This window comes from Ovis canadensis, chromosome 13 (genome assembly GCF_042477335.2).
Source record: "Ovis canadensis isolate MfBH-ARS-UI-01 breed Bighorn chromosome 13, ARS-UI_OviCan_v2, whole genome shotgun sequence".
Classification (NCBI taxonomy): Eukaryota; Metazoa; Chordata; class Mammalia; order Artiodactyla; family Bovidae; genus Ovis; species Ovis canadensis.
In genome coordinates, this window is record NC_091257.1 from 58,513,087 (window position 1) to 58,574,450 (window position 61,364).

The window sequence follows — 61,364 nt, forward strand, 5'->3', positions numbered from 1 at the left end:
AGGATATTTCCAGAACACTGCTCCTCGGGCCCCTCTCTGATGGCAGCCCTGCCCGATCCAGACATCCTGTTGGTCTGAGCTGGATCTGTACCCACCACTGCCCACTCTGCCCAGCATGGGTGGCCTTGCCCCAGTGGGAGTGAACTGGATCCAGTGGTGCTAAGGGGGCATTTATGGGCTGGGGGTCACATGGGCTGCCCAGTAAACTGGCCAAGTCCTGGGCAGCATCTGGTCATCCCCTCAACCTGTTCCAGGAGCAGGAATGGGTGCATGCCTCAGGAGAGGAGTCAGGTTTCTGGGTCTCCTGTGGGTCCCCCTGGGTTCACAACAGCTGTGGGGCCGAGACCACTCAGGGTTGTGCCAGGGCTGCAGTGCCAAGTGCGTGGTGTGCACGGGTCTCTCCAGGGAGGACCTCTGAGCCCCTGTCCTCCTCTCCTCATCCGGGGTCCTCCCAGGGGCTCAGTCCTGATCTGCTGGCTTCTCTTCCCTTCCCACCCAGTTCAGTGGGGGTGGTTCTTTACAGCCTTGGTGTGGAGGGGACTTCCTGCTGGTGTCGTGTGTTATTAGGAGATGTGACCCTGATGTGCTCCTGGGGGAGCTGAGCTCAGTGTCCTCTTGCCCACCTGGAGCTCCTCCCAGGACAGTTGTGACACTCACTGTTCGCTAAGTGTAGCTCCTGTGATTGTTCAGGAAGAGTTGGTGCCATTTTTTTTTTCCCTTTCATGGATCAGGCTTCCCAGGTAGGGCAGTGGTAAAGATTTTGCCTGCCAATGCAGTAGACGTGGGTTGAATCTCAACCAGGAAGATCCACTGGAAAAGGAATTGCAGCCAACTCCAATATGCTTGCCTGCAGAATCCCATGGACAGAAAAACCGGTGAGGCTACCGTCCATTGGGTTGCAATATAGGGGTCTGACGTAGCGACTAAACAGTAACAAAAACTGTTCCATGGCTCATGTTTTTCTCTCTCTTTTCCTCTCTGTCTTTTCTTGTTGTTGTTGTTAGCTTTCTTGTTTCACCTTTCTTTATTGTATACCTTCTCTTTGTCTCCTTCTGTGTGTTCATGACTGGGAACTTGGAAAAGCACAGCACACCCACTCTTTGCAGATTTGTACCACATCCTGATTGTGCTTCATTAGCTGAAATGGCATGTGCCTGGTCCTTGGGTCAGCTCAACAGAAAACAAAGGGAATCTCAGGTCATTTATAAGTCAACAACATACCTGGAGCATGAGTGGCTTTCTGATCCTGGGAAATTTATGATTGTTTCTGAATGCCTTCTGTTCAGTTCAGTTCAGTTCAATTACTCAGTCGTGTCCGACTCTTTGCGACCCCATGAATCACAGCACGCCAGGCCTCCCTGTCCATCATCAGCTCACGGAGTTCACTCAGACTCATGTCCATCAAGTCAGTGATGCCATCCAGCCATCTCATCCTTGGTCATCCCCTTCTCCTCCTGCCCCTAATCCCTCCCAGCATCAGAGTCTTTTCCAATGAGTCAACTCTTTGCATGAGGTGGCCAAAGTACTGGAGTTTCAGCTTTAGCATCATTCCCTTCAAAGAAATTCAAGGGCTGATCTCCTTCAGAATGGACTGGTTGGATCTCCTTGCAGACCAAGGGACTCTGAAGAGTCTTCTCCAACATCACAGTTCAAATGCATCGATTCTTTGGGGCTCAGCCTTCTTCACAGCCCAACTCTCACATCCATACATGACTACTGGAAAAACCATAGCCTTGGCTAGATGGACCTTTGTTGGCAAAGTAATGTCTCTGCTTTGAATATGCTATCTAGGTTGGTCATAACTTTTCTTCCAAGGAGTAAGCCTCTTTTAATTTATGGCTGCAGTCACCATCTGCAGTGATTTTGGATGCCTTACTATTCCCCAAATCCACACCCCAGTTCTATCAGGGTTTTACATGGTCTTGTGTGTGTCTCCACACTTAGTCCCTGGCCCTGGTCCCATATATGTCTAGTCCCCCTGAAGCTTTAATGAGCCACTCCTGCTGCTCTTCAGTTCAAGCTCAGAGTTAAGTGAAATGGATACCAGTTTCTAGGCAAGCCACAAATAGGGGAGAATACTGCACTCAAGGATTTCTGCAATGAGTCTGCTTTGAGGGAGACAACAGGGTGCTGAGCTGCTGCCCTTTACAGAGCAAGATGGCTCTGTTCAAGTCAGGGGAGAGGTGAGAGAACATACAAAAATGTCCTTCCACAGTTCTGAAACTTTCCTAGTTGTGCATTCACGTTGTTACTGTAGATGTTTTTTTGACTGTTTCCCAGAACTCCTACATTTTCCAACTGCTTTCTCTTTCCATACTTCCCTTTCCAAGGGAGACTTCACTCCTCTTAGCTCACTATTTTGCTGACATCACTCTATGTGATAAAATGAATTTTTCTTCACAACATCCCCTTGTACCAGTGCATCATGATTTCCCCTACTCTTCCCAAATTTGTTGCAATTTCAGTTGTTTGTAGGTTTTTATTTTATGAATAATATTTAGCATGATAACACACTGTGTAAAATATGTACTGGTTACATTATAAGAGTACTCTAAAAAGTTATGTAACTTAGTACAAGGTATAAATACCCGAGTCTGTTTGAACTTGCACATGGTATCAAAACATTGTTAATGATTAATACCAATAAACACTTTGCCAAACTGTCTGGCTTTGGTGTCCTTTTCAGAATTTCACCCTAGTCAGGTCTGTAAGGGCTTCTCAGGGGGCCTAGTGGTAAGAATTCCCCTGCCAATGTAAGTGACACAAGAGACTTGGGTTTGATCCCTGGATCAGGAAGATACTGTGGTGTAGGAAATGGCAGCCCACTCCAGTATTCTAGCCGGGAAATTCCATGAACTGTGGAGCTTGGCGGGATATAGTCCGTGGGGTTGTAAAAGAGTCAGACATGACTTACTGACTATACCTCTACCACTATAGGTGTATAAAACAAAATAATTTTGCTGCTGGAAAATTTAAAGGCCAAGTTTGGTTTGTTTCACATTTTGATTCTCTACTAAGAGATTACATTTTAGAAAATGCTTAATAATCAACACTTTTTAATTGTGTGACTATTATGTCTTTCTGTACTATGAAGTAGTTGATTCAACTGCTTTTTGATCAAAAGTGGGCTTCATAATTAAAAAAGTGAAATGACTGGTGTGTGGAGGTTTCTGTGTAAAGTTTAGTCAATAATTGTTTGGCACATTTCATTTTTATATAACGTAAGTTTTTCTTTCTGATAAAAAAAAATGTAACTGGCTTCAATTCTCTTCTTACTCTATGGGCACTGGTTTAATCCTTCTCCTCCTCCAATGTATCTGCTAACATTGGATAGTCAGCTGGGGTGTTAACCTCCTGTTATTTATAGCCTGTGAAGGCAGAAGAAAATATCAGTCTGCTTATTCAGATTAGAAACAAGCAATGTATCCTAGAGGCCAGAGAAACTAAAAAGGTAACAGAGGTGATTTGGGGTTCAGGTATAAATAGTAGTGGATGTAACTTGAGCAAAAGGGACTTGGGTTGTCAAGCATGGAGTTCCTGGATGACTCTGGGAGGGTGACGTGGTTCCACTAATCAGGCTAGAACCATGCCCTGTGAAAGGAGAGAGCACTCAGTCTTCACTCTGCATCAGGGTCTGAGGCTGTGCTCACCTGCTGATTACTCTGGGTTCCCCTCCAGTTTCCGTCTCTTTCCCAGCTTGGCAGAAGAGATGAGACTTGGCTGTCAAGATCACTGACTGTCAACTGCTTTGCTTTGAGGGCCTTTGCAATGGCCAGGTTTCTCTGTATGTTTTATTCCAGAACTCTTCCTCCTTCCAAAAAGACATGACCCAGAGAAGTATTTGAGGTGGAAGGTCCTAAGGATGAGGTGAATAGGAACTAATTGGAGAGAACTGTTTCTCTATGGTGGGGTACCTGGTAGGTGCCAGGCAAGACACTCCAACTGTGTTTTGCCTTGTACTTTGGTTGCTCCTTGGAAACTTCTTCTAATGCAAAATATAGTGTCATTTGAGAGGATAAGCTACCATCTTGCAGGCCAGGTTTTGTAATGAATCCCTTGGGTGTTGTAATATCTTTTTATTAAAGTGTAGTTTTCAGTGCTTGGACAAAAAAGGGTCTAGCGGACAAGTCTCTAGACCTGAAGCTAGAAAGTTTGCTGTCCATCTTGTCTTTAGAGAATGTAGTAGTGACAAGGTCTGATCCTGAAACTTTGCATCTCACTTTTTTCATTTGGAAAACAGAGGAAATATTCAGAGGCATTTTGGAAAGAGAAGACAGGACTTTTTAGTGCAAAGTAGGGTGCAGGGAGTAAAGTGTTCAGGTTAGTACTGAAGCTTACTGGTCCATTCCTCAGTACATTCCCCAAATGCCAGAATGTTTAAGAAAGACCAGGACTGAACCCAACAGAGGGCGGTTACACCAATTATCTAACTCCTTGTAATAGAAAAGATTCTACACATGTAAAAGAAATGGAATATTACTCAGCATTTAAACCGTTAGTCCTGCAATTTGAAACCACACAGGTGAACTGAGAGAACTTTAGCTAAGTGAAGTAAGCCAGAAATAAAAAGACAAATACTACATGATCTCTTTGTGAAAAGTGAAAGTGAAGTTGCTCAGTCGTGTCTGACTCACTGGGACCCCGTGGACTGTAGCTTACCAGGCTCCTCTGTCCATGGAATTTTCCAGGCAAGATATTTGAGTGGGTTGCTGTTTCCTCCTCCAGGAGATCTTCTCAACCCAGGGATCTAACCCAGGTCTCCCACAGTGTAGGTAGACGCTTTATCATCTGAAACACCAGGGGAGTCTCTTTGTAGGTGGAATCTAAAATAGTGGAACTTATAGAAACAGAGAGTAGAGAAATAAAGACCAGAAGCTGGAGATAAATCTGCGACAAATGGAAAAATATTGGTCAACAGTCTAGAACTTCAATGATAAGACAAATAAGTTGGTAACTTGATGGAGAACACTGTGACAATAGTTAAAAATAATGGGTGATACCCTGAGATTTTGTAGAGAGTAGATGTGAAGTCTTCTTACTAACTCCCCTAAAGTAAGGTAAGTGAGATGAGGGATCTGCTAAAGAACTTGATTTTGGTGATCATCAACAATGGATCCTTATATAAGAACATCCCTTTGTACACCTTGATAAAAAATAATGCAATAAATGAGATAAAAAACACTCTGGAGGGAACCAACAGTAGAATAATGGAGGCAGAAGACAGGATAAGTGAGGTAGAAGATAGAATGGTAGAAATACATGAAGCAGAGAGAGGAAAAAAAAAGAATTAAAAGAAATGAGGACAACATCAGAGACCTCTGGGACAATGTGAAATGCCCCAACATTCGAATCACAGGAGTCCCAGAAGAAGAAGACAAAAAGAAAGGCCATGAGAAAATATTCGAGGAGATAATAGTTGAAAACTTCCATAAAACGGGGAAGGAAATACTCACACAAGTCCAAGAAACCCAGAGAGTCCCAAACAGGATAAACCCAAGATGAAACACCCCAAGACACATATTAATCAAGTTAACAAAGATCAAACACAAAGAACAAATATTAAAGCAACAAGGGAAAAACAACAAATAACAAACAAGGGGATTCTCATAAGGATAACAGCTGATCTTTCATGAGAACCTCTTCAGGCCAGAAGGGAATGGCAGGACATACTTAAAGTGGTGAGAGAAAAACCTACAACCCAGGTTACTGTACCCAGCAAGGATCTCATTCAGATATGAAGGAGAATTCAAAAACTTTACAGACAAGGAAAGGCTGAGAGAATTCAGCACCACCAAACCAGCACTTCAACAAATGCCAAAGGATCTTCTCTAGACAGGAAACACAGAAAGTATATATAAACTCAAACCCAAAATAACAAAGTAAATGGCAACAAGACCATGCTTATCAAAAATTACTTTAAAAGTAAATGGGTTGAATGCCCCAACCAAAAGACAAAGACTGGCTGAATGGATACAAAAACAAGACCCCTATATATGCTGTCTACAAGACACCCACCTCAAAACAAGGGACGCATACAGACTGAAAGTTAAGGGCTGGAAAAAGATATTTCATGCAAATGGAGACCAAAAAAAAAAGGAGTAGTAGCAATACTCATATCAGATAAAATATACTTTAAATAAAGGCTATGAAAAGAGACAAAGAAGGACACTACATAATGATTAAAGGATCAATCCAAGAAGAAGATGTAACAATTATAAATAAATATATATGTACCCAACATAGGAGCACCACAATATGTAAGGCAAATGCAAACAAGTATGAAAGCAGAAATTAACAATAACACAATAACAGTGGGGGACTTTAATACCCCACTCACTCCTATGGATAGATCAACTAAACAGAAAATTAACAAGGAAACTCAAACTTTAAATGACACAATGGACCAGCTAGACCTAATTGATATCTATAGGACATTTCATCCCAAAACAAAGACTTTCACCTTTTTCTTAAGTGCACACGGAACCTTCTCCAGGATAAATCACATCCTGGGCCATAAATCTAGCCTTGGTAAATTAAAAAATATTGAAATTACTCCAAGCATCTTTTCTGACCACAATGCAGTAAGATTAGATCTCAATTACAGTGAAAAAAGCCTATTCAAAATTCCAACATATGGAGGCTAAACAACACTCTTCTGAATAACCAACAAATCATAGAAGAAATAAAAATATGCATAGAAATGAACGAAAATGATAACACAACAACCCCAAATCTATGGGACACTGTAAATCAGTGCTAAGGGAAATGTTCATAGCAATAAAGGCTTACCTCGAGAAACAAGAAAAAAGTCAAATAAATAACCTAACTCTACACTTAAAGCAACTAGAAAAGGAAGAAATGATGAACCCCAGGGTTAGTAGAAGGAAAGAAATCTTAAAAATTAGGGCAGAAATAAATGCAAAAGAAACAAAGAGACCATGGCAAAAATCAACAAAGCCAAAAATTGGTTCTTTGAGAAGATAAATAAAATTGACAAACCATTAGCCACACTCATCAAGACACAAAGGGAGAAGAATCAAATCAACAAAATTAGAAATTAAAATGGAGAAGTCAAAACAGATAATACAGAAATACAAAGGATGATAAGAGACTACTATCAGCAACTATACGCCAATAAAATGGACAATTTAGAAGAAATGGAAAAATTCTTAGAAAACCACAACTTTCCAAAACTGAACCAGGAAGAAATAGAAAATCTTAATAAACCCATCACAAGCATGGAAATTGAAACTGTAATCAGAAATCTTCCAGCAAACAAAAGCCCAAGAGCAGACGGCTTCACAGTTGAATTCTACCAAAAATTTAGAGAAGAGTTAACACCTATCCTACTCAAACTCTTCCAGAAAATTTCAGAGGAAGGTAAACTTCTAAACACATTCAATGAGGCCACCATCATCATAATACCAAAACCAGGCAAAGATGCCACACAAAAAAGAAAACTACAAGCCAATATCACTGATGAACATAGATGCAAAAGTCCTTAACAAAATTCTGGTAAACAGAATCCAACAACATATTAAAAAGATCATACTTCATGACCAAGTGGGCTTTATCCCAAAGATGCAAGGGTTCTTCAATATCTGCAAATCAATCAATGTAATACACCACATTAACAAATTGAAAGATAAAAACCGTATGATTTTCTCAATAGATGCAGAGAAAGTCTTTGACAAAATTCAACATCCATTTATGATAAAAACTCTCCAGAAAGCAGGAATAGAAGGAACATACCTCAACATAATAAAAGCTATATATGACAAGCCTACAGCAAACATTATCCTCAATGGTGAAATATTGAAAGCATTTCCCCTAATGTCAGGAACAAGACAAGGGTGCTCACTCTCATCACTACTATTCAACATAGTTTTGGAAGTTTTGGCCACAGCAATCAGAGCAGAAAAAGAAATAAAAGGAATCCAAATTGGAAAAGAAGAAGTAAAACTCTCACTGTTTGCAGATGACATGATCCTCTGCATAGAAAACCCTAAATACGGCACCAGAAAATTACTAGAGCTGATCAATGAATACAGTAAAGCTGCAGGATATAAAATCAACACACAGAAATCCCTTGCATTCCTATACACTAGCAATGAGAAAACAGAAAGGGAATTTAAGGAAACAATTGCATTCACCATTGAAACAAAAAGAATAAAATACTTAGGAATATATCTATCTAAAGAAACAAAAGACCTATATATAGAAAACTATAAAACACTGCTGAAAGAAGTCAAAGATGACACAAACAGATGGAAAAATGTACCATGTTCATGGATCAGAAGAATCAATATAGTGAACATGAGTGTACTACCCAAAGCAATCTGTAAATTCAATGCGACCCCTATCAAGCTACCAATGGTATTTTCAGAGAACTAGAATAATTTCACAATTTGTATGGAAATACAAAAAACCTCGAATAGCCAAAGCAATCTTGAGAAAGAAGAATGGAACTACAGGAATCAACCTGCCTGACTTCAGGCTCTACTACAAAGCTATAGTCATTAAGACAGTATGGTACTGGCACAAAGACAGAAATATAGATCAATGGAACAAAATTGAAGGCCCAGAGATAAATCCATGCACCTATGGACACCTTATCTTTGACAAAGGAGGCAAGAATATACAATGGAGTAAAGACAATCTCTTTAACAAGTGGTGCTGGGAAAACTGGTCAACCACTTGCAAAAGAATGAAACTAGAACACTTTCTAACATCATACACAAAAATAAACTCAAAATGGATTAAAGATCTAAATGTAAGGCCAGAAACTATAAAACTCCTAGAGGAAAACATAGGCAAAACACTCTCAGACATAAATCACAGCAGGATCCTCTATGACCCACCTCCCAGTGTAGTGAAAATAAAAGCAAAAATAAACAAATGGGACCTAATTAAACTTAATATCTTCTGTACAACAAAGGAAACAATAAGCAAGGTGAAAAGATAGCCTTCAGAATCCGAGAAAATAATAGCAACCGAAACAACTGACAAAGAATTAATCCCCCAAATATACAAGCAACTCCTGAAGCTCAATTCCAGAAGAATAAATGACCCAATCAAAAAATGGGCCAAAGAACTAAAGAGACATTTCTCCAAAGAAGACATACAGATGGCTAATAAACACATGAAAAGATGCTCAACATCACTCATTATCAGAGAAATGCAAATCAAAACCACAATGAGGTACCATCTCATGCCAGTCAGAATGGCTGCTATGCAAAAATCTACAAACAATAAACGCTGGAGAGAGTGTGGAGTAAAGGGAACCTTCTTACACTGTTGATGGGAATGCAAACTAGTACAGCTACTGTGGAGAACCCTGTGGAGATTCCTTAAAAAACTGGAAATAGAACTGCCATATGACCCAGCAATCCCACTGCTGGGCATACACACCGAGGAAACCAGAATTGAGACATGTGTACCCCAACGTTTGTCGCAGCACTGTTTATAATAGCCAGGACATGGAAGCAACCTAGATGCCCATCAGCAGACGAATGGATAAGAAAGCTGTGGTACATATACACAATGGAGTATTACTCAGCCATTAAAAAGAATACATTTGAATCAGTTCTAATGAGGTGGATGAAACTGGAGCCAATTATACAGAGTGAATTAAGCTAGAGAGAAAAACACCAATACAGTATACTAACGCATATATATGGAATTTAGAAAGATGGTAACGATGACCCTATATGCGAGACAGCAAAAGAGACACAGATGTATAGAACAGTCTTCTGGAGTCTGTGGGAGAACGTGAGGGTGGGATGATCTGGGAGAATAGCCTTGAAACATGTATATTATCATATATGAAACATATCACCAGTCCAGGCTTGATGCATGAGACAGGGTCCTCAGGGCTGGTGCACTGGGATGATCCAGAGGGATGGGATGGGGGCTCAGGATGGGGAATACATGTAGACCCATGGCTGATTCATATCAATGTATGGTAAAAACCACTACAATATTGTAAAGTAATTAGTCTCCAAATAAAATAAATAAAAAAAGAATACGCATCCACTTGCATGGATGGTTGAATTAAGATTTTTCTTAGTAGATTGAAGGGATGATTACACTAGAGTAGGATTTCCCACATAATCATTTGTGGTCATCTATTTACCGACTTTCTTTGAATCTGTTACATGCCTCCCAGACAAAGGAGTTAATAATCTAGAATCTCTGCCTGAAAAACTTGAAGAAGTAGAAATAGGTGAGTTCTGCACACAGTCCTGGTTATGACTCCTGAGTCTCTGGGGATTTCATGAACCAAGAGTTTGGTGAAGTCGTAGTGAGCATGACACTGCCTTACATTGAACATGATAACTTTATCTTGTCTTTCATCCTTTTAACTTGAGCAGATTTGGTGGTACTCCCTCTTGGTGAGCCTAAACCTTCTACCTTTATAGGGAATTGGGAGACATTGTCTACAGTCCTGCCCTACTTTACAGTGAGATTTGTAGATTGCAATTAGTCATTAAGAGTGTTTTGCTTAAAACTCAAATGGGGCATTCTATCAACCTAGAGGGGTAGGATTTGGAGGGAGATGGGGAGAAGGTTGAAAAGGGAGGAGATATATGTTTACCTATGGCTGATTCATGTTGAGGTTTGACAGAAAACAAAATTCTGTAAAACACTGATCCTTCAATTTAAAAAAAAGAATTAAAAAAAAAGGAAAGGTTTACTTTGCACTCTTGATTTCAAGTTACGGAAATCAACTCAAGCCATCTGATGCAAAAAAGCTTAGTGGACTATGTAGTTGCAAATCTCAGACACAGAGAGATTTGAGGATTTGCAGGACTCTTCAGAAATGTCTCCTTTTTCTATCCCTTATCATGACATTACTATATTTTTACTGAACATTTCCATTGATGGCAAATATGGTTTTGGAGGCCTTTTAGCCTAATGGTCATGAATATTTGAGAGTATGTCTGGATCTTCCACCTTCCATATCAGCCTAACAAGAGCCTTGCTGGTTCACATGCCTGCTCTAGGATATCTGATGCTTGAAGAGAAAAGGAAACCTGATTATCTAGCCCAGGAGTCATTTGCAATTTTTATTCTGGAAATTATGGCATGGAACTTACTGCCATTCTCAGACCAGAGACATTTCAAGAGAGGCAAGTACAGGAAACAGACATAATTCATAGAAGTCACGGAAGTCTCTTTAATAACATAGAAAAATTGTATTTTTTGTAACATGTAATAAGTGTAAGAGAATAGAATAAGCCTCCTTCCTATAGACATTGCTTACAACTCCAAACACAAATCACATTGCAAATACTAGTATGTAGAAAGTTATAAACCTACCTCATGAAGATTTAATTCCTGGTGCCTGGCAGCCTGGCTAATCGTGGAGAAATTATTTTGTCACATCTCTAATATGCCTGCTTCTGTTCCATCCAGGGGAGGAATTATTTCCAAAAGATGAAAATCAAAGATTGATATTTGATTCCTTGGATCTCTGTCACATGTGCAAGGTGAGTCCAGGGAGGAGAGAACCAGTGGAGAAGCCGGGAGAGGGAGAACCTCCTTCATCTCTTCCACCTGTGAGAATGGGCTGTGGACCATCAGACTCAGCAGTTCATGAATCTAAGGGCTGGGTTGCTGGGGCTGAGGGGAGGAAACCATTGCTGAAATGTTCACATAGAGGAATGAGATGGAGAATTTTGGACAATGAAGACAAGGCATTTCTTTCCTTGCATGTGATATGTCTTCTTCGTTTTTTTTTTTTTTTTTAAGGCGGAAATAGTAATTGTTCAACTGATGTGATGACTTTCTTTCCTTTTTCCTCTTGATACTCAATGCTAATTCTTGATGGTGCCCGTGTTTGTTGATTTTTTTCAGCATTTATTCTTGTTCTTGCCCATTCCAAGTGACTGCTCACCACCCCTCCCTCCCAGGCCCTGGAGAAGTGTAAGGACACAGGGCTGATCAAGTCCATTGGGGCGTCCAACTTCAGCCGCAGCAGCTGGAGAAGATTGTGAACAAGCTGAGGGTCAAGTACAAGCTGGTCTGCAACCAGGTAAGCAGCTCGACTCCTCTCCCTCCAGCTCTTCAGAACCTCCTTCTTACACTGAAGCCAGATATCTGTCTGTCCTTCCCTCCTGTTCATCTGACCTTTGTGGGACAGAGGACTCTAGAGAGCAGAGTCTCTGTCTGGGTGGTGTGAATAGAACCCAAAGTAGTATCTCTATGTAATCTGGATGGAAAAGGTGGGGAGGGCATCCTTCTGAATTTTGGGTAGAATCTAGAACTAGAGGTAGGAGGTGTTTCGCTGAGATTAAAGGATGACAAGATTGGATGGGAGAGTGCCCTGGAATGAACTGTGTATAGGCAGGAAGCCTTGAAAACATTGAATGGAAAGTAATAAAGTAACCAATCAGCTGAGATGAGTGGTAAGTGTTTGTGTGTGGTTCTGATGGCTGAATCCTTAGTCTTGGTGTCTTAGCCTTTGTGAGTCTCAACAGAGAGCACAGAACAGAATATGTGCTGGAGATGACTAAAGTCATCCAGGTTAGAGGGTAAAGTTAAAGGCTTGAGGTGATGCTAAGAGAAGATAAAACACTTAACCTGGGAATATCTACTCAAATATAGAGGACACTTTTTTATTACTCAACTTGGACTGGTTTTCCCATCCATGGTCTGTCATAAAGTTAACTGTATAAACACACTTTTCTCTACTTCTCTCTAGATGTTGATATTTCCATTTACATTTAATGTTGCAATCTTTCCTTTAGGCACTTAAAACTTTTAATCTGCCTCTGTCATGTTAATATTACCTTTTCAAATAATCTGACACTCTTCTCTGTTGACATTCTACAGGTGGAATGTCACCCTTATCTCAACCAGAGTAAACTGTTGGATTTCTGCAAGTCACATGATATTGTTCTTTTAGCCTGTGGTGTGCTGGGATCACAAGGAGTAAAAAATGGTATTGAATCCTATTGAAGACAAGTGGGGGTTTCCCTAAAATTCAATTTTTGATGAGATTTTTTAAAATATAAATTTATTTATTTTAATTGAAGGTTAATTACTTTACAATATTGTATTGGTTTTGCCATATATCAACATGAATCTGCCACAGGTATACACGTGTTCAGGACGGGGAACACGTGATAAGATATTTTAAAATACAGTACTCAGATAACTCTCCTAAGCAAAGGGGAGAGAGGGGATGGATGGAATATTTTCTTTTCTTATAACTTCCCATCACCCAGCCATTTTTTTGTACATTGTATCAGCTGTGATTCATGGGGTCGCAAAGAGTTGGACACGACTGAGTGACTGAACTGAACTGAACTGATTAGATCGTAAACTCATCATTAACAAATGTCTGCATTAAAATCTATATATAATCCCCTAGTTGGAACCAGAGACACAAGCTTATGTCATGATTTATGTAGTTATTAACTAATAAAACATTTCTAAAAATAGAAATTCCAAGCCTCAGTTACCTTATGTGTAAAATTGGGATAATAATATGCAATTGTGAGGTCTATTATGATAGAAAAAAACAAACTTGAACCACTTATATAAATATTTAAAGAAAAATAATGAGGGAATAAATGTCTCTGATTTTGAGACTACTTGCTTTTTATTAATACCTTAGGAAAGCGAGCAGAGAAGGCAATGGCACCCCACTCCAGTACTCTTGCTTGGAAAATCCCATGGACAGAGGAGCCTGGTAGGCCGCAGTCCATGGGGTCGCTAAGAGTTGAACACGACTGAGCGACTTCACTTTCACTTTTCAGTTTCATGAATTGGAGAAGGAAATGACAACCCACTCCAGTGTTCTTGCCTGGAGAATCCCAGGGATGAGGGAGCCTGGTGGGCTGCCATCTATGGGGTCGCACAGATTCGGACATGACTGAAGCAACTTACCAGCAGTAGCAGCAGGAAAGTGAAATTTAAAAAAATCCCTGGAATTTCCCTTCTGTTTCTCTGTTCATGCCCTTGATTATGGAAGAAAAACAACCTCTGAGAATTAAAGAAAAAACCGACAACTTTAGCAATCCTGGTCTCAGGTCAATAATGCATCCAAATACCTGCAGAGTTTTGTAAGCACAGGATGGGAGGTGACACAGTTGAGATGCTGATTCAGTTATTCTTCAACTAAGCCATGAAATCTGCATTTCTAACACAATCCCAGGTGATACTGATGATGCTGGTCCATGGACCACACTTTGAGAAGCACTACTTAATCTGTCTGGGAAAACTACTCACAGACTGAGTACTTAGTCTCAGCTCCTCTGGATTTCTGAATTTCCCTTTAAGGTGAATGTGAACCACCCCATTCTCTTGGAGGACCTGGTTCTTTGTGCCATTGCCAAAAAGCACAAGCGAACTCCAGCTTTGGTTATCCTTCTCTATCAGAAACAATGTGGGGTTGTGGTTCTGTCCAAGAGTTACAACAAGAAACAATTCAAAGAGAACATACATGTGATGAGTCAGGCTGTGGGTAGAGGGCTCCTAAGGAATATCCTTCAGAAGGGTCATTCTTTGTCTATTTCTCAAGACTTTCCTTGAGTTAAAATGATTTACCAGTTCTTCCCTGTGCATGAATGCCTTGTGTGTATTCCTGATGGTTTTCTCCTCCTGCTGTGGCAACAGGAGAGGTGGCCTGGCTGTGGAGGGTTCAGTTCAGTTCAGTTCAGTCACTCAGTCATGTATGACTCTGCGACTTCATGGACTGCAGCACACCAGACTTCCTTGTCCATCACCAACTCCCAGAGCTTGCTCAAACTCATGTCCATTGAGTCGGTGATGCCATCCAACCATCTTATCCTCTGTCTTCCCCTTTTCCTCCTGCCGTCAATCTTTCCCAGCATCAGGGTCTTTTCCAATGAGTCAGTTCTTTGCATCAGGTGGCCAAAGTATTGGAGCTTCACCTTCAGCATCTGTCCTTCCAATGAATATTCAGGACTTATTTCCTTTACAATTGACTGGTTTAATTTCCTTGCAGTCCAAGGGACTTTCAAGAGTCTTCTCCAACACCACAGTTCAAAAGCATCAGTTCTTTGGCACTCAGGTTTCTTTACAGTCCACCTCTCACATCCATAACATGCCTGCTGGAAAAACCACAGCTTTGACTAGATGGACCTTTGCTGGTAAAGTAATGCTTCTGCTTTTTAATATACTGTTTAGGTTTGTCATAGCTTTTCTTAGAAGGAGCAAGGGTCTTTTAATTTCATGGCTGAAGTCACGATCTTCAGTGTCCAAGATCTTGGAGTCCAAGAAGATAAATTTATACAGAAAATAGAGACTTTAGTTCCAGTGCTAGGTCTGAAATTTATCCTATCACTTTGTACAAATAATGTCTTCTTACCTTCATTCTCAATGGATGAAATTTCACTATGTGATTATTTTACGCCTTTTGGACTGTTTTAACAAAATGCCACAGATTTGGTGTCTTAGAAACAATGAAAATTTGTTTCTCACATTTCTGAAGCTGGAAGTCTGAGGTCAGGGAGCACTCTTGGACAGGTGAGGGCCCTCCTCCAGACTTCTTCTTGTATTTTAACATAGTTGAGGTGGGCAGCAGAGTTCTCCCAAGTTTCTTATATGACCATGATGTTGTTGAAATCTCATCAAAAAGGCTCCACCATCATGACCTAATCACCCCCCAAAGGCTCCATTTCTAACACCATCCACATGTGAATTTGGGGGCATGAAAATTATGGTAGCAATCTTTAATCTCCAAACAATAGTGATTTTATTTTGCATTTTCCTGAATACTAATAAGTTTTCATCTTCATATATTTAAACTTCTTGAGTTTCTGTCTTTGTGAAGTTCCTCTTCAAGACTTTGCCCACTTTTGCATGGTGTCTCTCATTTGTTTTCTGTGTAACAGAGCATTACTGTGCCCTTAAGCATAGGTGTACAGAAAACTCTCCAGTTTTAAGATTTAATGCAGAGATCAGTTATGTGTCTCTTGATTCTATGGTTTGAGATTCCACCTGCACTCAGCTCAACTGTTGTCCTCTTGGCTGTGCTCTCGTGCATTTGCTGTTCAGTTCAGTACAGCTTGGCAGTTCTGCTTTAGCAGGTGGATATGACTCTTGTCAGAGGAGACTGCATGCTTCTCCATGTAGTTTTTCATATATGTTTGGCTAGAATCTGGTCAACTAACTTGGTTTTCATCTCAGGACAACGCTGTAATTTCAAGCCAGGGAGTGGGAAAAAATCCATGTCATTGTCTCAGCTCAGAACTAAGTCACCACTTCTTTTGGCAAACTTAAATCTCCATTGCAAATTACAGGTCAGGCCATGTCAAGGGTTAGGTGCATGGTCCCCTGAAAAATTGTTTTTCTGTTTCCATTGAAATTTCATTGAAAAATATACCTGAAACTGACTTTCTAATATGATATAAAAATGATTGCCTATATGTTTATTTATTTAAATAGAAATCTAAGTGTCTATATATTTCATCGATTTTTATTATCAACTCTGTCATATAATAAGTGTCCATAAGTACATTTGTGGCCCTTCTCTTCCATTTAACTATTCAGTTTTCTGTTCTGTGTTTTTAAAAAGGAGAATCAGTGTTCTTCTTTAGAATGGTACATTTGTCTTTAAGGATGTCTTGACTGCTCTTGACCAGCTGTTCTTTTATTTAAAATTTAGTATTACTTTACTGATTTCCACAAAAGATTATGTGTTTAAGACTTTGGTTCATGTTGCACTGAAAGAAAGGCAATGCCAAAGAATGCTCAAACTACCACACAGTTGCACTCATCTCACATGCTGGTAAAGTAATGCTCAAAATTCTCTAAGCCAGGCTTCAGCAATACATGAACTGTGAACTTCCTGATGTTTAAGCTGGTTTTAGAAAAGGCAGAGGAACCAGAGATCAAATTGCCAACATCCGCTAGATCATGGAAAAAGCAAGAGAGTTCCAGAAAAACATCTATTTCTGGTTTATTGACTATGCCAAAGCCTTTGTGTGGATCACAATACACTGTGAAAAATTCTGAAAGAGATGGGAATACCAGACCATCTGCCCTGCCTCTTGAGAAATCTGTCTGCAGGTCAGGAAGCAACAGTTAGAACTGGACATGAAACAACAGACTGGTTCCAAATAGGAAAAGGAGTAAGTCTAGGCTGTATATTGTCACCCTGCTTATTTAACTTCTATGCAGAGTACATCATGAGAAACGCTGGACTGGAAGAAACACAAGCTGGAATCAAGATTGCTGGGAGAAATATCAATAACCTCAGATATGCAGATGACACCACCCTTATGCCAGAAAATGAAGAAGAACTAAAAAGCCTCTTGATGAAAGTGAAAGAGGAGAGTGAAAAAGTTGGCTTAAAGGTGAGCATTCAGAAAACGAAGATCATGGCATTTGGTCCCATCACTTCATGGGAAATAGATGGGGAAACAGTGGAAACAGTGTCAGACTTTATCTTTTGGGGCTCCAAAATCACTGCAAATGGTGACTGCAGCCATGAAATTAAAAGATGCTTACTCCTTGGAAGAAAAGTTATGACCAACCTAAATAGTATATTCAAAAGCAGAGACATTACCTTACCAACTAAGGTCCATCTAGTCAAGACTATGGTTTTTCCAGTAGTCATGTATGGATGTGAGAGTTGGACTGTGAAGAAGGCTGAGCACAGAAGAATTGATGAGTTTGAACTGTGGTATTGGAGAAGACTCTTGAGAGTCCTTTGGACTGCTAGGAGATACAACCAGTCCATTCTGAAGGAGATCAACCCTGGGATTTCTTTGGAAGGAATGATGCTAAAGCTGAAGCTCCAGTACTTTGGCCACCTGATGCAAAGAGTTGACTCATTGGAAAAGACTCTGATGCTGGGAGGGATTGGGGGCAGGAGGAGAAGGGGACGACAGAGGATGAGATGGCTGGATGGCATCACTGACTCGATAGACGTGAGCCTGAGTGAACTCTGGGAGTTGGTGATGGACAGGGAGGCCTGGCGTGCTGCGATTCATGGGGTCGCAAAGAGTTGGACACGATGGAGCGATTGAACTGAACTGAACTGCACTGAATCACTAGATCACTCTGGAAAATGTATTTTTTTAGAAAGTTAAGCTTTTTTTTTCATGACTGTGATGTGAATTTTTAATAATTTGTGTTCTTTAATATTTAAAACACTTTTCATTCATAACTGTTTACACTAAAGTGTTAGTTGCTTTAGTTGTGTTCAACTCTTTGCAACCCCATGGACTATAGCCCGCCCGGCTCCTCTGTCCATGCGATTCTCTAAGCAAGAATGCTGGAGTGGGTTGCCATTTTCTTCTCCAGGACATTTTCCCAACACAGGGGTCTTCTCCACTAAGGCATTGACATATAGGTTTTGTTAGATTTATTATATTAGATAATGAGCAAGTTTCATATCAGATTCTTGAATAGGCTTTCACAGGGAGCCTCCTTCCCACACTGCTTCAGCAGAATGCTGCCACCCTTAGGGAGTGTTGGGGAAAGGCAATCAGTCTAATGTCAGCTCAGGTTCAGTATCAAGTCAGGAGTGTCTAAAGCAGTGTGTTTGAAAAAAGCAAATTTTAGTTTGTGTTCTGTCACAAGTGATTCACTCAGGAAGATAAGGGACTGATGCACAATGTTTGTGAGGTGGACAGAGTAGGAGAAGGTGTGGAAAGGAGAGGTGAGAATTCATCAGAGGATCCTAGGTTGTTCTCCTGGAAGCTGAGGACAGACGCATCTTCCCTGTCCCCTCATCTTGTCTCCATCCAGCTGGAAAGTCCTCCAGTGCCCAGGAGGAGGCTGGCTCCTTCCGGGAGAGGTTAAAATGATCTTTCCCTCCAGGTGTTTGAGTTTGAACTGACTCCGGATGACATGAAAGCAATTGATGGCCTCAACAGAAATATAAGATATTATGAATTTCTAATGTGAGTGGCTGTTTCACACACAGAGTTTTTTTTGTTGTTGTTTTTTGGTAGCGGACAGGTGAGCAGGAGAACTAAGCTTTTTAAAAGCTTCAGTCAGTCCTTAAGTCAGTCCTCTTTTCAAGACTGAAAAGAAAGACAGTCTAGCATAGAAGTCTTCCAGCACAGGAGTCAACCAGGTACTTCTTGCAGACCTCAAACCAGAAGCTCCCTCCAGGGCCCCATCCTTGATCAGCAGAAATGAGATTGGGGCCCAGGACAGCCCATCAGTAAAATTCCCACTGTAGACATTGTGGTGAATAAATTCACTACTTTGCGCCCCTAATCCCTGTGCTTGGTGTACCTCCTCTCACAGCCCAGGGAGCCAGGAAACACAAAGGGCACAGTCTCCACAGTCCACTGTTCTTTCAGGGATCAGTGAACATGTTTAATGTTTAATTATTTTCACATCAGGGGAAAATGATTATATTAATTATAAAACTATGTTATAATGAAGCCAGATTTCATGAATGAATCCATCTCTTTGTCTTCCAGTGGTGTCAGTCACCCTGAGTATCCATTCTCTGAATAATATTGACTCTCAGCTCTCACTGTAGTTCTTTGATAACTTCTTCGTTCTAGAGTGGTTAAGAAAATTTTTGTGCCTGAAGGAGAAGTTTAAATAAAGTGTCTGAACTTTCTAAAACCATGCTTTTCCTTTTAAAAATACACTTTTTATGAAACAGCATAGACTTCAAAGTAAGAATACTCTTTTTCCTGATGGTTAAAATAATACAGATATATGACAGAATATTTAGATAGAAAAGGGACAGGACAGGGAATGATGATCAGCTGTGTTTACCCACTCAAAAATACTTCCTTTGGTGCATTTACATTGTGATTTTACTTGACAAATGTGTGTGTTTGTTTATTAACAAAGACATATAAACTTCAGTCTACAGGTTGTATACTTCTTTTGAAACATAGCCTAAGTATCTTGGTAAGCTAAAAATATGATTTTAAAAATCCAGCATTATATTTTGCTTCCTGTATAGCAAGCAGCACACCTTAGTCATATATGTAATTTCTTATTTATCTGCCTGTGCTCAGCATTTTGATGAATGCTTACACATTTTGAGTTTATTCAGTGGTCATTCAGCAAAACTTTACTGAATATTCTTTAGAAAGACATTGTTGTATCAACAAATGTCAATAACTGAAATGAGAAATGTCTTGATTAATTAGTCTCATGGAGAATGAGACTGAATGAAATCAGGAGAATTTAACTGTTAGAAATGGGTAAGTGTCTGTTGAGATAATTCTGCACAATCTCTCTCATTTCTGTACTTCTGTTAGGCAGAGACACAAACTACCGTTCACCCCATGCAAATTTTCATTTGTATCAAACAGCCTTGAAAATAGAGACAGTGGTTCCCTGCATTTCTCTGGAACAGAAAACACTTATTCCAGGAAGGAAGGGTGTTCATGGAACATTTAAGGGCCAGCAAGTCTGCTGATGTGGGTGGAGTTTAGTGAGGTGGGGAGACAGGAGCTGAAGACAAGTCAGAGAGCCAGTGGGGCAGGGGGTCCTTGTCACCTAGGCTTTTAAAGGACTTTACTGTGAGGGAAATGGAGAAGTATAGTTCCAGAACACTGTTCCTCAGGCCTCTCTCTGATAGCTGATGACCACCTTGGCCCATCCAGACATCCTGCTGGTCTGAGCTGGATCCATACGCCCCATTGCTCACTCTGCCCAGCATGGGTGGCCCTTGCCCCAGGGAGAGTGAACTGGATCCAAAGGTGCTGAGGGGGCATTTGTGGGCTTGGGGGCACACAGGCTGCCCAGTAAACTGGCCGAGTCCTGGGCAGCATCTGGCCACCCTTTCAGCCTGTTCCAGGAGCAGGAGTGGGTTCATGTCTCAGGAGAGGAGTCAGGTTCCTGGGCTTCCTGTGGGTCCACCTGGGTTCATAGCAGCTGCGGGGTTGCGACCTCCCAGAGTCATCCCAGGGCTGCAGTGCTCAGTGTGTGGTGTGTAAGGGTCTCTCCAGGGAGAATCTCTGAGCCCCTGTCACCCAACTTGTCTGGGGCCCTCCCGGGGTTCAGTCCTGATCTGCCGGCTTCTCTTCCCTTCCCACCCAGCTCTATGGGGACAGTTCTTTACAGCCCTAGTGTGGACAAGGCTTCCTGCTGTTGTCGTGTGTTATTAGGAGATGTGATCCTGATGTGTTCCTGAGGGAGCTGAGCTCAGTGTCCTCTTGCCCACCTGGAGCTCCTCCCAGCACAGTTGTGACACTCACTGTTTGCTAAGTGTGGCTCCTGTGATTGTTCAGGAAGAGTTGGTGCTGATTTCTTTTCTTCCTTTCATGGATCAGGCTTCCCAGGTAGGGCAGTGGTAAAGAACCTGCCTGACAGTACAGGAGATACAGGTTGGATCTCAGATCCAGGAAGATTCACTGGAAAAGGAAATGGCAGCCCACTCCAGTATTCTTGCCTGGAGAATCCCATGGACAGAGAAACCTGTCAGGCTACCATTCATGCTGTCGCAAAAGAGGGGTTTTGACTTAGCCAACTAAACAGTAACAACAACAGTTTCATGGCTCATGTCATTCCCTCTTTCTTTTTCCACTCTGTCTTTTTTTTTTTTTAGCTTTCGTGTTTCACTTTTCTTTATTGTACACTTTTTCTCTCTCTTCCTCTGTACGTTCATGACTGGGTACTTGGACAACCACAACACACCCACTGTTTGCAGATTTGTACCACATCCTGATTGTCTTTCACTAGGTGGCATGGCATGTGCCTGGTCCAGGATCAGCCCAACAGGAAACTAAGAGCAGTTCAGTTCAGTTCAGTTGCTCAGTTGTGTCCAACTCTTTGTGAGCCCATGGACTGCAGCATGCCAGGCCTGCCTGTCCATCACCAACTCCTGGAGCTTGCTCAAACTCATGTCCATTGAGTCACTGATGCCATCCAATCATCTCATCTTCTGTCATCACCTCCTCCTCCCACCTTCAATCTTTCCCAGCATCAGGGTCTTTTCCAATGAGTCTGTTCTTTGCATCAGGTGGCCAAAGGATTGGAGTTTCAGCTTCAGTATCAGTCCTTCCAACGAATAGTCAGGACTGATTTCCTTTAGGATGGACTGGTTTGATCTCTTTGCAGTTCAAGAAACTCAAGAGTCTTTTCCAACACCACAGTTCAAAAGCATCAATTCTTCTGTGCTCAGCTTTCTTTACAGTCCAACTCTCATATCCATACACGACTACTGGAAAAACCATAGCCTTGACTAGATGGACAAAGCAATGTCTCTGCTTTTTAATATGCTGTCTAGGTTGGTCATAACTTTCCTTCCAAGGAGTAAGTATTTTTAAATTTCATTGCTGCCATCTCTACCTGCAGTGATTTTGGAGCTCCAAAAAATAAAGCCTGCCACTGTTTCCACTGTTTCCCCATCTATCAGCCATGAAATGATGAGACTGGATGCCAAGATCTCAATTTTCTGAATGTTGAGCTTTAAGCCAACTTTTCCACTCTCCTCTTTCACTTTCATCAGGAGGTTCTTTAGTTCTTCTTTACTTTCTGCCATAAGGGTGGTGTCATCTGCAACTGAGTTCACTTCTGAGTCAACAATGTAGCTGACCCATGGATGACTCTGGTTCTGGGGAATTTACGACTGTTTTTGAATGCTTTACTATCCCCCAAATCCACACCTGTTATACTCAGTGTTCAACATGGTCTAGTCTTGTGTCTCCACCGTTACTCCCTTGTCCCTGTCCCCACATATATAAATCCCTCTGCAGCTGTAAGGAGCCACCCCACCTGCTCTTCAGTTTAAGTTCAGAGTTAAGTGAAATGGACACCAGTCTTCAGTCAGCCCCCAAGTAGGTGGGAACTTTGCACGTAAGGATTTCTGTCATCAGTTTGTTTTGAGGGAGGCAACTGGGTGCTGAGCTGCTGCCCTTTACAGATCAAGACACCACTATACAAGTCAGAGGAGAGGTGAATGTGATTAACACACAGAAATGTCCTTCTACAGTTCTGGATCTTTCCTAGTTGCATGTTCACTTTGTAGCTGTAGATCTTTGACTGTTTCCCAGAATGCCTATGACATTTTCAGTTGCTTCCTGTTTCCATACTTCCTTCTCCAGGGGAGACTTCACTCCTCCTAGCTCACTATTTTGCTAACATCACTCTATGTGTTAAACTATATTTTCCTTCACAACATCCCCTTGTACTAGTGCATCATGATTTCCCTTGCTCTTCTCAATTTTGTTGCAGTTTCAGTTGTTTATAGGTTTTCCTTTTATGAATAATGTTGAGCAGGATAGTAAATTATGTAAATATTTGTCAGCTACATTATGAGTGTTTTTTAAAAATTATGCAACAAAGTCCATGGTATAAACACTCAGAGTCTGTTTGCACACTGCACATGGTAACCAATAATTATTAATATTTAGTCTCCTATAAACATCTTGCCAAATGTCTGGTTTTGGAATCCTTTTCAGGATTTTACCCTTGTCAGATCTGTAAGGGTTTCTCAGGTGGCTCAGTGTTAAAGAATCTGATTGTTAATGCAGGAGTTGTAAGAGACGTGAGTTAGATTCCCTGCGTCAGGAATTTCCCATGATATAGTAAATGGCAACCCACTCCAGTATTCTTGCTGGGAAATTCCATGAACAGAGTAGCCTGCCTAGCCTGCCAAGCTACAGTCCATGGGGTTATAAGAGTCAGACAGGACTTAGCAACTAAAACTTCCACCAGTACAGGTCTGTAAAGCAAAATAATTTTGCTGGTGGGAAATGTAAAAAGGCAGTTTGTTTTCATTTGATATTTTTATTCTTTATTAAGGGATTACATTTTGAAAAAATGCTTATTAAACATTCTTTCAAATTGTGTGACTTGTGTGTTTGTATGTACTACAGATGGTTATTTCAAATGATGTCTGATCAAGAGTGGGCTTCTTAATTAGAAAAATGAAATGACAGGCATTGGAGGTTTCTGTGTAACCTATGGTCAATAATTGTTCTGCACATCTCATCATTATATAACTTGAGATATTCTGATAAGAAAAAGCAAACAAGCTAAGTGGTTAAATACTCCTCTTACCCTGTGGGACTCATTTAATCCTTCTCCTCCTACAGCGTGTGTGCTAACATTGGACAGTCAGCTGGGGCGTTAACTTCCTGTTATTTATAATCTCTGAAAGCAAAAGAAAAATATCAGTCTGCTTACTCAGTGGAGCAACAAACAATGGATCCCAAAGGCCAGCGAGTGAAGCTTAATGATGGCCACTTCATTCCCGTCCTGGGATTTGGAACCTTTGCACCTCCAGAGGTAACATTAGTGGCTGCAGGTTGAGATATAAATAGCAAGTGAATGTAACATGAGAGGAAGGGACTTGGGTTGTTAAGCACTGAACTCCTGTGTGACTCTGGGAGGATCACGAGGTTCCACTAACCAGGCTAGAACCATGCCCTGTGAAAGGGGAGAGAGCATCCAGTCTTCACTCTGCATCAGGATCTGAGGCTGTGCTCACCTGCAGATTACTCTGGGTTCCCCTCCAGTTTCCACCTCTTTCCCAGATTTGCTTTGAGGGGGATTGCAATGGTGGGGTTTCTCTGTGTATTTAATTAGTTCAAAAATTTGCTCCTTCTGAAAAGACACAACCCAGAGAAATATTTGAGTTAAAGTTCTCAAAGATGAGGTGACTGAAAACTAATGGGAGACAATTTCTTTTCTACTCTGGAGTGCCTGCTTGGTGCTAAGAAAGACACTCCAGCTGTGTTTTGCCTGTACTTCTGTTTCTGCTTGGAAGCTTCTTCTAATGGAAAATATACTGTCATTTGAGAGGATAAGCTACAGTCTTACAGGAAAGGTTTTGTAATGTTTCCTTGGGTGTTGTAATATGTTTTTATTAAAGTATAATTTTCAGTGCTTGGTCATAAGAGGAGTGTTGGTGATCATCAACAATGGATCTTTTATGAGAATATAGCTTTGTACAGCTTTAATAGATACAGTTTTTATTTAGTGTATTCTGCGTGGCTTCACTGGTAAACAAAGGTCTCAATAGCTTTCACCTGCTTTCTTGATGCTTTTACCAGACAACTTACACCTTTATTGATTTTGCTTCAAACATCTCACAGTATAAATCATATGCATGACTACAACCTTATACTGAGTCTTATGATTTCTTCCAGCAAATTTCTGAAACTTGAAGTGGTCTTGCTGATGCCAGCAATCAACCACAGATTGCCTTGTATTAAATGTTTCTGCGTGTCCATTTAGTTACTTACTAGGAATGAAGCAGACGACAGATGATGAGATGGTTGGACGACATCACTGACCCAATGGATATGAGTTTGAGCAAACTCCAGGAGATAGTGAAAGACAGGGAAGTCTGACGTAGTCTCTGAGGTCTCAAAGAGTTGGTCACGACTTGGTGACTGATCAACAACAATGTTCAGGGAAACTGTCATGGCTACATCACCACACATACAGAACTAACCAAAGGCACACAAAAAAGTGGGTTCTTGGGAAGATCAGCCTGGGCCTTAGCAATCTCTTAATCATGTGGATATTTAACTTGTATTTTTGTTGCTTATGTAGGTTCCTAAGAGTGAAGCTCTGGAAGTCACCAAATTTGCTATAGAGGTTGGGTTCCGCCATATTGACAGTGCTCATTTGTACCAAAATGAAGAGCAGGTTGGCCAGGCCATTCAAAGCAAGATTGCCGATGGCACTGTGAAGAGAGAAGATGTATTCTACACTTCAAAGGTGCTGTGTGTTTTCTGTGTGCACATGTGCGTAAGTGATTGTGTGCAGGTGACAATTAGGTAATAGGATCAGTAGTTATTTGGTCAATGGTACTTATTTCTACAACTTTTTTCACATATATTTATATATTAAATCTAATATCTTTCTCCACCAAACCATACTCTCCCACCAAAGGAAGAATGTGATTATACCCTTCTCATCATCAGTGTGTTCAAATTTTAATTTTAAATTAGTCACTTGCTTCTCTGAGCCTATACCAGAGCAATGTGATTTAGTATGGGCGAATGAATCAGAGAGAACAGTTGTCAGATTATAGCTTTCCTTATCACCTGGTAGACTTTCTAGAATTTCTTCTCATTCTGAATCAGTTCTTAGATCTGTCAGTATGAGAGCATTAGGACAGGCACTTTGTGTATCACACAAGACCTAGCCAAAGTGTCTTGACTTATCTTCTGCCCATGTTAATATGTTCAAGGTCTTTTCCCTACAGTTACGTAAACAGCAAGATATTAATTAATTCTGAGAGATCTGATTGTTTGATCCAGTTAGAGCAAGTTTGTGAGCAGGTTTCACATTCTATCAAACATAATCAGATGATGAACATGGTAATTTTTCAATAATTCTTTTTATCTCTTCCTTCATTTCACTCCATTGTGAGTGATGTAACTATGTCTGATTCAACTGATGATAATTTAAGCAAATAATAAAGCTTACATGGGTAAGTTAGATCAAAAAGGACCTCAAAAGGAAAATGAGCATCTTTCTTGAGGTCATTTGTTTTAATCAATAAAAATGTCTAAAGTGTTAGACATAGTCCATTAGTTGTGTCCATCTCTTTGTGACCCCATGGGCTACAGCCTGCCAGTTTCCTCTGTCCATGGAATTGTACAGAGAAGAATACTGGAGTGGGTCTCCTTCTATAGGGGATCTTCTCCAGGTAAGAATACTGGAGTGGGTTGCCATTCCCTTCTCCAGGGCATCTTCCAAACCCAGGGATCAAATCTGGTCTCCTGCATTGCAGGCAGGTTCTTTACTGTCTCAGCTACCAGAGAAGCCCCCAAATGTCTAAATATTAGATGAAAGAAGAAAAAAAATTACCTGAAGTATTGGAATTCCCTGGGGGTCCAATGGTTGGGACTCAGTGTATTATTGCCATGAGCCTGGGTTTCATCCCTAACCAGGGAACTAAGATCTCTTCAGCCTCACATTTAGGGCCCCCCTATTCCCCCCACCAAATTACCTAAAGAATTAATTTAACACAGCTTCTATTGTTTAACCTCTGCAGCTTTGGTCCACTTCTCTTCGTCCAGAATTGGTCAGACCAGCCTTGGAAAAGTCACTGAATAATCTTCAACTGGACTATGTCGATCTCTATATTATTCATTTTCCAGTGGCTCTGAAGGTTGGCAATCTATTTTTAAAATCAGTCGCATATATATTTTTTCTTGCCTCAGAATGATTATAAACTTGCATGGATGGTTGACAAGATTTTTCTTAGTAGGTTGTAGGGAAGCCCTCACTACAGCAGAATCCTCTCAAATAATCATTTGTGATAATCTTTTTACTGAGTTTCTTTGAATACGTTACCTGCTTCCCAGAGAAAGGAGTTAAATAATCTGACTCAAAAACTTGTGAAAATAAAAATAGGCAAGTTCAACATAGTCAAGATTATGACTCCTGAGTCTCTGGGGATTTCATGAACCCAGAGTTTGGTGCAGCCATGGTAAGCATGACACTGTCTTACATTGAACATGATGAGTTTATCTTTTCTTTCAAGTTGAGCAGATTTGGTGGTCTTTCTGTGTAGGTCTAAACCTCCCAGCCTTTATAGAGAATTGGGAAGCCTTGCCTACACTAATGTCTATTTTCATGATGTTTGTAGACTGCACTCAACCACTAAGAACTGTATCATGTAGAACTCTTGATTTTAAGTTACAGAAATCTACTCAAGCCACCTGATGCAAAATAGCTTGGAGGGCTATAAAGATGGCAGGTCCCAACCATGGAGATCTAAGGATTTGCAGTACTCTTCAGAAATGTCTTAAAAACAAAAACAAAAAACAAAAAACCTTTATCAAGGCAATCCTCTAGGTTTGCTTTACTTTTACTGAACATTTTCCATTGGTGGCAAATATGGCCTTGGGACAGCTCAAAGCTCATGGTCATGAACATTTGAAAGCATGTCTGGATCATCCACATTCCATATCAACTTAAGGAGAGCATTGCTAGTTCATATGCCTGCCCTAGGGTATCAGATGCTCAGAGGGAAAAGGAAGTCTGAATATTTAGCCCAGGTCAAGGTTGCAATTTTTATTCTGGAAATAAAGCCATGTAGCTTACTTCCATTCCCAGCTCAAAAGAGGCATTTCAAAAGAGGCAATTATAGGAAACAAACAAAATTCACATAAGCCAATATGAGTCCCATTAGGATCTAGAAAAATTATATTTATTACAACAGATAGTATGTGTAAGAGATTAGAATAAGCCTCCCTTTAAAGACATTGCTTAAAACTCCATATGCAATCACTGCAAATATTAGTATCTAGAAATTTATAAACCTACCTCATGAAGGTTTAATCCCTGGTGCCTGGCAAGCTGGCTAAATGTGGAGAAATTAATTTGTGACATCTCTAAAATGACTGCTTCCATTTCAGCCAGGAGAGGCACTTTTCCCAAAAGATGAAAATGGAAAACCAATATTTGACTCAGTGGATCTCTGTCGCACATGGGAGGTGAGTCTAGGGAGGAGAGAACCAAAGGAGGAACCAGGAGAGGGGGAACCTCCTTCCTTTCTCCCACCTGTGAGAATGGGCTGTGGACCATCAGATTCAGCAGTTCATGAATTTAAGGGCTGTGATGTTAGGGTTGTGGGGGAGGAAACCATTGCTGAAATGTTCACAGAAAGGAATAGAGGAGGAGAATTTTGGCCAGTAAGACAGGCATCTATTTCCTTCCACATGATATGTCTTCTCTGAGGTTTTTCTTAGGAGATGGTAATTTTTCTTGTGTCATGACCTTCTTCCCCTTTTTCCTTCCTTATAATCAATGCTAATTCTGGACAGGAGACATTTTTTACAGATTGTTTTTCAGCTTTTTTTACAGATTGTTTTTCAGCTTTTTTATTCTTGTTCTATTGACCATTCCAAGTGATTGTTCATGACTGTTCACCACCCCTCCCTCCCAGGCCCTGGAGAAGTGTAAGGATGCGGGGCTGACCAAGTCCATCGGAGTGTCCAACTTCAACCACAAGCAGCTGGAGAAGATCCTGAACAAGCCAGGGCTCAAGTATAAGCCCGTCTGCAACCAGGTGAGCAGTTTGGCTCCTCTCCCTCCTGCTCTTCAGAACCTCCTTCTTGCACTGGAGCCTGATGTGTCTGTCCTCCACTCCTTTGTGGACAGAAGATTCTAGAGAATAGGACTCACAGTGGTATCTGTGTCTGCTAATGTCTGGGTACAAAATGTGGGAGACCTTTCTGTTAAATTGTGGTAGGGACTGAGGGAAGGTAGTGGAGGTGAAAGGGGTTAGACTAGACAGGCAGAACTAAAGGAAGAAGGTGTTTCCCTGAGCTGAAAGCATGACCAGAAGTTGATGTGAAAGTGCTCAGAGGGAACTGTGTACAGGAAGAAAGACAATGAACATATGAGTTTCCCAAGTGGAGCATCAGTAAAGACTCTGTCTGCACTGAAGGAGAAGCAGGCTCCATCCCTGGGTCAGGAAGATCCCCTGGATGAGGAAAAGGCAACTCACTCCAGTATTCTTGCCTGGGAAATACCATGGACAGAGGAGCCTGGTGGACTACAGTTCATGGGGGTTGCAAGAGTTGGACAGCTAAACAACTAAACCACCACCACCAAAGAAAAGTCATATAAGATGGGTTTCAGAGTTTGTATGGGGTTTGAATGACTGAATCCTTAGTCTTGATGTCTTGGCATTTATGAGCACAGTAGAGAAAGAGGCAGCACAGTACACAAAAATGTACTGGAGATGATGAAAATCATCCAGGTAAGAGGGTGAAGGTAAAGGATCATGGTGATGCTAACACTAGATGAAATATTTACTCAAATGTAGAGCCCACCTTGTGATTTTCTCCATCTTGGATTAGTTCTCCCACCTATGTCTATGATAAAATTAACTATATAAACACACTTTTCTCTATTTTTCTCTTGATATTGATACTTCCAGTTTACATTTAAGTTGCAGTTTTTCCTTTAGCACCTCTTAAACTTTTAATCTTCCTCTTTCCTGTTAATATTGCCTTTTCATATAATCTGACACTCTTCTTTGTTGGCATTCTACAGGTGGAATGTCACCCTTATCTCAATCAGAGCAAACTGTTGGATTTCTGCAAGTCACATGATATTGTTCTTGTTGCCTATGGTGCTCTGGGATCCCAAAGAATAAAAGAATGGTATTGAATCCTATTGAAGACAAGTGGGAGTTTCCCTAAAATTCAATTTTTGATGAAATAGTTTAAATCATACAGTACTCAGATAACTCTCATAGGCAGAGGGGAGAAAGGGGAAGGATGGAAAGAATTCTTCTCTTTTATTTTCCCAGCTCCCAGACAATTTTTCTACATTGTATTAGCCTTATAGATTCATCAGGAACAAGTGTCTGTATTAAAATCTCTATATAATCTCTCTTTGAGACCAAAGACACAAGCTTATGTCATGATTTACTTATCTATTAACTCGTGAACATATTTCTAAAAATATGCATTTCTAGCCTCACTTACCTTATGTTTAAAATTGGGATAGTAATATGCAACTCCCAGATCTGTCATGATAGAAAAAATTCAAATATGAAACATTTTTTTAAACATCCATAGAAGACTAATGGTGAAATGAATAGCTCTCATTTTGAGACTATTCAAGTTTGATCAATACCCTAGAAAAGTAAAAAAAAAAAAATTCCTAGTCTTTTCCTTCTCTTTTTTCATTCATGGTGGTTAAAGAAGAAAAAAAGTAAAAAAAGAAATAAATTCCACCTGTTTGGCAGCACTGGCTTCAACTCAAAAATGCATCTGAATCACCTGCACAGCTTTGTAAACACAGAATGGGAAGTGACACAGTTGCGGTTCTGATTCAGTTGGTATTCAGCTCAGCCATGGAATTTGTATTTCTAACAAGATCCCAAGTGATGCTGATGCTGTTGGTCCATGGACCACACTTTGAGAAGCACTGTCTAGAGTGGACCTACTTAGTCTGTTTGGGAAGTCACCTTACAAATAAGTCTCGGCTCCTCAGCATTTCTGAATTTCCTTTCAGGGTGAACCCAAACCTCCCCTTTCTCTTGGAGGACCCAGTTCTCTCTGCCATTGCCAAAAAGCACAAGCAAACCCCAGCTGTGGTTGCCCTTCGCTACCAGATACAACGTGGGGTTGTGGTTCTGGCCAAGAGTTACAACAAGAAGCGGATCAAAGAGAACATACAGGTGATGAGTGGGGCTGTGGGCAGAGGGCTCCTAAGGAATATCCTTCACAAGGGTCATTCTTTGTCCAACTGAGGACAGATACGGCTTCCCTGTCCCCTCTTCTTGTCCCCATCCAGTTGGAAAGTCCTCCAGTCCCCAGGGGAAGGCTGGCTCCTTGGGGTGGGGGGCAGGGAGGTAATGCGATTGTTCCTTCCTCCCAGGTGTTTGACTTTGAACTGACTCCAGAAGACATGAAAGCAATCGATGGCCTCAACAGGAGCATAAGATATAATGAGCTACTACTGTAAGTGACTTGCAGATGTTTCACGATTTTCTGTAGCAGGCAGGTCAACAGGGAACTAACGTTTTTCAAAGCTTAGTTTTAGGGAGACAGTCCTAATTTCCAGCATAGGAGTAAACCAGGGGCTTCCTGTAGACCTCAGACCAGAGGTTTCCTCCAAGGCTCTATCTCTGACCAACAGAAATGTGACTGGGGCCCAGGCCAGCCCCGAGATGATATGGTGGTAAATTCACTACTTTGTACCTCTCATCCCTGTGTCTGGTGCACCTCCTCTCAGGGCCCAGGCACCCTGTGGACACAGACAGCACAGAGCTTTCAGCCCACTCTTCTTTTAAGGACTTATGAAAATATTTCATCTTCAATTCTTTTTTACATAAGGGGGAAATGATTATATTAATGATTACTATGTAATAATGAATCCATCCTTTAGCACGTTCATGTTTATCCTAATACAATTGTAAAATGCCATGCTTATGTTTTTATGGAGGAGGGGCCCACAAAGGCCACTGTGTATGGGTACTGAGAGGTCACAGTGGGCCTGCTTCAACTCTGCCCCACCCCCGCCCCCTGCCAAGAGTCTAGTCGCTTTTCTCCCTAGTGGGCATTTCTTTACCAAGCCATCATTCATTTCTTTCAAATTTATCTCTTCATTGGCCTTTTTCCCCTGTTCCAATTTCCATCTCTTCATCCTTATAATGTCACCAAATGAATCATAAGTAGATCATGAGCTTAACTGACCCTCCAGTGAGTGATGGCTGTGTCCCTGGCAGGACACACTCAGGTAAGATCGTCTGGTCTCTCTGGTTTTTTGAGTTCAGACTCACCCCAGTATAGCCTTTGTCAACCAGGGCTGCATCCCACGGGGAGCCCATACCTCCTTGACTTTGACTTAGTCAGTACCATGGAATTTCAGCTGCCTAATTACTGCAGGTGGTTGTCAGAATTGAAGAGACAGAAGGCTAATCAAACACAAAGAAGTTGAAAGGGAGTTTAAAGAGAAGAACATACAATTTAGTGATAAAACATTTAGTTTTGAATGAAAGATCTCAAAACTCTCTCTTGTTTGTAAAGCTGTATCTTGATAAATGAAAAAAGATGGATCCTTTTCTGTTCTCAGCCTTTGAAGTATATTTCTATGTGCTCCTTCATTAAGCTGTGAATGCCTAGACTTGCTCATATTTGTGGGTTTAGGTAAACAGCATGATTCTTTTGATATGGAATTGCTCAGAATACACTCTTTAATGAATTGAAGTGAAAAGGACAAATTTAGAAAGAAAAATGGGAACACAAGAAGCAGAAGACAATGGTAATACCAATTATGAACAATAAGCATTCTCATAAATTATACAATGATTTATTCTCTAGTTATGATCACTCAGATGAATGTGGTATCTCTTCATTATATTAGAAGCTCCTCACCAGGGGCACCCTGTGTCCTGGCTTCAGTAGTTATTTTCTGAATGTTGTGTGAAAAAGATCAACTAGTTCCTTAAGGGTTCTCCTTTTCATTATCTATCGTCCTATGTTTTACCTATGGCTCCATCTTTAGCCATCGTTCATTTTTTAAAAACTTTAAAAAACTATTAAAAGGTTTAAAAAGTTATTTATTTTGGCTGTGCTGGATCTTTGTTGCTGCGTGGGCTTTCTTCTTTAACTGAGGTGAGTGGAGGTTACTCTGTAGTTGTGCTTCGTGGGCTTCTCATTGCAGTGGCTTCTTTTGTTGTGGAGCACAGGCTCGAGGGTGCATGGGCTTCAGGAGTTGTGGTCCCTGGGCTCTAGAACACATGCTCAGTGGTGGTGATGCATGGGCTTAGTTATTCCATGGCATATGGGATCTTCCTGGACGAGGGATCAAACCCGTGTCTCCTGGATTGGCAGGCAGATTCTTATCTACTGAGCCACCAGGGAAGCCCCTAGCCATAGTTCTTGGGCCCTTTTATAAACTGTAACCTGGGTCAAATTACCTGTCATTGTGTAGATTTTGGGACTGGACATACAGGTCCAGCGTGCACGTGGAGATGGCATCTGCGTGTGTTCTTGCTGGGGGAGAAGGAGGGACGTGTTTGTAGATTCAGAGTGTCAACCCATCCTGACTGCAACAGAGTCAAGCTCTCTATGACAACATGACAGATTTAATAAATTAACACTCATCTTTCTCTTTCAGGGGTGTTGGTCACCCTGAGTATCCATTTTTTGAAGAATATTGACTGTGAGCTGTATACGTGCATTATACCAGAACGACTTGCTTCTAGGGCTGTGAAGAGGATTTCTGTACTTGGTAGAGGTGCTTAAAAAAAGTGTCTTCCATTTCAAAAACTTGCCTTTCCTTTATTAAAAAACATTTTATGAAATAGTGAAGTCTTGAAAGTATTGATTCTTGTCTTTCCCAATAATTAAAATAATACATGTAAAAGCTACAGAAAATTTGGAAAATAAAAGGGAAAGTTTAGAAAATGAAGCTAACCTCTTATTAATCCATTTAGTAATACTTAACTTTGGTGCATTTTCCTTTGTCAGTGAAATGTTAGTCAGTCGACCTGAAAAAGAAATGGAAAATTTTATTTGATTTAAATGTGAGGATTAATACCTTCAAGGAAGAGCATCTCAGAAAGTTCTGAGAACTGTTCTGTCCATTAGAGGTCTAGGTACAGTTATGGAAGTTTTTAGAAAGAAGGCTGTACATCAAATGACATATTATTGACAGTGTACATAATCCAGATCTAAGCATCATCGCGCTGGGTCATGTAACCCCTAACAAGGTCAAGATAGAACGCTCTCTTTTAAGGAATTGTCTTACTGATTCTGGGAGAATATTGCTTTTCATGGTTGAGCAGGTCTTCCCTCTGATGGGGGAGGTCTGATCCACGGGTCATGCAGACACACAACTCACAGTGAGGAGAGAGGAGTGCAAAGGGCAGAGAAGAATTTTTTGTTGCTGAAGTTTGTCTTGTCTTTTCACAAAATATGTAATTTATTTCACACTTTCGTAATCTTCCTTTCCGACTGTGTGTGCGTTCGTGCTAAGTCACTTCAGTCGTGTCTGACTCTTGGCGACCCTATGGACTGTACCCTGTGAGGCTCTTCTGTCCATGGCATTGTCCAGGCAAGAATACTGGAGTGGGTTGCCATGCCCTCTTCCAGGGGTCCTTCCGGATCAAGAAATTGATCCTGCGTCTCCTGCATTGGCAGGCAGGTTCTTTACCACTGGCGCCACCTTGTGTATTCATTTATAAATTGAAATAATCTTCAACACACTGGTTGCATACTTACTTTTTACTTAGCTTAAATATCTTGGTAAGCTATAGTACAGTATTTTAAAATTCCAGTATTATATTTTGTCTATTGTAAAGCAGTGCATCATATCAAATTATCCAATTTTAAGTCATCTGCCCATGTTCAGCGTTTTTTAAAATTAATTTATTTTTTATTGAAGGATAATTGCTTTACAGAATTTTGCTGTTTTCTGTCAAACCTCAACATGAATCAGCCATAGGTATACATATATCCTCTCCCTTTTGAAACTGCCTCCCATCTTCTTCCCCATCCCACCCCTCTAAGTTGATACAGAGCCCCTGTTTGAGTTTTCTGAGCCATACAGCAAATTCCCACTGGCTATTTATTTTACATATGGTAATATAAGTTTCCATGTTACTCTTTCCATACATCTCACCCTCTCCTCCCCTCTCCCCATGTTCATAAGTCTATTCTCTATGTCTATTTCTCCATTATTGCCCTGTAAATAAATTCTTCAGTACCATTTTTGTAGATTTTGTGTATATGTGTTAGATTATAGTATTTATTTTTCTCTTTCTGACTCACTTCACTCTGTATAATAGGTTCTAGGTTCATCTACCTCATTAGAACTGACTCAAATGTGTTCCTTTTTATGGCTGAGTAATATGCCATTGTGTGTATATACCACAACTTCTTTATCCATTCATCTGTCGATGGACATCTAGGTTGCTTCCATGTTCTAGCTATTGTAAATAGTGCTGCAGTGAACAATGGGATACATGTGTCCCTTTCTTTTATTATTATTATTATTTTTTACTTTACAATATTATATTGGTTTTGCCATACATCAACATGAATCTGCCATGGGTGTACACAAGTTCCCCATCCTGAACCCCCCTCCCACCTCCCTCCCCATACCATCCCTCTGGGTCATCCCAGTGTGCCAGCCCCAAGCATCCTCTATCCTGCATTGAACCTGGACTGGTGATTCATTTCTTATATGATATTACACATGTTTCAATGCCATTCTCCAAATCATCCCACCCTCTCCCTCTCCCACAGAGTCCAAAAGACTGTTCTATACATCTGTGTCTCTTTTGCTCTCTTGCATACAGGGTTATCATTACCATCTTTCTAAATTACATATATATGCAATAGTATACTGTATTGGTGTTTTTCTTTCTGGCTTACTTCACTCTGTATAATAGGCTCCACTTTCATCCACCTCATTAGAACTGATTCAAATGTATTCTTTTTAATGGCTGAGTAATACTCCATTGTGTATATGTACCACAGCTTTCTTATCCACTCGTCTGCTGATGGACATCTAGGTTGTTTCCATGTCTTGGCTATTATAAACAATGTTGTGATGAACATTGGGGCACACATGTTTCCTTGGTGTGTATGCCCAGCAGTGGGATTTCTGGGTCATATGGCAGTTCTATTTCCAGTTTTTTAAGAAATCTCCACACTGTTCTCCATAGTGGCTGTACTAGTTTGCATTCCCACCAACAGTGTAAGAGGGTTCCCTTTTCTCCACACCCTCTCCAGCATTTATTGCTTGTAGACTTTTGGATTGAAGCCATTCTGACCGGCATGAAATGGTACCCCATTGTGTTTTTGATTTGCATTTCTCTGATAATGAGTGATGTTGAGCATCTTTTCATGTGTTTGTTAGCCATCTGTATGTCTTCTTTGGAGAAATGTCTATTTAGTACTTTGGCCCATTTTTTGATTGGGTCATTTATTTTTCTGGAATTGAGCTGCAGGAGTTGTTTGCATATTGTTGATATTAATTGTTTGTCAGTTGCTATATGCACCCAACATAGGAGCACCATAATATGTAAGACAAATGCTAACAAGTATGAAAGGGGAAATTAACAATAACACAATAATAGTGGGAGACTTTAATACCCCACTCACACCTATGGATAGATCAACTAAACAGAAAATTAACAAGGAAACACAAACTTTGAATGATACAATAGACCAGTTAGACCAAATTGATATCTATAGGACATTTCACCCCAAAACAATGAATTTCACCTTTTTCTCAAGTGCACATGGAAACTTCTCCAGGATAGATCACATCCTGGGCCATAAATCTAGCCTTGATAAATTAAAAAAAAAAAAAAGAAAACATTCCAAGCATCTTTTCTGACCACAATGCAGTAGATTAGATCTCAATTACAGGAGAAAAACTATTAAAAATTCCAACATATGGAGGATGAACAACATGCTGCTGAATAACCAACAAATCACAGAAGAAATCAAAATATGCATAGAAATGAATGAAAATGAAAACACAACAATCCAAAACCTGTGGGACACTGTAAAAGCAGTGCTAAGGGGAAAGTTCATAGCAATATAGGCATACCTCAAGAAACAAGAAAAAAGTCAAATAAATAATAACTCTACACGCTAAGAGTCGGACATGACTGAGCAGCTTCACGTTCACTTTTCAGATTCATGCATTGGAGAAGGAAATGGCAACCCTCTTCAGTGTTCTTGCCTGGAGAATCCCAGGGATGGGGTAGCCTGGTGGGCTGCTATCTGTGGGGTCGCACAGAGTTGGACACGACTGAAGTGACATAGCAGCAGCAGCAGCTACACACCTAAAGCAACTAGAAAGGAAGAAATGAAGAACCCCAGGGTTAGTTCAGTTCAGTTCAGTTCAGTTGCTCAGTCATGTCTGACTCTTTGTGACCCCATGAATCGCAGCACGCCAGGCCTCCCTGTCCATCACCAACTCCCAGAGTTCACTCAGACTCACGTCCATTGAGTCTGTGATGCCATCCAGCCATCTCATACTCAGTTGTTCCCTTCTCCTCCTGTCCCCAATCCCTCCCAGCATCAAAGTCTTTTCCAATGAGTCAACTCTTCACATGAGGTGGCCAAAGTACTGGAGTTTCAGCTTTAGCATCAGTCCTTCCGAAGAAATCCCAGGGTTGATCTCCTTCAGAATGGACTGGTTGGATCTCCTTGCAGTCCAAGGGACTCTCAAGAGTCTTCTCCAACACCACATTTCAAAAGCATCAATCCTTCGGCGCTCAGCCTTCTTCACAGTCCAACTCTCACATCCATACATGACCATAGGAAAAACCATAGCCTTGACTAGACGGACCTTAGTCGGCAAAGTAATGTCTCTGCTTTTGAATATGCTATCTAGGTTGGTCATAACTTTTCTTCCAAGGAGTAAGAGTCTTTTAATTTCATGGCTGCAGTCACCATCTGCAGTGATTTTGGAGCCCCCAAAAATAAAGTCTCGCACTGTTTCCACTGTTTCCCCATCTATTTGCCATGAAGTGATGGGACCGGATGCCATGATCTTCGTTTTCTGAATATTGAGCTTTAAGCCAACTTTTTCACTCTCCTTTTTCACTTTCATCAAGAGGCTTTTTAGTTCGTCTTCACTTTCTGCCATAAGGGTGGTGTCATCTGCATATTTGAGGTTACTGATATTTCTCCCAGCAATCTTGATTCCAGCTTGTGTTTCTTCCAGTCCAGCATTTCTCATGATGTACTCTGCATAGAAGTTAAATAAGCAGGGTGACAATATACAGCCTTGACGTACTCCCTTTTCTATTTGGAAGCAGTCTGTTGTTCCATGTCCAGTTCTAACTGTTGCTTCCTGACCTGCATACAGATTTCTCAAGAGGCAGGTTAGGTGGTCTGGTATTCCCATCTCTTTCAGAATTTTCCACAGTTTATTGTGATCCACACAGTCAAAGGCTTTGGCATAGTCAATAAAGCAGCAATACGTTTTTCTGGAACTCTTGCTTTTTCCATGAGCCAGCGGATGTTGGCAATTTGATCTCTGGTTCCTCTGCCTTTTCTAAAACCAGCTTGAACATCAGGGAGTTCATGGTTCATGTATTACTGAAGCCTGGCTTGGAGAATTTTGAGCATTACTTTACTAGCATGTGAGATGAGTGCAATTGTGCGGTAGTTTGAGCATTCTTTGGCATTGCCTTTCTTTGGGATTGGAATGAAAACTGACCTTTTCCAGTCCTGTGGCCACTGCTGAATTTTCCAAATTTGCTGGCATATTGAGTGCAGCACTTTAGAAATCTTAAAAATTAGGGCAGAAATAAATGCAAAAGAAACAAAAGAGACCATAGCAAAAATCAACAAAGCCAAAAGCTGGTTCTTTGAAAGGATAAATAAGATTGACAAATAATAATCTCATGAAGAAACAAAGGGAGAAAAATCAAATCAATAAAATTAGAAATGAAAATGGAGAGATCACAACAGACAACACAGAAATACAAAGGATCATAAGAGACTACTATCAGCAATTATATGCCAATAAAATGGACAATGTGGAAGAAATGGACAAATTCTTAGAAAAGTACAAATTTCCAAAACTGAACCGGGAAGAAATAGAAGATCTTAACAGGCCCATCACAAGCACGGAAATTGTAACTGTAATCAGAAATCTTCCAGCAAACTAAAGCTCAGGTCCAGATGGCTTCACAGCTGAATTCTACCAAAAATTTCAAGAAGAGCTAACACCTATCCTACTCAAACACTTCCAGAAAATTTCAGAGGAAGGTAAACTTCCAAACTCATTCTATGAGGCCACCATCACCCTAATACCAAAACCTGACAAATATGCCACAAAAAAGAAATCTACAAGCCAATATCACTGATGAACATAGATGCAAAAATCCTTAACAAAATTCTAGCAATCAGAATCCAACAACACATTAAAAAGATCATACACCATGACCAAGTGGGCATTATCCCAGGGATGCAAGGATTCTTCAATATCCACAAATCAATCAATGTAATACACCATATTAACAAATTGAAAAATAAAAGCCATATGATTATCTCAATAGATGCAGAGAAAGCCTTTGACAAAATTCAACATCCATTTATGATAAAGAAAAAAACAACTCTCCAGAAAGCAGGAGTAGAAGGAACATACCTCAACATAATAAAAGCTATATATGACAAACCCACAGCAAACATTATCCTCAATGGTGAAAAATTGAAAGCATTTCCCCTAAAGTCAGGAACAAGACAAGGGTGCCCACTCTCATCACTACTATTCAACATAGTTTTGGAAGTTTTGGCCACAGCAATCAGAGCAGAAAAAGAAATAAAAGGAATCCAAATTGGAAAAGAAGAAGTAAAACTCTCAGTTTGCACATGTGTCTCTTTCAATTTTGGTTTACTCAACATATATGAGTAGGAGTGGGATTGCTGGGTCATATGGTGCTTTTAATCCTAGTTTTTAAAGGAATCTCCATACAGTCTTCCAGAGTGGCTGTATCAATTTACATTCCCACCAACAGTGCAAGAGTGCTCCCTTTTCTCCACACCCTTTCCAGCATTTATTGTTTGTAGACTTTTTGAGGGGGCTATTCTGACTGATATGAGGTGGTATCTCATTGTAGGTTTGATTTGCATTTCTCTAATAATGAGCGATGTTGAGCATCTTTTCATATGTTTGTTAACCACCTATATGTCTTCTTTGGAGAAATGAATGTTTAGGTCTTTTTTCACACTTTTTGATTGGGCTGTTTTTCTGGTATTCAGTTGTATGAGCTGCTTATATGTTTTGGAAATTAATCCTTTATCAGTTGTTTCATTCACTATTATTTTCTCCCATTCTGAAGTTTGTGTTTTCACCTTGCTCTTAGTTTCCTTTGCTGTGCAAAAGCTTTTAAGTTTAATCTTAAGTTTAAAGCTTTTAAGTTAAAAGTAAACAAGTCCCACTTGTTTACTTTTTATTTCCATTACTCTAGGAGTTGGGTCATAGAGGATCTTGCTTTAATTTATGTCACTGAGTGTTCTGTCTATGTTTTCCTCTAAGAGTTTTATAGTTTCTGGTCTTACATTTAGGTCTCTCATCCATTTTGAGTTTATCTTTATGTATGGTGTTAGGAAGTATTCTAATTTCATTCTTTTGCATGTAGCTGTCCAGTTTTCCCAGCACCATTTATTGAAGAGGCTGTCTTTGCCCCATTGTATATTCTTGCCTCCTTTGTAAAAGATAAGGTACCCATAGATGCATGGGTTTACTTCTGGACTTTATCTTGTTTCACTGTTCTGTATTTCTGTTTTTGTGTCAGGTACCATACTGTCTTGATGACTATAGCTTTGTAGTATAACCTGAAGTCAGGAAGCTTGATTCTTCCAGCTCCATTCTTCTTTCTCACTGCTTTAGCTATTCAGGGTCTTTTGTGTTCCCATATGAATTGTGAAATTTTTGTTCTAGTTCTGTGAAAAATGCCATTGGCAATTTGATAAGGATTGCACTAAATCTGTAGATTGCATTTGGTAATACAGTCATTTTCACAATATTGATTCTTCCTACCCAGGAACATGGAATATCTCTCCATCTGTTTCTGTCACCTTGGTTTTCTTTCATTAATGTCTTATAATTTTCTGTGTATAGTTCTTTCATCTCCTTAGGTAAGTTTATTCCTAGATATTTAATTCTTTTTGTTGCAGTGGTGAATAGGATTGATTCCATAATTGCTCTTTCATAGTTTTCATTGTTAGTATATAGAAATGCAAGTGATTTCTGCATATTGATTTTGTATCCTGCAACTTTGCTAAATTCACTGATTCACTTCACTTCAGTTCAGTCACTCAGTCATGTCTGACTCTTTGTGACCTCATGAACTGCAGCACGTCAGGCCTCCTTGTCCTTCACCAACTCCTGGAGTTTACCCAGACTCATGTCCATTGAGTTGGTGATGCTATCCAACCATGTCATACTCTGTCATCCTCTCTCCTCCTGCCCTCAGTCTTTCCCAGCATCAAAGTCTTTTCAAATGAGTCAGCTCTTTGTATCAAGTGGCCGAAGTATTGGAGTTTCAGCTTCAACATCAGTCCTTCCAATGAACACCCAGGACTGATCTCCTTTAGGATAGACTGGTTGGATCTCCTCACAGTCCAAGAGACTCTCAACACCACAGTTCTTCTCCAACACCACAGTTCAAAAGCATCAATTCATCAGTGCTCAGCTTTCTTTATAGTCCAACTCTCATATCCATACATGACTACTGGAAAAACCATAGTCTTAGCTCTAGTAATTTTCTGATAATATCTTTAGGGTTTTCTATGCACCGTATCATGTCATCTGCAAACAGTGAGAGCTGTACTTCTTTTCTTATCTGGATTCTTTTTATTTCTTTTTCTTCTCTGATTGCTGTAGGTAGCACTTCCAGAACTATGCTGAATAATAGTGGAGGAAGTGGACACCCTTGTCTTGGGGATCTTAGGATCAGGGAATCTTAAGGTGAATGCTTTCAGAATAATGTTTGCTGTAGGCTTACCATTTATGGCCTTTACTATGTTGAGGTAGGTTCCTTCTGTGCACATTTTTGGAAGAGTTTTAATCATAAATAGGTGCTGAATTTTGTCATTTTGTCAAAGGTTTTTTTCTGCATCTATTGAGATTACCATATGGTTTTTATCTTTCAATTTGGTAATATGGTGTATCACACTGATTGATTTCCATGTATTGAAGAATCCTTCCATCCCTGGAATAAACCCAAGTTGATCACAGTGTATGAGCTGTTTGATGTGTTGCTGAACACTGTTTGTTAAAATTTTGTTGAGGATTTTTGCATCTATGTTCATCAGTGATATTGGCTTATAGTTTTCTTTTTCTGTGTTGTCTTTGTCTGGTTTTGGTATTAGGGTGATGGTGGCCTTGTGGTATGAGTTTGGAAGTGTTCCTTCCTCTGCAATTTTTTAAAAGTTTTAGAAGGATAGGCATTAGCTCTTCTCTAAATGTTTGATAGAATTCTCCCGTGAAGCCATCAGGTTCTGGGCTTTTGTATTTTGGGAGATTTTTGATGACAGCTTCAATTGAGGTACTTGTAATTGGGTTGTTTATAATTTCTATTTCTTCCTGGTTCAGTCTTGGAAGATTGAATTTTTCTAAGAGTCTGTCCACTTCTTCCAGGTTATCAATTTTATTGCCTTATAGTTGTTCATAATAGTCTCTTATAATCCTTTGTATTTCTACAGTGTCTGTTGTAACCTCTCCTTTTCCTTTTCCAATTTTGTTGATTTGATTCTTCTCTCTTTTTTCCTTGATGAGTCTGGCTAAGGATTTGTCAATTTTTTTTTATCTTCTCAAAGAACTAGCTTTTAATTTTATTAATCTTCACTATTGTTTCTTTCATTTCTTTTCCATTTATTTCTGCTCTGATCTTATAACTTCTTTCTTTCTCCTAATTTTGTTTATTTTCTTCTTCCTTTTCCAGTTGCTTTAGGTATAAAGTTCAGTTGTCTATTCGATATTTTTCTTGTTTCTTGAAGTAGGATTTTATTGCTATAAACTTCCCTGTTAGAACTGCTTTTGTTGCATCCCATAAATTTTGAGTTGTCATGTTTTCATTGTCATTTGTTTCTAGAAATCGTTTGATTTCTCCTTTGATTTCTTCAGTAACCTGTTGGTTATTTAGAGATGTGTTGTTTAATCTCCATGTGTTTGTGTTTCTTACAGTTTTTTCTTGTAATTGACATCAAATCTAATAGCATTGTGGTTGAAGAAGATGCATGATACAATTTCAATTTTTAAAAATTTACTGAGGTTTGATTTGTGACCCAAGATGTGGTCTATCCTGGAGAATGTTCCATGTGCACTTGAGAAGAAGGTGTATTCTTCTGCATTTGGATGGAATGTCCCGAAGATATCAGTGAGATCCATCTCGTCTAATGTATCATTTAAGACTTGTGCTTCCTTATTAATTTTCTATTTTGATGATCTGTCCATTGGTGTGAGTGGGGTGTTAAAGACTCTTACTGTTATTGTGTTACTGTCAATTTCTCCTTTTATGTCTGTTACTGTTTGTCTTATGTATTGAGGTGCTCCCATGTTGGATGCATAGATATTTACAATTGTTATGTCTTCCTCTTGGATTGATCCCTTAATCATTGTGTAGTGCCCTTGCTTATCTCTTGGAATCTGCTTTATTTTAAGGTCTATTTTGTCTGATATGAGAATTGCTACTCCAGCTTTATTTTGCTTCCCATTTGCATGGAATATATTTTTCCATCCTCTCAATTTCAGTCTACATGTGTCTTGAGGTCTGAAGTGGGTTTCCTGTAGACAACATATATATGGGTCTTGTTTTTGTATCCCTTCAGCCAGTCCGTGTCTTTCAGTTGGAGAACTTAATCCACTTACATTTAAAGTAAATATATATATATATATATATATATATATATATATATATATATATATATATATACACCTATTGGCATTTTCTAATTGCTTGGGGTTGATTTTGTATATCTTTTTTCTTCTGTTATATTTCTTGACTATGTAAGTCCATTTAACATTTGTTGTAAAGCTGGTTTGGTGGTACTGAATTCTCTTAACTTTTGCTTGTCTGAAAAACTTTTGATTTCCTCATCAATTTTGAGTGAGATCCCTGCTGGGTACAGTAATCTTGGTTGTAGATTTTTCTCTTTCAGTACTTAAAATATATCCTGCCATTCCCTTCTGGCCTGAAGAGTTTCTGCCGAAATATAAGCTGTTAAGCATAGGGGGTTTCCTTTGCATGTCACTTCTTGCTTTTCCCTTGCTTCTTTTAATATTCTTTCTTTGTGTTTAGTCTTTGTTAGTTTGATTCGTATGTGTCTTGGCATGTTTCTCCTTGGGCTTGTCCTATATGGGACTCTTTGTGCCTCTTGGACTTGATTGGCTCTTTCCTTTTCCATGTTGGGGAAATTTTCAACTATAATCTCTTCAAAAATTTTTCTCATATCCTTTGTTTTTTTCTTCTTCTTCTGGAACCCCTATAATTAGAATGTTGGTGTGTTTGATATGGTCCCAGAAGTCTCTGAAAATGTCCTCAGCTCTTTTCATTCTTTTTACTTTATTCTGCTCTTCAAAAGTTATTTCCACCATTTTATCTTTCAGCTCACTGATTTGTTCTTCGGATTCATATATTCTGCTATTGATTCCTTCTAGAGTATTTTTGATTTCAGTAATTGTGTTGTTTGTCTCTGTATGCTTATTATTTAGTTCTTCTAGGTCTTTGTTAATTGATTCTTGCATTTTCTCCATTTTGTTTTCAAGGTTTTTGATCATCCTTACTATCGTTATTCTGAATTCTTTTTTAGGTAATTTTCCTATTTCCTCTTGATTTATTTGGACTTCTGTGTTTCTAGTTTGTTCCCTCATTTGTGCAGTAATTCTCTGCCTTTTCTTTTTTTTTTAAGGTATTGTGTTTGATGTCTCCTTTTCCCAAGCTTCAAGGAAAGTTGAATTCTTTCCTTGAAGAAGGTTGAATTCTTTCTTCCTTTTGGTTCTGACCTCCTAAGGTTGGTTCAGTGGTTTGTGTGAGCTTCGTATACAGTGAGATATGTGCTGAATTTTTGTTTGTTTGGTTGGTTTTCCTCTGATGGGCAAGGCTGAGTGAGGTGGTACTCCTGTCTGCTGATGACTGGGTTTGTTTTTGCTTTGTTTGTTGTTTAGATGAGGCATGCTGCACAGGGTGCTACTGGTGGTTGGGTGATGCTGGGTCTTGTATTCAAGTGCTTTCCTTTGTGTGAATTTTCACTATTTGATAACTCCCTAGGGTTAGCTCTCTGGTAGTCTAGGGTCTTGGAGTCAGTGCTCCCACTCCAAAGGCTCAGGGTTTGATCTCTGGTCAGTAACAAAGATTCCACAGGTGGTTTATTATGGCATTAAGGGAGAGTAAAACAGACATCCAAAAACAAGAAACCAAAGATGAAGCCCAGATAAATGGCAGTTACAAAATCAGGCAAATAATAATAAAAATAATGGAATATACACATATACACCCATGAGCAAAGTGAAAACAGTCCAGCAAAAATAAAGTACAGCAGATTAATCCAGTGAACAAAGGAAATAAAAAATTGTATTTATCCATTAAGAACAAAGCTAACTTAAGCACAAACTGGAAAACAAAACTAAAGCAGGATGCCAAGTAGGGGATAAAGCAATGAAAACAAAACTAACAAACATGTTGAGAAGAAAAGAAAGAAAGAAAAGAAAGGATATGCAAAATTAAATATATATAGATGAAAAAGATTTATATACATTAAAGATTGCCTGTAAGGGGAAAAGAACTGTTGGAAAGGCAAATACTGAATAAATGTAGAAAAATTATAATCGGTTCAAAAAATTAAAAATTAAAATTATGAAAAATAGAAAAGAGAAAAAAATGGAAGAAAGAAAAAAGGGAGAAAAAGGAAAACTCCACAGAACTGCCAAAGCCTAATGTAGATGCAGAGGTTTTATAACAATAGAAGCTGTGATTGAATATACACATATACATATACACCCATAAAGAAAATCAAAGCAGTCCAACAAAAATTAAGTACAATAGATTGACCTGGTGAACAAAGGAAACCAAAATTTATATCTACCCAAACAAAACTAATTAAAGCACAAACTGGAAAACAAAACTAAAGCAAGGTGCCAACTGGGGAATAAAGCAATGAAAATGAAACTAACAAATATGTTGAGAGGAAAGGAGAGAAAGAAAAGAAAGAAAGAACAGATATGCAAAGTTAAATAGAGGTAGACAAAGAAGAGCTATATACATTAAAGATTAACTGCAAGGGGGAAAAAAAGTAGGAAAAGCAAAGAAAGGAACAAATGTAGAAAAAAATAGGAGTAGGTTTAAAAAATTAAACATTAAAATTAAAAAAAGAGAAAAGAAAATGAAAGAAGAAAACTTCACAGAACTGCAAAAGCCCAATGTAGAGGCAGAGGTTTATGACAACAATAAAAATAATGTGACTGAGGAAAAAGAAAAAGCTCAAAAATTTAGTTCAATTTCTTAGTGGCAATAAAATCAACTACAACAAAGGAGACAAAGAAAATCCAAAGAATCTACAGAACAAGTAAAAAAATAAGACTAATAAATGCTTTTCTTGAGTCACTGCTGTCAGAATCCTTCCCCTTACTGGAAATCACAGTTCACCTCACCTCCCTAGGATGCCCTCCAACACTGTACTGATCTCTGGACCTGCTGTGGGGGCTGCTCAGATTCTAATCTGGTCCTACCCCTGTGGGTTCTTGCCTCCAATGTCCACAGCTATCGGAGCTAGTGCGTTTTCTTTTGTGGGAGCTCTCAATGGCCTTTTATGTATTCCATAGACACAGAGTCTGCTTAGTTGATCATGTGGGTTTAATCTGCAGCTTGTACAGCTGGTGGGAAGATTTTGAGTCTTCTTCCTTAGCCACACTACCCCTGGGTTTCAATTGTGGTTTTATTTCCACCTCTACATATGGGTTGTCCACTGGGGTTTAGCTCCTGAGGCTGTCCTAGAGGGTTTAGGTTTGCCCCTGAGAGGGCCAGGTGTGGAGGTGGTGCAGCTGCTTGGGTTGCAGGGGTTCTGGCAGCACCAGGTACTTGGGGAAGTTCACTGTTACTGCTACTGCTACTGCTACTGCTAAGTCACTTCAGTCATGTCCAACTCTGTGCGACCCCAGAGACGGGAGCCCAGCAGGCTCCCCCATCTCTGGGATTCTCCAGGCAAGAACACTGGAGTGGGTTGCCATTTCCTTCTCCAATGCATGAAACTGAAAAGTGAAAGGGAAGTCGCTCAGTTGTATCCAACTCTTAGCTAGGGTAGTAGAAAATAAAGTGCTCTAGAAGGTGTGGCAACAATTATTGACTAATACGCTCCAGTATTTTTGCCGGGAGAACCCCCTCTCTGACAGAAAAGCCTAGCAGGCCACAGTCCACAGGGTCGCAAAGAGTCAGACATGGACAAAGCGACCCTGTGTGCATAAACATAAGACTTCCCCCCCTACCCCACGCGCCCCCCGCCCCCACCGTGGCAGCTCTACCACAGTGAGGGTTGAGTGTGAAGGTGGTGCAGCTGCTTGGCTTGCAGGGACCCTGGCGGCACCAGATGTGCAGGGACATGGACTGCCTCCGTGGCAGGGGTTATGGCCCCATCAGAGTCTTTTTTCGAGTCTCTTGTAGCTCACGATCAGAAGACCTCTTTGGCCAGTCTTTGTCCATAGCTCTGCCCATTCAGGCACTTAGAGGGCTCCTTTGCCTGGGGTCCTTCTTTGTTGTTTGGCACATCAGGCACTTAAAGGGGCACCCTGGGTCCTACTCTGTAGTTCAGCGCTCCAGGGGTTTGATGGGCCAGCCTCTCTGTTGTTCATCTGCTGACTCTGGTGGGTGGGGAGAGAGAGGCTATGATGATGGCTCTACCCCCTATGCATGACTCGGCAGTATCACCTTACTTCTGTGGCTGCCTAGCTTTCCTGCACAGGCATTTCCCACCACAGTCTCCTCCCTCACATCCCCTCAATCCGTCTCTCCACAGTCAACAGTAGCCCGCACACTGGAATTGCTCCATAACCCCTAAACTTCAGCTCCCAGCCACTGTCCCTTCCTGGAAACCCGCATTCCTGCCCAGCGTATGTATGGCTGTGGCAAGGACTGTCTGATTCTCATTCCATTTAGGCTGCCACAGAGCAGCTGTTTCACTTTCAGCCTTAAATGTTTCCCCTCTGACTCAGACAATTGCCTTGCTGTGGGGATCAGACTCCTGCTTCAGTTCCCACACCCAGCGAGGGCAGGGCCAGTCCTACTGACACTCCTATTTTTTCCCCTAGTTCCTTTGTCCTACCGAGTTTTACATGATTCTGTATATTCTTTTCCACTGGTCAGGTACACCTGTCTGCTCTCAGCTGGTGTTCTGCATGCACTTCTGTGTTTGAAGGTGTATTCCTGATGTATCCGAGGAGAGAGATGTACTCCACGTCCACCTACTGCTCTGCCATCTTGTTCTCCCATGGTCAGCGTTTTGATGAGTTCTTCATTCATTCACTGATTTGCTCAACAAAACTTTATCAAACACTTTTAATAAGACAGTGTTTTGTCAATACATAAAGCAGACAAGAATGAAATGAAAGTAAGAAGTGTCTTGAAATAATAGTCTAGTGGAGAGTGAAGATGATAAATGAAGTCACGAGTATTTAGCTGTTAGAAATGGATCATTGCCCTTTGGGAGACGACTGCCAACAGCATCTTGCATTTCTGAGAGCTGAGATGCAGAGGCACTGACTAACCTTCCTGCCACACTAATTCTTATTTGTACAGGGAACAGCCTTGCAACATAGAGACAGTGGCTTCCTCCAGAGAAATGGAGGGTGTGCTCACTGTCCAGTGATATAAAGAAAACCAGAAAAAGGGCAGACATGCTGAGTGCTTAGTGCAGTTCATCCAGGGCCCCTAGACTTAAACTTTTCCTCCTATCCATTGCCTGTTTAGGTGTCACCTGGTCCCACCATTTCAATCTTTAGAAAGAAAGAGTTAAGAATGAATCTTGCTGTGGTGAACATTTTCACGATATCTATGTACACCAGATCATCACATGGTAATCTTTAAGACTACATAATGAGACATGTCAACTATGTCTCAGCAAAGCTGAAAAACAATATTCTTAGGTTGGCTATGGCATTTGTTGTGGGTGATAAACATTCCATCTTTCACCAGCATCCATGACTGAAAGGTTGTTGCTGAACCATGAAAGATACTTGGATTCTTGGCCTCTGGAGGAGAAGAATTCAATCCGGGGCCAGAGACGAGGTTTGATGGCTCAGAGCTTTTGTGTAATAGAGTTTTATTAAAGTATAAAAGGGATCAAGAAAGATTCTGACATAGAGATCAGAAGGGGGCAGAAAGAGTACACCTCTCGTTAGTCTTAGCAATGGAGTTATATACTTTTAATTAGTTATTACAATGAATCAATAGAATGTCTGGAGGTTGTAAAGATCTTACTAGACTCACTCCCATAATTTACATTTTAAGATAACATAATTAGTCTGAAGGTTTTCAGGAAGGAGAAACTGTCCTCAAGCAGGATACATTGTTGTTGTATAATCCCTAGTACAGAGTTTAAAAAACAATACCCAGCTGTGAATGTGACTGTTGATAGAAGCAAGGTCCGATGCTGTAAAGAGCAATATTGCATAGGAACCTGGAATGTCAGGTCCATGAATCAAGGCAAATTGTAAGTGGTCAAACAAGAGATGGCAAGAGTCAACATCGACATTCTAGGAATCAGCGAACTACAACACACTGGAATGGGTGAATTTAACTCAGATGACCATTATATCTGCTACTGCAGGCAGGAATCCCTCAGAAGAAATGGAGTAGCCATCATGGTCAACAAAAGAGTCCAAAATGCAGTACTTGGATGCAATCTCAAAAATGACAGAATGATCTCTGTTCATCTCCAAGGCAAACCATTCAATATCACAAAATCCAAGCCTATGCCCCAACCAGTAACGCTGAGGAAGCTGAAGTTGAACGGTTCTACAGTTGACCTGCAAGACCTTTTAGAACTAACACCTAAAAGAAATGTTCTTTTCATTATAGGGGACTGGAATTCAAAGGTAGGAAGGCAGGAAACATCTGGAGTAACAGGCAAATTTGACCTTGGAATGCGGAATGAAGCAGGGCAAAGAATAGAGTTTTGCCAAGAAAATGCACTGGTCTTAGCAAACACCCTCTTCCAACAACACAAGAGAAGACTCTACACATGGACATCACCAGATCGTCAACAGTGAAATCAGATTGTTTATATTCTTTGCAGCCAAAGATGGAGAAGCTCTATATAGTCAACAAAAACAAGGCCAGGAGCTAACTGTGGCTCAGATCATGAGCTCCTTATTACCAAATTCAGACTTAAATTGAAGAAAGTAAGGAAAACCGCTAGACCATTCAGGTATGACCTAAATCAAATCCCTTATAATTATAAAGTGGAAGTGAGAAATAGATTTAAGGGCCTAGATCTGATAGACAGAGTGCCTGATGAACTATGGAATGAGGTTCATGACATTGTAGAAGAGACAGGGATCAAGACCATCCCCATGGAAAATAAATGAAAAAAAGCAAAATGGCTGTCTGGGGAGGCCTTACAAATAGCTGTGAAAAGAAGAGAAGTGAAAAGCAAAGGAGAAAAGGAAAGATATAAGCATCAGAATGCAGAGTTCCAGAGAATAGCAAGAAGAGATAAGAAAGCCTTCTTCAGCGATCAATGCAAAGAAATAGAGGAAAAGAACAGAGTGGGAAATACTAGAGATCTCTTCAAGAAAATTAGAGATACCAGGGAACATTTCATGCAAAGATGAGCTAGATAAAGGACAGACATGGTATGGGCCTAACAGAAGCAGAAGATATTAAGAAGAGGTGGCAAGAATACACAGAAGAACTGTACAAAAAAGATCTTCACGACCCGGATAATCACGATGGTATGATCACTCATCTAGAGCCAGACATCCTGGAATGTGAAGTCAAGTGGGCCTTAGAAAGCATGACTATGAACAAAGCTAGTGGAGGTGATGGAATTCCAGTGGAGCTATTTTAAATCCTGAAAGATGATGTTGTGAAAGTGCTACACTCAATATGCCAGCAAATGTGGAAAACTCAGGAGTGGCCACAGGACTGGAAAAGGTCAGTTTTCATTCCAATCCCAAAGAAAGGCAATGCCAAAGAATGCTCAAACTACCGCACAATTGAACTCATCTCACACGCTAGTAAAGTAATGCTCAAAATTCTCCAAGGCAGGCTTCAACAATACGTGAACCGTGAACTCCCTGATGTTCAAGCTGGTTTTAGAAAAGGCAGAGGAACCAGAGATCAAATTGCCAACATCCGCTAGATCATGAAAAAAGCAAGAGAGTTCCAGAAAAACATCTATTTCTGGTTTATTGGCTATGACAAAGCCTTTGACTGTGTGGATCACAATAAACTGTGGAAAATTCTGAAAGAGGTGGGAATACCAGATCACCTGCCCTGCCTCTTGAGAAATCTGCCTGCAGGTCAGGAAGCAACAGTTAGAACTGGACATGGAACAACAGACTGGTTCCAAATAGGAAAATGAGTACGTCAAGGCTGAATGTTGTCACCCTGCTTATTTAACTTCTATGCAGAGTACATCATGAGAAACGCTGGACTGGAAGAAACACAAGCTGAAATCAAGATTGCCAGGTGAAATATCAATAACCTCAGATCTGCAGATGACAGCACCCTTATGGCAGAAAGTGAAGAGGAACTAAAAAGCCTCTTGATGAAAGTGAAAAAGTTGGCTTAAAGCTCAACATTCAGAAAACAGATTATGGCATCCGGTCCCATCACTTCATGGCAAATAGATGGGGAAACAGTGGAAACAGTGTCAGACTTTATTTTGGGGGGCTCCAAAATCACTGCAGATGGTGATTGCAGCCGTGAAATTAAAAGGCACTTACCCCTTGGAAGGAAAGTTATGACCAACCTAGATAGCATATTCAAAAGCAAAGACATTACTTTGCCGACTAAGGTCAGTTTAGTCAAGGCTATGGTTTTTCCAGTAGTCATGTATGGATGTGAGTGTTGGACTCTGAAGAAAGCTGAGCTCCGAAGAATTGATGCTTTTGAACTGTGGTGTTGGAGAAGACTCTTGAGAGTCCCTTGAACTGCAAGGAGATCCAACCAATCCATTCTACAGCAGATCAGTCCCGGGTGTTCTTTGGAAGGAATGATGCTCAGGCTGAAACTCCAATCCTTTGGCCACCTTGTGCAAAGAGTTGACTCACTGGAAAAGACTCTGATGCTGGGAGGTATTGGGGGCAGGAAGAGAAGGGGACGACAGAGTATGAGATGGCTGGATGGCATCACCGACTCGATGGACATGAGTTTGAGTGAACTCCAGGAGCTGATGATGGACAGGGAGGCCTGGCATGCTGCAATTCATGTGGTCTCAAAGAGTCTGACATGACTGAGTGACTGAGCTGAACTGAACTGAACTGAAGGAATGTAGACAAAAAAAAAAAAGTTTGTCCTTTCATCCTCCTTGAGAATTTCAGACCCCTGTCTTCTTGGGGAAACCTGGACTTTTTATCAACCTACCTAGGAAGTGATTCTCTGAAACCCAGGGTAAGGTGATTTGAAGGCCTGCAAGTCGCATTAAAATCTTATATTCTTCATGACTTCTAATAGTGATAAGGGGAAAGAGAAAGCAGGGAGGGAATGGGTCATGCTGGGAGGTGAAATGGTTGAGTGCTCTTACAAGAGAGTTAGAATAGATGTCACTGAGATGGATGCACTTGAGCAAAAGTGAAGGCAAACAGTGGACACATCAGGCACAGAATAGAAAATCTAAGTCCAGGAGGAGTGCCTCTGTCACATTTAAGGGCAAGCAAGTTGGCTTATGTGGGTGGAGTTTAGTGAGGGATGGAGAAAGGAGCTGAAGATAAGGTCAGAAAGCTAGTGAGGCTAGGGGGTCTGTGTCATGTAGGCTCTTGAAAGGACTTCAGGCTGAGAGAAATGGACAACAATATTTCAGGCTTCGAACACGGTAGTTACATGATCAGAAGTAAAAAAAAAAAAAAAATCACTCCAGCTATTACAGTGCTGCGTGCTGCAGTCCATGGGGCTGCAAAGGGTTGGACATGACTGAGCCACTGAACTGTACTGATTCTGCTTCCAAAATCTGTGTTTTTTCATCATGATACAAGGCCTCCCAGATGACCCGAATTAGTTCTACAGCAATGAAAAAGAGTATCTCATTATCTCTGTCATGCAAACATTTGATAACCCTTAGAGGAACTATTATAGATAGGGTTGATAACTCAGATAGCTGAATCATCTCTTCCAGTTCTTATGTTCTATGATTTCCTGATTGTATGACAGGCTAGAGAAACTAAGTGGAAGATCAGTGTGTGTGTGTGTGTGTGTGTGTGTGTGTCTGCATATCTGTATGTATTTTTCCTTTTCCTTTTTTTCCAGATCTAAGGCATATCCACATACCCACTCTATCTGGACTTTGCTCAGGGTATCTCAACTGGTCTTTTTAAGAAAAAAGAGGTTCTGCTTTTTTTCCCAAACAGCCATAAAATCAGCACCAAGTCACAATAACCTATTGGCTTTTATTCTTAATGACTTCCCTGAGGGAAAAAAGCATTTGCATTTCAGTCCATACTATTCTGGCACATAATACATTCTTGCATGCATTTATAATTCTTACATGCACCTTTCCATAAGTTCTCCAAGGTTAATGCTATTCCAAAATATCATTTCCAAAATATCATTTCTACATTTTATGTCATACTGGGGATATGGAATAATTTCTGGTGGGCCTCCCAGGTGGCAGAGTAGTAAAGAATCTGCCCACCAATGCAGGACACACAGGAGACATGGGTTCAATCCCTGAGTCAGGAATATTCCCTAAAGGAGGAAATGGCAATCCACTCTAGTATTCTTGCCTGGAATATCCATAGACAGAGGAGCCTGGCAGGCTACAGTCCATAGGGTAGAAAAGGGTCAGATATGACTGAGTAACTAAGCACAGGTGTTACATTGTGGGGAGAAAAGGAGGAAAAAGAGTCCTCTTTTAGGGCTCTACAAAAATTCAGGTGAGAGATGATATTGACCTGGACCATGGAATGAGCGAGTAGTAAAGGCGGTCAGAAATTGTTAGAATTGGAATATATTTTAAGAGCAGAGTCAACCAGAGTGTACTTATGGGACATAAATGAAAGGAAAAGGGGGATCATTTCCTTGCTGAAGGGGTCCTTGGTGGTGGGGAGCATGGTTCCCTCCCATCTCTGTCTTCTCCAGTTCAAGTCCACCCTGCAGCCAAATCCACAAACTGGATTTTTACTGACAGGGGGTCAGACCAACTTCCTCTTTGTTTTCTCCTAAATCCCAATGTGGGCCCAGGATTTTGCATTTTTATAAAAATTTCAGCAGTAAGTTGAATGCAGCTATTCTGTAGACTGATATTTGGGAAGGCCCTTTTTAAAATTTATTTTAAAACTTTTTTTATATTAGAGTATAGCCAATTAACAATGTTGTGATGATTTCAGGCAGACAGCAAAGGGACTCAGCCATATATATTCTTGTATCCATTTCCCCCCCAAACTTCTCCTATCCAGGCTGCCACATAACATAGAGCAGAGTTTCTTGTACTATACAGTAGGTCCTTGTCAGTCACCTCTTTTAAATATTGTAGTGTGTATGTGTACATCCCATATGCCTAAAGATCCTTTCCTCCCATTGGGAAGACCTTTTAGAGTTTGAGTTGTTGTTGTTGTTGTTGTTGTTGTTGTTTTTTCCTTTGGAGATGTCTAACAATACCTCACATGTGTATTTAATGAGTCATTACCTGCTTCTTTCTTCATAAGGAATCTAACATCCCCAATGCAATGCACTATTGTCTAACCATTCTTGTGTTCTAACTTTTGCTCCAGTCATACTGCATTCTGACTGTTCTAATTTCTAAATAAATGTAGAAATGAAGCACAGGTTGATATAAGTTCAAATCTTATCAATTAAGAAAATATAATTATTAGTGAATTACGTTGTTGTATGGCAGAAACCTAAACAACGTTATAAAACAATTTTCCTCCAAAAATTTCTTCCTAAAATTTTTTTTTTAATTCATAAAAAAGAAAATGTTACCATAGTTCTGGGATATAGTGAATGGATGAGTGAATTTTTCTTAATAGGGGCAAGCTTTGTGTCTTTGACCCTGGAACTGAATAAGAATTGCAAGAGCAGTTTTGCTTCAGTTTGCCAAAGCCACATGCATACATGTGAAAGTAAATCTAGTGTTACCTGGGTGGTGAGTAACGAGCTCTCTTCCTTGGATCCACTAGACATGTTGTGTACCTTAAATGTGTTGTGTCCACCAGGTCAGGGTTCTCCCCCAAAAGGGACTCTAAAGAGGCTTTAGAGATGAGAACACAGGCTTGACTGAAAGCAACTTCAAAAGTTTGTGACCAAATAATAAAATGAATGATCTTGAATTTCTGTATATTTGAGGAGTAGTCCTTGATATGTTTCTACTGTGAATGCCAAAATTCAGACGTGAAACCTTCCAGATACTGTCTGAGACAGACTTTTTGTGACTTGATGTAGGATCTTTTCTCCCAGCACGGTCCAAAGTTGTCTTCTATCCAAACACTCATATAGGCGATTGTATTAAGATTTTTTCTTGTTTCTGTTTTGTATCAACAATTAGACATTGAGACCTTGAAGCAGTAACCCTCTCTTGTCCTTCTGAAGTTGGGCTGACCACCACGCAGGCAGCTGGGCCTGAATGCACAAAGGACTTGGGACAATGGGTATCTCTGTGTAGCTAGTCCCTGATGATGGCGGTACTCCCAAGTCTTGGTTCTGTATCTAGAATAGAGGATGTTCTTCAGCTACCATTTTCCAAGAAAGATCAATTTCAAGAAGAACGAATAACTGTGTTTTCTTCTTATTCATCTGAATTTGCGGGTGGAAATCATGAACACTATATTGAGGAGAATTTTCTAGTTATCAGAACAAGAACAATAGGTGTGCTTGCTCCAGGACATGAAGATATTGTTCTCATTGAAGATGGATTGGATGAACATTCAGCAGATGTTGAAATGCATGTTATCAAAGAAAAGCTTTTTTAACTCTTTCTTGTGAATCTGAGCATTTCTTATACATTATTATCAACTCCTTCTATAATAAAGATGTTTACTGATGTAACACTTTATTCCTGTTGTGATCTGATCACACTTATTCTGTGAAGGCAGGAGGAGAAGGAGACAACAGGATAAGATGGCTGGATGGCATCACCGACTCTATGGACATGAGTTTGAGCAAACTCTGGGAGTTGGTTATGGATAGGAAAGCCTGGTGTGCTGCAGTCGATGGGGTCACAAAGAGTCAGACACAACTGAGGGACTGAGCTGAACTGAACTGAATAAGAACTCCTTGAACACTTCCTTGCAAATCTGAGATTTCTTTTACATTATTATCAGCTCCTTCTATAATAAAGATGTTTATTGATGTAGCACTTTATTCCTGTTGTGATCTGATCACACTTATCCTCTGATTGCGACTGGTCTTCAAGTTCCCACAAACTCTGAGATCCAGTAAGTGCAAGAATACAAAGATGAAGAAGAACAGGTAGTGGTTCTGAGACATGGAGGGGAGGGAACAGAAGCAGGAGCCAGGGAACAGGACCAAAGCACCAGGGCCACTGTCACCTGGAGCTTACCATCATCCTGTCCACACAGTTACTATGGTTTGGGATGCACTGTGTAGAAAACGAGAGTCAAAGAGAAACAGAAGTGGCTACTGGAGGGAGAGAATATACCAGAGTGCTTGGTGTGATGTTTGTGGAACAATGTGTTTCCATTCCTGAGTGTCAGCTGTTCACACAGAGATTGTGACAATTTCTACCATATCCATGTCTGCTGGTGGGGAAACACTAGGACTAGTTCAAGGTGTAAATCCAAATGCTCTTAGAAAATACTTTGAATTCAGTAGGGAAGAGAAATGGTGGTAGTCATCACAAACTCAGAAAGAGTGAAGAAATTAAAACTTTACATTTTTCTTCAGTAGATAGGGATAATCAGATGGTTAATTATGAAAATAGACAGCAAAGGGATCCAAGCAGTCCATCCAAAAGAAAATCAGTCCTGAGTATTCATTGGAAGGACTGATGTTGAAGCTAAAACTCCAATACTTGGGCCACCCAATGTGAAGAACTGACTCATTGGAAAAGACCCTGATGCTGGGAAAGATTGAAGGCGGGAGGCTAAGGGGATGACAGAGGATGGGAAGGTTGGATGGCATCACCAACTCGATGGACATGAGTTTGAGTAGACTCTGGGAGTTGATGATGGACAGGGAAGCCTGGTGTGCTGCAGTCCATGGGGTCGCAAAGAGACAGACACGACTGAGGGACTGAACTGAACTGAACTGAAAGCATTAAAGAGTAAAGGTCACCAAGAGAACTTGGCAGTTGAGCCAAGCGATTTGAGATAAAGTTTTAGGGTGTTTCCAGGAAGTTCCACTCCATTAAGCTTTATCATAAAAGTAAATTGTAGGGTTTTTTTTTTCCCTTTCTGTGGATTGCCTTTTCACAACTTTTGTATTACTAGTTTCCTTTGATGCAAAAACATTTTGAGTTTTGATGAATACTGATTTACCTATTTTTTTCTTCTGTTGCCTGTGCTTTCATGACATATCCAAATCTAGTGTCATGAAGCTTCCCTTCTAGTTTGCCTTCTAAAAGTTCTATATTTGTGTCTTGTATGTGTTAATGCATAGTGAGGTTTATGTGTGTGGGGAGTGAGTGTGTTCACAATTGGGCATCTACAACAAGTGCAAAATACCCACTCTTTGCAGATTTGTGCCATGTCCTGACTGGCCTTCACTAGTTAACTTGGCATGCTTTAGTCCTGGGATTACCCCAATAGTCAAGCTGAGGGCACTGAGTTCTTTTCCGAGTCAGCATCTTGCCTGGAGTAGGTGTGCCTCTTTGATTGTCCTGAATATATGGCTGTTTTTAAATGTCCTCTCTCCCCATAATCCACACCCCAGTTCTACTCAGGGTTTTATATGTTCTCATCTATATCTCCACTCTTACTCCCTTGTCCCTGGCCCCATATATATCTAGTCTCCTCTGCAACAGTAATGAGCTATTTCGGCTGCTCTTCACTTTAACCCTAGGCTTAGGTGAAACAGACATAGCCCCAAACAGGTTGGAACATTGCATTAAAGTTTTTGTGATCAGTCTTGTGTGCTGGAGGCAGCTGGGAACAGAGCTGCCACCCATTATAGATCAAGACTTCACTCTTCAAGTCAGGGGAGAGGTAAGTGTGAGGAAAAACACGGTAAAATGTCCTTCCTCTAGGTTCTGGAATTTTCCTGATTGAGTGTTTAATGTGTTCCTGTAGATTTTGACTGTTTGACTGTTTCCAGAGCTCCTGGGAGGTTTTTCATCTGGTTTCTGATTGTTTTCTCACATTTATAAGGGAGAATTCAACACTTCCTAGCTCACCATTTTGCTGACATCACTCCATGTGTTAAATTTTATTTGACTTCACAACATCCCATTGTATCAATGCATCTTGATCTCCCTAACTCTTCCCTTATTTGTTACAATATAACTTGTGTACAGCTTCTTCATTTATGACTATCCATTGAGCTACCCCACGCCTGAGGTCAGGGGCTGCAGCTGAGAAGAGCAACCCCACCTCCAAGGAGTTGCTGCTGCATGGACACAGGAGGGCCAAGAGGAGCTACTCCACGTTCAAGGTCAGGAAGGGGTTCCCTGAGGAGATATCCCTCATCGAAGGTAAGGAGCAACGGCTGTGCATCACTGGAGAAGCTGTGAAGAGATACCCCACGTCCAAGGTAAGAGAAACCCAAGTAAGACTGGGTAGGTGTTGCGAGAGGGCATCAGAAGGCAGACACTGAAACCATAATCACAGAAAACTAGCCAGTCTGATCACATGGACCACAGCCTTGTCTAACTCAGTGAAACTAAGCCATGTCCTGTGGGGCCACCCAAGACGGGCAGGTCATGGTGGAGAGGTCTGACAGAATGTGGTCCACCGGAGAATGGCAAACCACTTCAGTATTCTTGCTTTGAGAACCACATGAACAGTATGAAAAGGCAAAATGATAGGATACTGAAGAGGAACTCCCCAGGTCGGTAGGTGCCCAAATTGCTAATGGAGATCAGTGGAGAAATAACTCCAAAAAGAATGAAGAGATGGAGCCAAAGCAAAGCAATACCCAGTTGTGGATGTGACTGGTGGTAGAAGCAAGGTCCGATGCTGTAAAGAGCAATATTGCATAAGAACCTGGAATGTCAGGTCCATGAATCAAGGCAAATTGGAAGTGGTTAAACAGGAGATGGCAAGAGTGAACACTGACATTCTAGGAATCAGCAAACTGAAATGGACAGGAATGGGTGAATTTAACTCAGATGACCATTATATCTACTACTGTGGGCAGGAATCCCTTAGAAGAAATGGAGTAGCCATCATGGTCAACAAAAGAGTCTGAAATGCAGAACTTGGATGCAATCTCAAAAATGACAGAATGATCTCTGTTCATTTCCAAGGAAAACCATTCAATATCACAGTAATCCAAGCCTATGCCCCAACCAGTAACGCCGAAGAAGCTGAAGTTGAACGGTTCTATGAAGACCTACAAGACCTTTTAGAACTAACACCAAAAACAGATGTACTTTTTATTATAGGGGACTGGAATGCAAAAGTAGGAAGTCAAGAAACACCTGGGGTAACAAGCAAATTTGGCCTTGGAATATGGAATGAAGCAGGGCAAAGAATAATAAAATTTTGCAAGAGAATGCACTGGTCATAGCAAACATCCTCTTCCAACAACACAAGAGAAGACTGTATACATGGACCTCACCAGATGGTCAACACCAAAATCAGATTGACTATATTCTTTGTAGCCAAAGATGGAGAAACTCTATACAGTCAACAAAAACAAGATCAGGAGCTGACTGTGGCTCAGATCATGAATTCCTTATTGCCAAATTCAGACTGAAATTGAAGACAGTAGGGAAAACCACTAGACCATTCAGGTATGACCTAAATCAAATCCCTTATGATTATAAAGTGGAAGTGAGAAATAGATTTAAGGGCCTAGATCTGATAGATAGAGTGCCTGATGAACTATGGACGAAGGCATTGTACAGGACAGAGGGATCAAGACCATCCTCATGGAAAAAAAATGAAAAAAAGCAAGATGGCTGTCTGGAGAGGCCTTACAAATAGCTGTGAAAAGAAGAGAAGTGAAAAGCAAACGAGAAAGGAGAGATATAAGCATCTGAATGCAGAGCTCCAAAGAATAGTAAGGAGAGATAAGAAAGCCTTCCTCAGCGGTCAATGCAAAGAAATAGAGGAAAACAACAGAATGGGAAAGACTAGAGATCTCTTCAAGAAAATTAGAGATACCAAGGGAACATTTCATGCAAAGATGGGCTTGATAAAGGAGAGAAATGGTATGGACCTAACAGAAGCAGAAGATATTAAGAAGAGGTGGCAAGAATACACAGAAGGACTGTACAAAAAAGATCTTCATGACCAAGATAATCACGATAATATGATCACTACCCTAGAGCCAGACATCCTGGAATGTGAAGTCAAGTGGGCCTTAGAAAGCATCACTACGAACAAAGGTAGTACAGGTGATGGAATTCCAGTTAAGCTATTTCAAATCCTGAAAGATGATGCTGTGAAAGTGCTGCACTCAATATGCCAGTAAATTTGGAAAACAGCAGTAGCCACAGGACTGGAAAAGGTCAGTTTTCATTCCAATCCCAAAGAAAGGCAATGCCAAAGAATGCTCAAACTACCACACAATTGCACTCATCTCACACACTAGTAAAGGAATGCTCAAAATTCTCCAAGCCAGGCTTCAGCAATATGTGAACCGTGAACTTGCAGATGTTCAAGGTGGTTTTAGGAAAGGCAGAAGAACCAGAGATTAAATTGCCAACATCCACTGGATCATGAAAAAGGAACAGAGTTCCAGAAAAACATCTATTTATGCTTTATTGACTAAGCCAAAGCCTTTGATTGTGTGGATCACAATAAACTGTGGAAAATCTGAAAGAGATGGAAATAACAGCCCACCTGATCTGCCTCTTGAGAAACTTATATGCAGGTCAGGAAGCAACAGTTAGAACTGAATATGGAACAACAGACTGGTTCCAAATAGGAAAAGGAGTATATCAAGGCTGTATATTGTCACCCTGCTTATTTAACTTATATGCAGAGTACATCATGAGAAATGCTGGGCTGGAGGAAGCACAAGGTGAATCAAGATTGATGGGAGAAATATCATTAACCTCAGATGTGCAGATGACACCTCCCTTGTGGCAGAAAATGAAGAGGAACTAAAAAGCCTCTTGATGAAAGTGAAAGAGGAGATTGAAAAAGTTGGCTTAAAGCTCAGCATTCAGAAAACTAATATTATGGCATCCGGTGCCATCACTTCATGGCAAATAGATGGAGAA

General features: G+C 40.5%; 1 protein-coding gene and 1 pseudogene across 2 annotated transcripts; both read left to right on the forward strand.

Moving 5' to 3' along the window:
• The first annotated feature begins 10,939 nt into the window (after positions 1–10,939).
• LOC138416857 (prostaglandin F synthase 1-like) lies at positions 10,940–18,888 on the forward strand (annotated as a pseudogene).
• A 5,012-nt stretch (positions 18,889–23,900) lies between these two features.
• Positions 23,901–56,377, forward strand: LOC138417523 (dihydrodiol dehydrogenase 3). Of its 2 annotated transcripts, none has more exons than XM_069547890.1 (9): positions 23,901–24,192; positions 25,465–25,632; positions 26,918–27,034; positions 28,287–28,364; positions 28,817–28,939; positions 29,932–30,041; positions 30,901–31,066; positions 31,267–31,349; positions 33,511–33,699. In XM_069547890.1, the coding sequence occupies exons 1-9, from the start codon at positions 24,109–24,111 to the stop codon at positions 33,551–33,553; spliced, it is 972 nt and encodes a 323-aa protein (XP_069403991.1). In that variant the 5' UTR covers positions 23,901–24,108; the 3' UTR covers positions 33,554–33,699. The 2 variants fall into 2 exon arrangements, with proteins under 2 accessions (XP_069403991.1, XP_069403992.1); XM_069547891.1 differs by lacking the exon at positions 33,511–33,699 and adding an exon at positions 55,563–56,377 and having other exon boundaries at positions 23,952–24,192.
• Positions 56,378–61,364: the final 4,987 nt, after the last annotated feature.

Coding starts and splice junctions, on each gene's coding strand:
- LOC138417523 (XM_069547890.1), top strand. CDS start 24,109: ATGGATCCCAAAGGCCAGCGAGTGAAGCTTAATGATGGCCACTTCATT. Junction 24,193..25,464: donor GAACCTTTGCACCTCCAGAG/GTAACATTAGTG, acceptor TTGCTTATGTAG/GTTCCTAAGAGTGAAGCTCT. Junction 28,365..28,816: donor ATCTCTGTCGCACATGGGAG/GTGAGTCTAGGG, acceptor CCTCCCTCCCAG/GCCCTGGAGAAGTGTAAGGA.